We start from the raw sequence: 68,473 nt of genomic DNA on the forward strand, positions 1-68,473 counted from the left end.
AAATCCATTTCAGGTGTGTGTGTTTTTGTGTTTGTATGTGTGTGTGTGTGTGTGTGGGGGGGGGGGTATGGATTTGTTCAGTTCAGTTCTGTTGTCTTTGTCATATATAGGTTAACAGCGGGTCAACGGTACAATGAAATGAGTTGGACGAGAGAAACGGGTCAACTCAGCGATAAGAGCACTAGTCGTAGAAATCTAGGAAGTAAGATAAAAGATTTAAATAAAAATGGTATGAGCTATAATAAAATATAACACTATGAACATATATGAAAGAGGCTTAATATGTAAAAATAAAGTGATGAGTGTATACAACAATATTGCACATGGGGTATGTAGCAGTCCTGGGGGGGCACTCCAGAAAGCGGGTTTGGTGAAAACTCTGAGTTAATTAACTTCAAGTAAGCAGTAAACCTCCCAATAGAAGAGCCCTATGGCTTTCTTTTGCTGGGAGAATGAAGCCGTAGGGCTATTCTATTAGGAGGTTTACTAAACCCGCTTACTGGAATACCCCCCCCGTTTCGATAGAAGCAGTCATGGTTGATTTTTTTTATGTAAACAGTATGTAAAAAGTGTAGTAAACAGTAAGAAGTACAGTAAACAGTGAACAGTGCGACAAGCAGGTAAGCAAATATGCGATGTAGAATATTTACATATGTGAGTTGAGAAGCCTGATGGCCTGGTGGTAAAAACTGTCCTTAACTCTGGTGGTACATGCAGCCATGCTCCTGTATCATCTGCCGGACGGTAACAAGGAGAACAGTCTGCGTGCTGGGTGGCTGTGGTGCTTGATGATGCTGTGAGCCTTCTCCAGTTATGGCTGCTGAAAGATATACTGAGTGGCAGGAAGTCTGTTGCCAGTGATGTGCTGTGCCGCCTCCACCACTCTCTGTGGTGATTTGCGGCTGTGGGCAGAGCAGTTCCCGTATCAGACCATGATGCAGCCCGTCGCCAAGCTCTCGACGGTGCACCCACAGAAGTTTGTGAGGATGCTGGCATCGTGCCAAACTTCCTGTCTGATCAGGAAATAGAGCCGGTGGTGAGCTCTCCTGACCACGGTGTCAGTATGTAGTGTCCAGGAAGGGTCCTCGGTGATGTGCACACCGAGAAACTTGAAGCTGCTGACCCTTTCCACCTCAGCATCACCAGTGTGGACGGGGAGGTGTCCACCCCCCTGTTGTCTCCTGTAGTCCAGGATCATCTCTTTAGTTTTATTGATGTTGAGAGAGAGGTTGTTGTCCTGGCACCAGCTGGTTAGTGTCTTCAGCCTCCCCTCCGTGGGCCATCTCGACATTGTCCATGATGAGGCCCAGGATGGTAGTGTTGTCAGTAAACTTCGTGATGGCGTTGGAGCTGTGCTTTGCAGCACAGCCATAAGTGAACAGGGAGTACAGGAGGGGGCTGAGCACACAGCCCTGTGGTCCGCCCGTGTTGAGGATCAGCGAGGAAGAGGTGTGGCTGCTGATTCTCACCACCTGGGGGCCTGCCCGTGAGGAAGTCGAATATCCAGCTGCAGGTGGAGGTCTCCGGTCCGAGATTAACGAGTTTAGAGATGAGTTTTGAGGGAGTGATGGTGTTGAATGCCGAGCTGTATTCAACGAAGAGCGTTCTCACATCTGTGATGCCATCATCCGTGGCCCTGTTTGGTCCGTATGCAAACTGAGGAGGTCCAAGGTGTCAGGAGGGGAGGAGCAGATGAGGGTTTTGACTAGTCACTCGAAGTACTTCATGGTGGCTGATGTCAGTGCGACAGGGCGGTAGTCGTTTAAACAGGAAAAAAAAATTAATGCCAACAAGCCGTATATTTACATGCCTCAAGCTGTTTTCACATGTGTGTGTTTGTATGTCAGTGCTTTAATTCACTATGGTGATGTCGATGTTTTGTGTGTGTGTGTCTGTGCCAGTTTCATGCAGGAACAGTGATGAGATTAAGAGGGACATGTCCGTCACAGACGCCAGCACCCCTGCGTCAATCATCACTCTAGGCTCCTCCTCCCCACAGCTGTCCCTTCCCTCTAACTCCGCCTCCCCTACAGCCTCTGTCACGCCCACCAGTCGAGGACGCCTTAGGTAGGCAGACTGTCTGTCTGTAACCCCTTGTCTGGGTTTGTGTGTGTGTGTGTGTGTGTGTGTGTGTGTGCCTTTATGTTTATGCTTGTGTTATTTGTCTATTTGCTCTCCTTTTATGTTTTCTTTTTCACTGGTTGCTGTTTATCTATTTGTTCATCTTAGTTTTTTGGTTTTGGTTGGAAACTTCTGTGCGTTTCAGCCTTGATCGGATGAGCTGATTGTGACCTAAAGGTAAACTGATAATGTATGCCACTCTGACCATGGCACCATACTGGGCTGTGAATGGCCAGAGGCAGAGAAAGGGGTTCTTTCAGCCATACGCTTCTGTGGCTCTCCCCTCACAAAGCTACTGCTCTCCCTCTTAATTATTCAAGCGGCTCCGTTTTCTCCATAAGTGAAGGGAAATATTTCTATGAAGGAGTGAAAAGATCACATTAAATATTGAGTGACTCATATAACATATGGGACCTTCCCTTTTGCAGGTAAATGCAAAATTTATATAGATGACACAAGGATCCCAGTTAAAGTTGCACAGAAATATCCACAAAGCTGAATTTATATTTGAATTATGAAATTAAATTAAACTCTTCAGTTATATTAACTGTTTTGTAGTACCATCTGTTACTATATATACTGTTCCCCTTAGCTGCTGAACTATAAGAGGAGCGTGTATTGTGATGTACTGAATTGTGTTTTTGTTTCCTTTTTTTTTTGTTGCTAAGGGAAGAGAGGAAAGATCCTTTGTCTGCACTATCGAGAGAGTATGGAGGATCTAAGAGGAACGCTCTGCTGAAGTGGTGCCAGAAGAAGACGGAGGGATATCAGGTAAAAGTCTGCGACGTGCCACTCGCATGCACTTCTTTGTTTGCACACGTAGATTAATCTTTTGATTTCCTCTGACGATCCATCACCAAAGGTCTTGTGGTTGATTTGGCAGCCTCTAACCATAGGCGCTACCTCTAATCTGAAGCACTGCTTTTTTTTTCCTTTTTCCTTTCCAAGAGAAACATGATTAGAGTCTGTGTTTTTGTCAGACCGCTGGCCGAGAGAGCTCGATCCGAGCGTGATTTTTCTGCAGAATGCGCTGCGCTGACTGATGTTATCTTCCTCGTAAACTACGTGGCTTCACAAGATTTTTATTTTTTTTTTCTTCTTGTTCTTTTCTTGATGCAGGCTCTGGCGTTGAAAATGAGTAAGTCGTCGCGACTCCCGAGAATGCGGCAGGATGCGTGCTTTATTCAAAGAAATTGCAAAATGCCCACTGTTCATTCGGGCTGAAATTCCCCGCGCTCGTTTCGTGGAAGTGTTTGCCCGTTTCTTTGGAAATCGCGTCAGATAACGCTACCTTTGACCACACATGCTTGTTTGCTCCCTTTCTGATTCCTCCTATTGTCAGCTTCTGAGATGTTTACATTTTCGGCCAATGTTTTTTGACAGCCCGTGCCATTGCCGTGGTTACTCAGGAGGCTGGCATTCTCCAGGAAGTGTGGTAGATTTCACCTAAAGCGTAGCTCATGCCATGTACACAAGACCTGGGTTGCTATTGGCTACTGGCCGAGGCTATTTCACCACAACCAGTTAGAGGACAGAGAGAGGGCACGGACAGATATGTGGTGCAGCTGTCAAAAATGAAAAGGTTTTTTGTGTATTAGGTCATCTCGACAGGACATTGAAAGATTCACAGTGACTTTGCTATTCTGTAATCTTTGTAGAAGTAAAGCATTGAGTGTTCCATCCTGTCCTTTGGTGATGTAAAGGACATTGCTTTTTTTTGTTTGTTTGTTTTTTTCTCTCTTTTTTTTTTTTTTGCTTTTGACTTCTTTTGTTTATGATATAACTCTGGTTGGATTGAGCAATGCTGAAGATTCTTTCTCTCTTATGCACAATCCCTCAATCATTCAAAGTCTCTTTTTCTGTCTTTTTTCTCTCCTTCTCTCTCTTCCCCCTTGCCCCGTGTCTCTGTCTCAGTCTGTGATGGATGGTAATGTGTAGGAGGGGACATGGCTCGTTTTTCACTGAAACTCTAATCTGTTCATTATGAGTGCTCTGGTCCTGTGTGGAGGGTTCATGGCAGTCTGACTCACTGTGGTGGCTCACTGACACCAGGCCCTTTTCCAGACCGCTCTTTCCCACAGAGATTGTGCAGATGCCCTCCTGCAGGGCTGTTCCTGTTCTTTACCCTCGCTAGGCCCCGTCTCGTACTCAGCCGCCTTTTAGTGCTTGGCATACCTTAAACTTACTCTGTCGAGTGTCAAAGGCTCGTCGGGGAAGAGGGAAGTTATTCATTCATTTATTTGTCTTTGGAAAAGGCTGTGATTGACAGCATTAGCGCTGTTCTGTTCGTATCAGTAGCTTTTGGTGTCCCATTGCTGTTGGGGTAAAACATTTGAAAAAGAGCACATGCGAGCTCGCTCAGATGCGTATCTGCTAAACCAGATCTGAAAGATTCCACCGATATCGGTGTTAGCGGAACATTCTGCTGACTCCCAATACCGGTTGCCATCGCACCCGTCCCCTTTAATTTCAGCATCCTCCTCCTTTTGTTTTATTTTCTCTGTCACAGCTCTGTGCTGTCTGCTTCTTCTGTTTAATAGCCCTGTGTCTTCAGTCCATCTTGCTCACTATGGGCTCCACACTCTTGCCTCCAGACAATTTACACCACACTCTTCCACATAGATTTGTTCTGTTGGCACCTTTGATGAGTGCTGCTTCTCTTGGTTAGATAAGGCTGTGACTCAGGCTCCTTAATGTCAGCCTTGGGTTTGAGAGGATGGCCCCCGTGGTAAAAACAGAATAAATGTTTTAGAAAATTTCCTGTTGAAGCAATGTCTTGCCTTTTAAATTTAATACATCCCTTTGGGTTTTGGATTAAAACAGCGAGGAAATGTCCACAGCTTTATTTTCTAGGTTGTAGATTTTTGTTTTCGTAGAGAAATGGTACAAAAATAGTTTGAAGTTCAAGTATAAATTGTGTGCTAAAGCACGAGTAATCAAGCCACCGTACAATGTCTATAATGGCTACACTTTATATGACAGCATTACCTGTAAATCAGTGGCGTTTGATATTTAAACTGTTGGAATAGGGCGTATGGCTTAGAGACATTTTCTTCACCTGACCTACACCCATATCTAAGAATGTCATGAGACCTATAGACATAAAGGTCATTCAGTAAACACTGAGACAGAAACACATCAGTTACATAGCATTACTGTAAGTGGCCTGGGCTGTTCTAATGGCTTACTTTATATGAAGGATGCAAAACAGAGGAGACAAATGTTCTTAGGAGCAGTTTGATGATGATGATGATGATGATGATGATGATGCAGGGGGTCAGCAGAACTTTAGCATTTTAGAGGATGCTGTGAGAGAACGTTTCATATAGTTTACCCACAGGAGGTGTGTTTAAAACCCAATGGGAGTGCCTCCCCAGTTCTGCTCATGGAGGCCGAAAGCTACATACATTTTATGCTCTAACATACCTGCTTCAGCCAATCACAAGAAATTCGGTGAGAAGCTGGATCAGGTACGTTAGAGTTGGACAAGAGGTGAGACGTGCAAAGCTTGTCAGTCGGAGACATTTGGGAAACATTGAAGGAATTGAAATACAGAGCTGGATAACGAATCTACAACCTCTCTTTGCTGTGTGTATACCACTCAATCACCCTGAAAAGTTTTATTGCAGTCTCGGCAAAAGTAGTTCTAGCCCTGTTAAATCTTTTGCAAGTGAATTTCTGCCCTCAACTTTTATTCATCCCAACGTATTTCTTCCCCAAGGTGAACCTTTGTTAAAATAAAGTGTTTCTCGAGGGTCAGCCATATGTTTGAGCGCTGTCAACTAATCAGTAATCGGTATTGTATCAGGAACAGTAATGGGACAAAAGGAAACTGTGAGTCAATAAAAAAAGTTTATAGTTTAGCAAGAGACCGGAGTGCCTTGCCAAAAATGATCTTATTTTCTCTCACATTATTTTTCTGTTGATTATTAAATTGTGCAGATACGTGAATAAATGTTTTCAATTGTTGATTTTGTCTTAGAATATAGACATAACCAACTTCAGCAGCAGCTGGAATGACGGCTTGGCTTTCTGTGCTGTTCTCCACACCTATCTGCCTGCCCACATCCCCTACCAGGAGCTCAACAGCCAGGACAAGGTCTAATCACTTTCTGTCTCTCACACACACACACACACACACACACATAGAAAGAGAGAGAGAGACACAGACAGAGAGATACATACATACACAGAGAGAAAGAGAGACAGACAGACACACATGCGCGCGCACACACGCACACGCACACACACACACACACACACACACACACACACACACACAGAGTTCTGCAGTTCTAACAGCTGTACAGGCTGTACATCTGCTTATTTGTGCGTGCACACATGTGCTCATTTCTCAGTTTCATTTTTCATTTTGTTTTGATTTTATTCTTTATTCACGCCTAATGCATATCTCTGCCTAATGTTTTTACATTTCTTTTATTCGCTTGTTTTGATTTCATAATAATAATAATAATAATAATAATAATAATAATAATAATCACCTTGATTTACATCTCATTTGTAAAGCACATGTTGCTTTCTCAAGATGCATCACAGATATATGGGTTACATTTGGGGTTTTTTTGCATTTCCCAGAGTTCTTCTGAAATAGGTAATATTTTTTTTTTTCCCCCCCAGAGGCGGAACTTCACATTAGCCTTCCAGGCAGCAGAGAGTGTGGGAATTAAGTCTACACTGGTAAGTGGAACTGGAGACACCTCAGCGGAATTTTAATACATCAGTCTCATCTTACAGCAAGATTGCTAACTTAATCTTAGCAAAACTGATAATGGGCTGAAATTAGATATATGGCTTAATTTAGACACAGATCTAACCTCTTTAGACACCATCCCCTTCCCGCTCTTAGAGGAAAGGCAACCACACCTCGTATTCTGGCCCGTCTCCTCCAGTTTACTTGTCATAGGTGTCAAGTCGTAGTGATATGGTTCTTGCTCAGTATGTATTCATATTCATAGAATCAGATACAGCTTAGATACATCTTGTGATGCATTTGAAATCTCTCTGTGTGTCTCGTTTTGATTTATTTTTCTGCAAACTTCTCTTATAGGACATTGGTGAGATGGTGCGCACAGAGCGACCTGATTGGCAGAGTGTGATGACTTATGTAACAGCTATCTATAAGTACTTTGAGACCTGACTCCTCCGCCCAGGGGGGCATTATGGTGCTGCTCGAAAGCTAGGACACTCATCTATAAGGGCTCCCTCTTGTGATTTGAAGAAAGTATCAGACACTCAATGCAAACTCCTTGACACTACGTTTCCCAGATGCCTCAGCCATGTGAAAGGACCATTTGCCTTTTTTTTTTTTTTTACTTCCCTTTTACAGCAACACATCGCTGGCAAAAGTTGAATACAGTCTTGCTGGCTACAGTAGATAAATTCATTTAATCAGAATTGATGTAAAAGCTATGTAAACCAGCTGCCTTGTTCATCACTGTTTGAATGGTCACTGAAACAGGTGTGTGCCTGTGGGACATTTTCGGCAGCGGTTTATTTTGTGTGTGTGTGTGTGTGTGTGAGTGTTATTGCTGTGGGGCAGTGAATGAGATGGCAGGCTCCTTTATCTAATCTTTATTCGCACAAAGGGCTTTTGAGATCTCACAATACCACGCCTCATAGCCAGGCTTAACAATATCATGGTCCACACCCAGAGCTGAGTATTTTTAGTGATGTACCTAATGTGTTACAGCCTCAGTAGTTCCTACAGATTATACTTCATGATTAATGTAATATGCCGACCTCTCCTATCGTGCCAACTGAGTCAGCTGTAGTTGATTAAGGAAATGAGAACACCACCTTTTGGTTATTGAATTGCCTTTTGAAAACTCCTTTATCTGTGTGGTACCCATGCTCTGTGGCTTTATATGATGCACAAATGAGTCTGTGGTTGCATAGCACCATTATATCTAATCAAGAATCCTAAGCATCAATTTAATCTGAAATGAAAATTCACAAAGCTTTTTGATGACATTTCACATGGAAAAAAAAAAAAATCATGTCTGGAAAAAAAAAAAAAAAACCCTGACGGGAGCGTTTGAATCATCTGTACTTTTCTGCTCTCCGTCCTCTCATGTATTTCCCATCGTAATTTCTAATGTCAAGCACATGCCAACATTATTGTCCAAAAAAATCCCTTTCCCTAGAGAAATCTCTCTGAAATAATCTAATCCTTTTACGCCCCTTGTTGCCTGTACATGCTGCTCTGTCACTCAGTTTAATAAAGATTTAGAGTAGCCATACATCTGAGTGAGTCCCATCGGTGGGACAGACACACTCCAGCTCAGTTACTTATAGAAATCTCATTCACTTCTTCTTCCTTCACTCTTATTCTTTATCAAAATTGCATTGCTTCACTAGATGCTCTCCAGCCTACAGGAATGCTGTACAAAAAAAAGAAAAAGTTGGCCAGTATGTTGGTTTTGAAGACTGTGATTGCTACACACAGGGTTTTACACTAAGCTAGTTCTAACACTGTATGGCACAGTTGATTCTGCGTGTCCTTAATGGTTTCAAAGCACATAATGGAACAAAAAGCCTCTTTTTGAAAACCAATAAGGAATGCTTATAGAACAGGATCGAAACTTTCCCTGTCTTTCATTTCCTATGATATAAAGTTTACGTTCAGTTGCAGAAAATATAGGATTAATTAATTCCTCTACAAAAAGAGAAGACAACCTCTGAATACTAAATAACAAAGGCTTATTGATAGTGGAAAATGTAAGGAACACAAGTGTGAAATGGATGATTTGTAAAAGAGTACACTGCTTGACCTCCAAAGTGCCACTTGCTTTGATATGTGTAATGCACTACATGTAACATGGTGTGATATAGAAATGTTTTGCTGGAGCATACCAATCAATGTCCTCTTTTCTTAGTCACAGAGCTCTTCTAGGGCCTTCTCACAGGCCAGTTTTAGTACTTAATGCTTTAAAAAATTGAAATCTATAACAGGCAAATAATATGTGTGTGCCAAACAGTTGACTGTTTCCTTTCAACAACTACTCCTAATTTATTATATGAAAACCATCACTCTGCTTATTCAGTACCACATAGTTTATATGCTCTAAGATTATGGAGTTATGTAAATGTGACCATTTTTATTTGTGAATTCTGTATCTCTAGAGGATTATATGAAATAGTTGTATTCTTCGAATATAAACCGATCAGCTGGAGCTGGCAAATGCACTGTTTTTTGACTGTTCTGGACCAGTTTGAAAAGGTGGTTGAAGTAATAAAATCGGTTTTGTTCACATGTTACTTCATTAGCTGGTTAGGAAACTGATCATGTTTAGGCAGATTGTTCCCACGTGGATACTAGATTCATATTTAGGATTAACACAACTTTAAGGCAGTCAAACCTGCTCTCAGGTCCACAGGGGAAATAAGATGAGCTAAACTAACTTACCTCACATTTATCGAAAAGTAAAACCAGAATGCCAAGTTGTATAAAATTCCATTTTGTGTTTGTGTGTGTGTGTGCGCGCGTGTGTGTGCATGCGCGTATGTGTATGTGTGTTTGTGTGTGTGTTAATCTTCAATAGAAATTGGGAAATACACTCCATGTATTTTATATTATGGTTATTACAAAGGTGTGTTAAATGTCTATCAGCCTGTTGTGAAAATCAGATTTTATTGGCATGTTTGTGAGTGTGACTGTTCCATTACTGTTCCATTATGATATTATTTAATGCCCTGTGTTCATTTACATTTGTATTTTTTACATTGATATACTTCCAGTTGCAAAAATTCTCACTTAGTAATTTTTTTTTCATCATATACAGTTAAAAGAATGAACCTGAAATGATGTAATGGGCATTTATTGAGACCATGTTTTGAGCTGTACATTCAACAACTACAAGGAAATAAAGAGCTGACTCTTTCTGTAGAAACCATTGAAATATTCAGATGTGGAGCTCCATGAAACTGAGTGAAAGTAACAAGTTGTGTTCCACTGTTACAGGAAATCCATCTTATTTAACATGAGACATGCTGCTCCTTCCACTTATGGAATTTCTCTACCCCATTATGCCTGAGTATAGTTTAGGCTCTTGCTAATCATGTAAAAGAGTGAAGAAATTCTTTGTTAAGAGCCCGCTGTATACATATACACCATGTTGCCTCTGGATTTTTTTTTTTTCCAGAATTTTCCAAACACCTAACCTTCTTAAGACTGTTTTAAAACTTCTCCTTGCATAGTAGTATAATAATGGTGCATCAGACATAATCATTATGGTTTTAAAACTGTTGATAAGAGAAATCTGTGGGACGGAACTTTACAGAGAGTCCAACGTTGAGTGCTTTTTCAAACTGGGTCCCTGTTCATCTTTATGTTTCTCTTCGGTTCAGCGGATGTTACCCGCAGCTATACCACGTTACCAAGGCAACATTAATAGAGTGCAGTCACAGAAACACTTTCAGTTTTGGTATTCTTTTATTAGACTTCAGCAGACAACTGCATGCATACTCAGATATGGAGCACGTAACTCTCTCGGGTTAACCAATTACTTTGTAGATTAAACCACAGAAAGAGATACATAGCAGCCTTATTGGTGTTCATGCATTTGATCATGGGGTTTTAATCCCCTGCGATCAGAAACTCTGAAGTATTTCAAAGGAAATAAAGAAAAAACTCAGAGTTTATTTAAAACTGAACAAAGGTCGATGAATGAAACAAGTGTCTGCTTTTTTAGATTCCTTCAGTCCATTCAAAGCAGTTTGGCGATTAGAGGGGCTGTGGGGCTAATTTGACTCCCTGGTTTCCTGAATTTCCTGGATTCATCTCGGCGTGAAACAATGAAGTTCATCTGGAAAACTGCGCTGTTTAGCAGTGTTGCGTATGCAAAAGTGATACAAAAAAACCCTTTGGGAGTGCATACTTCAGTATGATATTTGTTTCCTATTTAAACTCCTACCTGTAACGTGTCCCCTACAGCTCAAATGTATGCTACGGAAATTTAAAACACAGGTGTCCGTGATGCCGGGCGCCTGTTTGTGCGGATATCAGGTTTGGAAACTACTTATTTGCTCTATCTCGTAATTCTGTTGCAAGACTGCTCTGAATGCCATACACGTGTGTATAACATTGTCCAAGGATTGAACGATTATTCTAAAAGAACTGGTGAGCAGTTGGTCTTAGATACTGTAGATTTGTTTGATAGATTGAATCCCCCTCAGTGAAAGGAAAATTACATTAAAACTGTCATAAAGTCGCATAAAATAAGTATTTATCGGTCTTATACAAAACAATGTTAAATGAACATGACAGGAGAAATGATTCATAATCGTCGAACTATTTGTCCTACATTTGTTTGGTGTAGCAGCACAGGTCAACACTGCACTGAGTGCTCCCTCATATCAACAATCGGAAACTGTTCAGAAAGCGCTTCTCTCTGGCGGTAAACACACAGTCGGGAGCAGTAGCTAGTCTGTAACCACGCGATCAACTGCACAGCGTTACACACCGTACAATGACATGTCGTGAACATCGCAACAGAGAACAACGGAAGTTTTGGGTTTCTATTTGTTTTCTTCGTTATTGTTCCTCTACAGCTCATTGGTTTATACATGCATTATCGTTTGTCATTTCTTTTTCTTTACTTAATTTACTGAAATTGGTGATAGGGACTCCAAAGTGGCGTATTTCTGGAGCCTGTGAAGAAATATTGTAAAGTGAACGCACACGTCACTGAGGCAAGTATTACAAGAACTTTTTCTTTTTGTTCTCGGTGCGTTTGTCACCCAGCTCTTGTAATTTCGTTAGTTTGAGACATTTTTGTATGATAAACATGAAATCAGAAGTTAAACAAAATAAGATTTTTTTCTGTACTATATTTGTGAAGCAGTTTGGTATGGGTTCTTAACCGTCTAATCTTGAGTTTGTTAATCTGAATCTTAATCTGAATCAGCGGTCATCGTGCCGAGACGCATCACTCAATTTGTGTTTTCGGCATTGTGTCACACTGGCCCACTGAGATGAGTGCTCAAATGGAGTGCCATTTGACGCTTTCTCGGCAGTTTACTGTTTTAATAGGTCGGTTACAGTCCCCCAAATACAGTTTTTTTAACTGATTGTCTTATTCTATCAAATGGGTAATGGACTACATCTCTGAATACTGTTTATGTTCTGTTTATTAATCAGTCACAAATCGCACCCTTAAAAAATATCTAAAATAATATATGACAGGCAACTACGTATTGGTTGATGATAGTGGTGTAAATAACAAACGCCTTAGTGAATGTTCGTTTCAGTTTAGTGTACTGTAACCTGTCCTTGCTTGTTTGTTGCTTGTGCTTTTCAACTTTTAACCTAGAAAGACACATGTATGCACGAGAGCTAGATGCTTATCTGAAGTTTTGGATGCTCATCATCTCAGGCCATGCAATAATAGCCAACATCAGCAAGCCTATCGCACAGCTCTTTTGTCTGACAGAACTTGCTTACCGGATCTTACAGTATATTTTCTTACCACACTCTGTCGTAGCAGCCTGCATTTGCTTCTTTTATTAGTAATGCGTTTTCATGATGTAATAAATAAACCAGACATAACCAACAAATAAGATTACTGCAAAGTTGAAAAAACAAAACAAAGTCTTTGGGACTTTTGGCATTATGATGTAGATTTTCTGATTCTACACACAGAATACTTGCAGGTCATATATAACGCTGATATATAAAAAAAATGATTTCAGTGTTTGAATATTGGTAAGCTGAAGGGGGTACGTTTCATTTGTCTGGATGCTTGGTGAGAAAGTCCCTGAGCTTTTTCAATGCACAAGGAAGAACACAGCCATAGAAATCTAATTAGAGCATTTATGTGACAGAAATAAGATGAGTGAGGGCAGGCAGAGAGGGTCTGAATGAGAGCGACTTAAAGACTGATCTGCAAGCTAGAGTTTCCTTATCATCTTTTATAGTCTCTGTTCTGTCCGTCAGAGAATCAGGTGGAGTAGAACCACAATAGCGGTGGTAGTCAGTTGCTTTGAATCCATTAGTTGACAAGGAGATGAGACAAATAAACTAATCTTTAACAAGGTAATGATAATATGATTTGCTCTTTACGAGATGAAAACTGTCCTCTCTGGGAAAATGTAGCCTCAGGGCTGATGGATTTTTAGGGAAACGTAAGGTCAGGGATTAGGAGAGGAAGTTAAGATCAGTTCAAGCTAATCTGTCACTTTTAACCTGAAGAGCCATTGACAAACTCAGCTTTTTCATCAGTCTCTCGTCATTGCCAAAGCTCTCAATGGAAGAGGTCCAGTTATGAGGAGATCCAAGACAGCTACATCTGACTCTCTGAGCCTGGACTCAAGTAAAAAGTGGCACCATCTTTTGGACTGACAGCTAATTTCTGTGAGATATGTATTTAGAGACATAGCTGCCAAACTAGAATTGTGTTGACTACGCAGATACAAGCTTTCCACAATTTCCAATTTGTCATTTAGCAGATGCTTTTAACCAAAGCGACTTACAATAAATTTCTGTTGTTTTCACACTGGTACTACTTGATGTTTCACACAAGAGGGCTAATAACCAACTAACTGACAAATGATTGATAATTAAATTTGTTTTCTTTTGGTTCATACTTTCATCAGTCCACAGTCTTTCTCTGAAAGTGTTATATGTGTCATTCTTTTGTGTCATGCAGTATGTTAGCCCTGTCGTTAATATACTGTTCCTTACACTTCAAATCATGAGGAGTTTCAGAGAGAAAGATTTATGAATCAGTGGAAAGGCAATAGTGTCAAACTAAAATAAAAAGCAGAACTGGAAGAAAAACTCTTTTAGTAAATATTTCGTCATGCTACTGCAAGGGAACAAACACTTGACATCAGTTATTTTAGTGGTTATTTGTTTATCTTTAATAGTATCTGACTCTGGTGAGGGTTAAAGGAGAAGTAACAGAAGTTGAAGAATTGTAGGCTGAGTCATGTGAATATCAGAATAAAGGAATACTTGTTCAAAATTTCAAAGCCGGTAATAATAAATTCCTTTCAGCTGCGTATTTCCTTCAAAACTGGTAGAGGAAGTACAACATAACCTCATGATGGATCACAGATAGCAAAAAAAAATGTATTTCAGCGTATGCTAAGCTTTTCTTAAAATAAATTCTGCATTGTCGGTCAGTCTTTTTTAGTTCTCTTAGGATGTTGACCTCTAGTCCTGAAGATGGATTGCTTATTTGACCCAGGTTGCCATAGTGGACTTCCAGCCTCCTTTTTTTTTTTTTTTTTTTAAATATAATATGATTGTTCTCCCACTGCAGGGTCAGGAGTCTGCAGTCACCACTCCAACGGTCTTCACAGTCTGCAGGCAGAACACCAACCTCCCCAACATCCATTTCCCAAAAACTCTCTACAGTTGACTGAAGAAAGTGGGAGGATAGAAACAGACCAGGTGACGAGGCTCATGTGTGAAAGCAGCTCAGCTTACACTTAAGGCTGGATATCTACATCTCTGCTCACAACTTTTAAGTTCACTGCTCGCCACCACCGTGGACCACAGAACACTCTCCTGTGAGTTGAAACCACTTCCTGCCTACCTGCGACGTAAACAGGAAGTTGGCAGCACGCAAAGTGCAGTTTGTCATCACGTCTTCTGATTCAACGTGTTTTTATGGGGAGTAAGTCAAGTGTAGCTTCTGGTAGGTGGGACCCAGTTTATTTAAGTCCTGCAGCATAGCAATGTGTGCTATCCAGAGCATCAGTCCATGTTGGTTGAAGACTGCGACTTGTTACCCAGTATGCTGACTAGGGCCTCCCACGTCTACATTGCCGTGGAACTGCTGATCGCCTTGATGGCAGTGGCTGGTAATGTACTAGTGTGTTGGGCGGTATCCATCAACAGCAACCTGCAGAACATCACCAACTTTTTTGTGGTCTCGCTGGCAGTGGCGGACATCGCTGTTGGTTTGTTGGCGATTCCCTTTGCTGTGACCATCAGCACAGGGTTCTGCAGCCAATTCCATGGCTGCCTCTTCATCGCCTGTTTTGTGTTGGTCCTCACTCAGAGCTCCATATTCAGCTTGCTGGCCATTGCTATTGACCGTTACATTGCAATCAAGATTCCTCTCAGGTCAGTATACTGTGACACTGTACCTTTCAGGGCCCTGTCTAGACTGACATACTTCACATTTTCTAATATTACATGTCTTATTTTCATAAGTTGTTTAAACCAATAGCTAGTGTGCCAAAAACTAGATTTAAACATTTGAACTTCCTTCTATACTCAAATGTGACTTTATCCACTTGTAGCCTCATAGATGTATATCACGTGCTGTTCATGGCTCAGATACCAGGATTAAATTTAGTATTAGCATATACTGCAGGATTCAAATATTGACAGTGCAGTCTGATGTCTTTACACAATGAGGTGTTGGTCATTCTTTAAACATCACTGGCCTTCTAAATTAACATCAGTAAATTCCTGCCAATATCTCTCCAAGAGAGAAGCCTGTGGTTGAAGATTAACTTTTTGTGAGATTGACAAGCGGACATTGCTTGATGAGAGGAAATGGCTATAATTTGTGTTGCTTTAAGAATTGCTTGATGAAATTAAATGATGGATGGAGAAAGGTATAGCTCTCTCCTTTGACTGAATTTCATTAATGGTTAAGTGTTTAAAACGCCCAAAGGGTTGATTGATCATTACCATTTCCATTCAATATATGTCTGTGTTTTTGTGTGTGTGTGTGTGTATATGGGGTCGGGTGGGGGTAGAGTCACTCTCTCTCATGTGTGTGTGTGTGTGTGTGTGTGTGTTAGTGTTTGCGAGAGAGGGAGAATCACAGGCAGACTGACTCACTACATAGTACACCCTATATGAAAGAGCCCAGATAACAAACTAAGAGAGCACCATAATTCACTTCCCCATTATCAGACTCATTTCATTAACCATCTCATATGCATACCTAACATACCTAATATGCATAGCTAACAATGCATGGATTGAAATAGTGGTCATTCAGATACTGAGTACAGTAACTAACAGATAACTGGTAGTACAATTATGGCCCCCTGAGAATAAAATAGTAAAATTCCTACGATTGGTTATATAAAGCTTGCTTCCACTGGCTGAAGCCCATTACTCAAATATGGATTATTTTTGGTTTATATACATGTCATATACTTTAAAGAACAGCAGTTCTGATAAGCAGCCAAATTAAAATTTATATTGCTCTTTCAGTTGTCCTTGGAGAGTTTGGTTACACCCTTACATAATGTTTGGCTCCTGGCTGCCAAACTGTTACTCATTTTCTACTATTAGTTGCCATACAACCAAAAGATAAAATATGGGTGTCAACATAGGCAAGCCTAACAATAGCTCAGCTTTTGAAATGGGTAGTGCCCTTCCTCTGCAGCCTTCCTCTGCAGCCTAAGCAGCACCCTAATGAGATTAATTTTAGCGCAGCCGAAGTAAAATATGCACTGCTTCACTGAAAATGTAGGGGCCTTTAACAGTTCGGATTTTTTTTCTCAGCGATACATTCATAGTTGCACTCTGGATGCTTTACAACGATGTTGTGACTTCTGGAAAAGCCTGAACAGGTGTTGATTGCACAAGTGCTCAGGCGCCATCGGCGTGTGGATCGGGCGCCGGAGCCCCTTTAAGTCCTCAGAGCTTTAGGAACCCCACATAGACCCATTGTACTGCATAGAAGATCTGAGCTCATGGTTTCTCTGAACAGTTGAAATATAGTCCATGATTCTGTGAACAATGGCCACCCATCCCCCCCCCCCCCCATCCTCCCTTACCAGGCAGGGGAGATATACAGCACACCCGCTGACTTGAGTCTGAGCATGCAAGCAATCATACAGAGAATTACTGATAAATACTGATAAATATTAACATACAATAGAGCGTGTAGCAGAACGCAAGATACTATTTGACAGCATGGCTATTCACAGACAGGACATTTAACCAGATGTTTTATTGAAGGTCTATAATGACGACGTTGAATCTCTTTCATGTTTCAAGTGCTCAAAAATGAGTCTAAATTCCTATTCCAGTGTAACATCCTGCATTACCAATCCTGTATTTCATTCTATTTTCCATCTATAACACACAAAGAGTTTAGTATTAGAGTCTCTGTTGAGGCTACGTGCAATGTTTTAGGAGCACAGTACTGTCAATAAAAAAAAACAAGGACCTATAGGACACCAAATACAATTGAGGTAGGAAATGCCTCCTTTGCATGGGCGTATGTCCCAGTATTTTTTCTTTATCTGCTAATTTGTGTGGGAAGATCTTAAAAACAATAGCCCAGTATCTACAAAAGGGTATCTTTGCACTGTATTTATTTGCTCCCGGATGCTTTTTTTTTTTTTACATGCTTCAGTAACATTTGCACATTCTGCATGTCTCATACAAACTGTCAACCCTCAGGAAGTCAATTTGACATCAGGAAATGTGACCGCTGTGATAGGTTATGAAGAATATGACCAAATTTGGAATGTTCTAAATTGGAATGTTCTCATCATGTGTGTGTGTGTGTGTGTGTGTTTGTGCGTGCGCGTGTGTGTTTGCATGTCTCTTACCCATCCAGGTACAACAGTCTGGTGACCAGTGCAAGAGCCAAAGGGATTATTGCACTGTGCTGGATCCTTTCAGTGGTCATTGGATTGACGCCCATGATGGGCTGGAACAGGCGCGACACTGATTACACCAATAGCTCTTGTCCTGCTGCTATGACCAAGTGCCTGTTTGAGGAAGTAGTCACCATGGGATACATGGTTTACTTCAATTTCTTCGGCTGCGTGCTCACCCCCCTGCTTGCCATGCTGGCCATCTATGCGCGCATCTTTATGGCCGCCAGACGGCAGCTTATTCAGATGGAGCTGAAACTAATGCACGTGCATGGGGAGGGATCTTCCTCCTCCCGCTCCACTCTGCAGAGGGAGGTCCATGCTGCTAAGTCCCTGGCTATCATCGTGGGGCTCTTCGCCGTCTGCTGGCTGCCTGTGCACATCATTAACTGTTTCACACTTTTCTGCCCCACATGTGCCCGAGCCCCCGGCTGGGTCATGTACACGGCCATTGTCCTGTCCCACGCCAATTCGGTGGTTAACCCTTTCATCTACGCCTACCGCATCCGCGAGTTCAGACACACGTTCCGCAGGATCCTACGTAAGCAGCTCCTTGGACGCAAACAGGACCTAGGGGTCAGTAGCAACAGCAGCGCGAGCCACCCTTGCAATTCCACTGGGATCAGCGTGGTGGACACTTTGCATGGCACCGCGGTCAATGGTTACATGCTGGACTCCAGCCCCAACCATAGCATCATCTCATGTGAGGGAAACAGAAGCTTACAGGGCTCCCTTTGCCCATGGGCATCAACATCAGACCTCTGTGCCATTGGATACGTCACCAATGGGCATCATCCGGCTGATAGCGCTATGAGCGTCCAATCAAAACAACAATGCCCCAGGAGTAGTCCTGTTCAGAACAGGGATGAACTTTTCTCTTCCAAGCAAGCAGCTGAAGTCATGGAGATGAAGCACTGTAGCACTGTTAGCACTCAGAGTGTTAGGTCTCTTATTCACACAAGGACAAATCATCCCTTTGAACTCACTGACTTTTCATGACACAGTCACGAGTCAGGACTAGCTCATAGCGGTTGTAGTGGTGGCGACTTTACCTCAAGTTAAAAAGAAAGAGTCAGTGAATGATGATCTTTCCAATGATATTAGGTAAATATGTGGACAACATATAACCCACTGAAGGGACATCTTTGAGGTAGTATACCATCTTAGGCTGAAGTAGACTACTAAACACGGATTACAAAGATGTGGCTAAGATGTGAGATTTGTTTTTCTTTATTTTGTGTCACAGAACACTTTATAAGACCCACCATCAAGATTTAGATTTTTTTTTGTCACTCAGAAGGGATGTAGGTTTGACTGACTTTAAGCAAAGCTGATTAATTCCTTTGGGTCTCTTACAGCCTTAAAACTACTTATTGGTCATACTTTGACACATCGTTACTTTCATGAATTCATTAGCTATAGAAGAAATTGTCGGGTAAATAAGCAGTTGTTGAGTTTTCGGTCGGCGTATTGTGAAGCAGCATTATATTATCGCATTTTCAGTCTGTAAATAATTACCCTGTTTCGCATGAATGTTTATCTGGAATTTTCATTGTCTGTCATTTTGATTGTCTTTTCAGACTGGTGACATCAATCAAAAATGACACCAGTCAAAATGTGAACTTGCTGCTCATCTTTCTCAGAATGATCACAGGCATTTTAATAACTTGTTTCCTAACCAAAAACAACCGAAAACACACCAAAAAATGCTACACCAGGAAGTGTGGTGCTTCTGAGAATTTTGTGGTCACAGAGGATGATAATCATGTAATTAGTGTAATAATTGAGTTTACACTTCTAGGAGAGTGTCATATCAGAGAACTTGTGACCTGTTTGAACAGTGGTCTTCTGTCTTAGCATGTGACTAAACACAATGTTTTGCACTGTTTTGTATAACGGTTTCTCACTGAATCAAGTCATTATGGAAGGTCTTTAGTCTTTACCCCAAAGCAATGGGCTGTCTTATCTAAAGTAAACTGTCAGTAACATCCGTAGTGATACTGGGATAGTGCTTGCACTGGCAGAGAAACATGTGATGTGTATCTTCAGATACAAAGCTACTGTCACATTGGATGAGCCCAAGTGTTACATTTCAAGAGCTGTTACTCTGCTGAAAGAAACCGGGTCAAGATGATTCAGTGTAAGTCTGGAATTAAAGCAAGTTCATAGATTAGTGCACTACCTATTAAGCTATACCGAAAATGCCATCTTCTTCTTGCATGATATATGTGGGTATCACATGAATCAATGTAAAATGTGTAAAACCACCATGAGACCAATTTCAGTGGAATTACATCTTGCATACATTCAAGTCCAAACATGTGCCCATGAGACCAAACACATGATTTATGAATACAGTATTGATTTATTGATTACAAAGCATGTTGGCTGTGTTTTTTTTAACTTGAGAGCAATAAAAAAGTCTCAGGGAAGAGTTTAGAATAAAAAAAAAAAATTTTTTGGTGCATCCTCTTAAGCGTTAACCAGATTTGGCTTCCAGATACATTCAGTGAATTATGTCAATTTAGGTGAAAGCAATGCGAAAATTGCTATATCAGCTCTTGAATTTTACATGTTGACCAAAATCTATAAGAGATTTACTTGTGAAAACACTCATAAGTCAGTTGTTGTCAAGCTAAACACAGACCGATGAGTGTGTTTGTTTAATCAGTACACTTGTAGATTGATTTGTCAATGTCGCAGGCATTCAAGCTCCATTGATTACTGACTTGATGGAGTGGAGCTGGCGGATACACTTCATGTACTTCCAGTAAGAGCCTCTAGTTCCTGTGTTTGACCAAGTAAGCATCCCTTCACGGAAGAAAGAAAAGTTGTTTGAGTGCAAACTACTCACAAAAGTTGACTTTGGTCACCAATGCATTAAGTGAACATAGAATAAATGCCAGTATTATCTACCATCAAATGTATACAGTATATAAAGCCATTAATAAGTGGCGATAGATATGTTTACTTTAGGACAAGGAATACAATATCATCCCATATCATGAAAGGATATAAAACATGGTGCATTGTAGAATTGCTTTGAGTGGTGCACTACCTTTACACCACCTTGTGGAACATTTACTAATTTTCTCTCTCTCTTTTACATATACACAAGTACACATACACACTCCAACTGTCATCATCATGTTTACTGAGTAGTTGCTGACGCCAGTCACCGTTCCTAATGCAATGGAAATCAAATGAAGAAGGATTTGATGACAGCTTTTATTGGGCCATTATGTTTCCTTTCACCTCATTTAAAAACCCCAGAGTGGGAAAGACCTGCATTAAACAGCTCTTCTCAGCATAATGTTATGCAGGGCAAAAGTGAACAGAACGCTCTCCTTTTGGTTACGGAAAGCTTCTGTGTGAAGTAGCTTTCTTAAGAGTGGTTGCAGCATGCATCACACACCATGAATTTTCATTCATAAAAATGGCACATGTGAATAATGCAGCCAGTGGAAAGTTAATGATATGCTTTTCTGGCCAAACCGTGCTTAATTTAATGGCTATACATGAGCTGTGTACTTTATATACTTAATCTTGTGAAACATGGTAAGATAATATGGTAAGATGTTTGGACAAGAGTTATCAGTGTAATAAGATTACTTTAAGATTAGCAAAGAGCTTTAAGATTAGCTAAGAGTTACGATTTGCTAAGATTAGTTAATCTAATAACTATATAATATTATCTTACATTGTATTTGAGTTACGTTACATATATTACATTAGGTTACTACATTAGAGAGAGAGAGAGAGAGAGAGAGAGAGAGAGAGAGAGAGAGAGAGAGACAAAGAAACAGAGAAAGAAAGAGAGCGAATCGAATGAGGACCTCATCATTATCCTAAGTCTTTGAACTCCCAGAATGTGTTAATTAATTGGCGCACAAAGGTTAATTTATTCTAAGCACAGGAACAGTCACGGCATAGCTTAAGCGGCCCTCTCAGGTCAAGATTTTTTTAATATTATTATTTTAAGCGGTACATTGCAAAAGCACCTCTCTTTATTATGTTACCATACCAAAATGTACAATGTAACTTGTTCAGTAATCCAGTGACCAAAGAAAGCAGCATAAATATTTATAGATGTGTGTGCCACTACAGAGGGAATTTACATGTATACATGAGAGTCACTGGGTTCTTAAGGTCTTAAAAGATAATGTGTGAGTCACTTTTACCAAATAGGCTTTATAAAGCATTAGTAAACATGGTGCTTCTGTTTTGATGAGGCATACTTTAACCATTTGTAAAGTACACAATCTATTCACCAGACCACTTGGTCTTTTCATTTGTCCTTACTCAACACCAGCTGCAATGTTTATTATAAAAGAGCCATGGCATTACATCCTACAACGGAGGTCATTCTTATTGCATTGTCCCCTGGACAGCTCCATTTTTTTTTTAAGAGAAACAAATTTTGCTAGTAAAGGGAGAACGGGGAGCTTCACTGTGATGCATGCCTTCCCGTCATACATGTGCCTCTTGTGTAAATCAGGGGAGAATAATGCTAACCCATCTTCACTGTGTCACATAGATCAGGAGCTTCAGACAGGTTCATTTTGCCTGTAAAATTAGGTTTGGGCACAGTGTTGAGAGTTAGTATGTAATCAAACTGAGAAAACTCGAGTACTATTGCCTGTGGTTAGACAATCGTAGTTTATCTAGGGAGCTGATGGTCCCTCACATAGAGAGAGAGAGAGAGAGAGAGAGTGCAGGTTAAATTTGTCTGATGTGCAAATCCTCGCCTGTCCAATAAGTTTCAGGCTAAATGATGTGACATTTATTGACTTTTCTCAAGGAACAATCTTGTCTTCCTCTTTTCCTTTCTTACTCCCTGTCAAACATCATGAACTCATGCGTGAAACTGGTGTCATGAAATAGGCTCCACACCCTGCATATCTGCCACCCTTTAGTATCAAACTCCTATGGCAAAAATCGGACCGACATGAGATCGAAAGATGTCAGAGAGAGAGAGACAGATAAACAGGGAGACCAGAGTGAACAGTTTCTTACGCCCCCGCTCTGCTACAACAGTCCACAAACAACATCAACAACACTTAAATAGTTTCACTTAAATCGTTTCAACACACAGCAAAAAATCCTCCACATACATCTAGCACCAGTGCAGATTAATGGTACAAAGTATAGTATACCTTGCTTTTTTTTCGCATGCATGTTGTAGACTCAAGAGGATCTGTCTCTCTCTGCACTGCAGTCAAATATGGATATTACCAATTATGCTGCTGGGCCCTGTTTCAGAAAGTGGGTTTAGTGAAGACTCAGAGTTTGTTAATTCAGATTAAGTAGTAAACCTCCTAATAGAAGAGACCTATAGCTTTGTTTTACTAGGGGAATGAAGCCACAGAGCTCTTCTGTTAGGACGTTTCCTACTTACTCTGAGTTAACTAACTCTGAGTTTTCACTAAACCCGCTTTCTGAAACAAGGCCCTGGAGAGTAACCAAAAGCAGTAAACTTGTCTGACAAGGACATCTACAATTATTGTAAAATGTTAAATAAGTAGAATCTGAAGTTCATGAGTCATATTACCCTTAAGCTTTACGATCTCTAAGACTGTCCAGTGGCATCAGAGTTTGGTATAAGTGAAGACAGAGATCAAAAGAGATAAAAAGTTCATCATAGTATACATTGTACTCACAAAGGACCTTGTGTGAAACAAACTGACTCAACACTGCCCCCTGCTGTAAAGTAAACCTGGGAAAGATTTTTTCTATTACATTTTAGCATCTTAATACGGTAGCTTACTTGCATAATTCATTTCTATGAACGAAGACTCACAAAGCATCAATGTACAACAAAAGAAATTCAGTATTTTATGCCAATATTCGTGTTCATGTTTAAATCTCCCACAGTAAAATGTCTGATTTTGAATATTTAATGAGTGTTTTAGAAAGCTAGCCTGTCCTTTCAATGTACCGTAAATAGTTTCTGGGAAAGACATATGCTAACCTACAGTCCTGAGGCGGACTCTGTTTGTTGCTGACCTTGATTGCTGTGTCGAAGGGACTTCGAAGCGTTAAAAACTACAATTTCCAACGGTCCCCGAAAAGTAATCTCCGGAAGGACATTCTCAGCTTCCCGTTTTGCTACTGCATTGTGGGAGCGGGAAAACGTCTTAAAAACTCACGTTGTCCTAGCATCTAGAATCGAACACAAATCATTTTTTTTCATCAGAAGTGAACAAAGGTACGGTAAGGTAAACGATGTAAAGCAAACTGTAGTTGACCTACATATTGTCTAAGTATCCATGTAAAATTATACCTAACATGAAGCGTGCTTGTTTTAAATGATGAAATGCCGAGTGGCTAACTTTAGCATTTCTAGCGATCTAACTTAACGTTTATTTATTGGTTTATATGTCTCTGCTTGTCATAAATGTGTGTATCATGTTTTTTTTGTTTGTGTGTGTAGTTTTTGTGTATTTGCTGCATATCGTTTAGGAATATTGCACGCGATAGAATATATCAGCTAAGGGGCATATACGTGATTTTTATACTCGTGAGTTTGTGCATCTGTAGTATTTGTTTGGATCAACCAGGATCCGACTCATTCTAATTAGTTATAAGATAGTCACAGAGCAGTGAAGTAATGTCTTAATTTCTAGGTATAAAAGGAGTAAGGATTCACGGTTGAACCGGCACTATTGTCTGACCACAGCAGACCTTTTCTTTCTTCACCCTCACAGATATTCATTCAAAATGTCCATTGGCGTTCCCATCAAAGTCCTGCACGAGGCTGAGGGCCACATAGTGACGTGTGAGACTAACACTGGTGAGGTGTACCGAGGGAAGCTCATTGAAGCTGAGGATAACATGAACTGTCAGGTAAACATATATTGACCTAAAAATGTTTCCAGATTTTTATACTGGTGTATAAAGGGGTGGTAAAAGTATTCAAATATACTTTAGTTAAGGATACAACCATAAAAGGATGACTAGTGAAAATGCAAGTCACCCATTTAAAAAATACCTGGAGTGAAAGTCTTAAAGTATCAGGCTCTTAGTGTTTCCAAGTTTTAAACAGTAAAGGTAGGGAAAATGTACTGCAACTAATAAGAGGGCATTTCTTTCCTTTACTGCACTAAACAAAGGCAGCGCTACATTTTGTATGAATTGTTTTGTGAACCAACAAAGGCAAACCTTTCTTTTAAATAAGGCCATGGGTGGTAATCTGTGCTGGTGCTATTGGTGGATATGTACTCTCTGTTGCCGTCTCATGTGGCATTTCAAAGTTTCTGGCTCCGCTTTGACATTTGTCGGCTGGTGTACTGACATTGGCGATGATGAGTACATGCCAGGGCAAGACCTGTAGCGAGGCCTATGAGCTTTTACCACAATAAAGCACATCTGTTTAGGTCCTACTGCAGTGGTGCTTAAAGTAGTCCACAGAGGTGGCATTCCCCCACCCATTAAATCAGTTTCCACATAAAATACATTTAAAAAAAAACAAAACATGGTTTGTGACTGACCTTTCAAAATGAAGCAAGTAATGCCAGTTGTCAATGGAGATGTGTTGGAGTAAAAAGTATATAATATGTCTATAGATGTGGTCAGGTAGAAAGTGCAAGTTTCACCAGCTGTTCTCCTACCCATATTTATGAACTGCTTTCTTGTTACATTCTTGATTGCAGTGATTTAATTTCTTTCTCTGTTTTTAACTGTAACTTTGTCATTTGTAATTTCCATGTAATTTTGTCCGTTGTTAAAACGGTCAACAGTAACACACAGGGTACTATGTTTCCCATTTTTTTCCCCCCCAGATGTCAAATATTACCGTCACTTATCGAGATGGCAGAGTGGCCCAGCTGGAACAAGTCTACATCCGAGGGAGCAAAATCCGTTTTCTCATACTGCCAGATATGCTTAAGAATGCACCCATGTTAAAGAGCATGAAAAACAAGAATCAGGGGGCAGGAGCTGGAAGAGGAAAGGCAGCGATTCTCAAAGCTCAAGGTTAGTCCTCATTTTTCAATTAGTCCTCTCTCTCTAATTAAAACTCGCTCGTGACTTGTTTAGTGCTAGTTGATGTTTTAGCTACAGCTGTTTGAAGGGCTTGCTGAAATTTGGAAGAATCAGCTTCCTGCTGCTGGTGCATTAGAGACCTTACCATAAGGACCATTCAGTTTGTTATATAGTCTTTGATGAATGCTCATCTTATTGCAGGAAGTAAGAAAAAACACACTAGTTTCTTAACTGCATGGGTGTTGCACAAAGGTTTTCATTCTGCTATACAGTGCAACGTAGAAAGCATCATATCATATATTGTTGCTACGTAGTGGAACACTGGTACAATAAATATTGTATTTGCAGTATTTTTACTTGCATTAAAGATGTTTTTAAACTGTGGTCCTGTCTTTGCAGTAGCAGCAAGAGGACGTGGCCGTGGAGGTCCTGGAAGAGGAAACATTTTCCAGAAGCGACGATAGTTTGTCTTTTTCTCAATGTATTATGGAATATTTCGCTCTGTACAGTTTGTTTGAATAATCGCATTCAGGTTTTTTTTTTTCCCCCCATTCTAGTCACCTTCCTGGATTTGATGGTTTATGTGACTTTTTGTTTTGTTTTTATAACTTTTGATCTTTTAATAAATGGAATTGTTTCACAACTCACATGTGAGCATATTCATGTCTTGTTGCATCCAACATGAACCGGTTTTACTCTGCAGCGTGACGGTGACATTAAACCTCCCATGTTTCTCAGCTTTATATAGTAAAGTGCTGGCACTGTGAAACACGATTAGGGGTCATATTTTAATGATGACTTAAGATAACCTTTTATCATTTTCAAATTGCGCTAGATTTGCAAACACAATTCTGTTTAAGTATGGATCCCTAAATCAACTTTACTATTTTCATTGCATCAAAGAGCTCTACGCTTAGACTAATCCGTTTCTTGCCGTTCAGATCCGTTAAGTTCGAGGTTTTCTCTTAAACGTCTCACTTTGATGTATTTAAATACATTTCTTCATATTTACTCTGGAAATTAAGACAGAAAATGCCATTGTGATAAAGCTTCCTGTCTATGGGGATTGCCGGAGGCTGGTCCGTGTAAACTCTGATTGGTTTACCGAAGATGCCGTCCACCAATCGCAGCAAAGCTGTCTCCGTTCTCTTTGCATGTACATCAGACCCAAATTATAAGCTAGCAAGCCATACTGTAAGGAAGCGAAAAAGAATCCCAAACAGCAGACATTTTGATACGAGAAGGTAAGATTTTTGTTTCCATAAAACAATGCAGCTGTATCCGATTAACATTTACCGTTATACGGGCATTCCGCTTTAATGATGTCGTGAATCGTTGGTAGGATTTCCCCAACATCTGTTTCGTAAGGAACACGTTAGCACTAGCAAAACAACGATATACATTCACAAATATGTTGTCAGTGACGTTTTGTCTTGACTCAGATGTCTCGTAGTGTTTTTGTTGATTATTTGTTAATTACTTTAAATCCTCTCCATCTCTCATTACTGATGGAAGTTAATGAGCGACAACAAATATGACCAAGTTAGCTAATTATCATCTTGACAGTGTAGGGTGCAGAATTGATACAAAATCAATCATAACTCGAATGCAGTAGCACAGTTATTATTTCAGAAATTCAGTTATCTTCGCGGTTTTTGTAGCTAAGTTGTGTGTGGCTTTTGGAGACGTTAGCAAAGATATCAGGTAATCTATTCATGATATGACTTTAGGGTGCATGTCTTTGTAGATAATATAATATTCAGTGTTCTCTGAAATGCCACTTAAATCACAGCCTTGGTCGAGCCTGGTCGCATTAATTATTGGCATATATTTGTTTATTTAAATAATTATTCATTATGAAATTATTTGCATGTTACATGGTGCGAAAATGAGTTCCATTATTTCAGAGGTGTCATCAGATCCATAATATTGTTCCCCGAAACTGAGGGTAATAGAAACGGGACATGTGAGAGGGATTTCTCTCTGGGGCGAGCCGACTAAGAATCACTGCTAGTGGTGCTTTAAGCGTGATATAGAGCATAACTTACATGAAGCCCAGATTTTTCTTTCAAATAGATTTAGTGAGAATGAATGCAACCTATCCAAACCCGTAGTATATTTTTACCCTCTTTTTTTTTACTGCATTGGTGAGATCTTAAGCACTCCTCTCTGCTGTACAGTTCTAACGTAATGCAAAGGAAAGCATGACACAGAAGGGTACTGGCCCGTTAAATAACTCAAAACTCCCCAGTCTGCCTTCTGACACATTTACTCTTTAAAAAGTCAGCTAAGAGAGATTTATTGCTGTAGTGCTGTGCACTCTACATATCACCGCCAATAAAATGATTGTGTAATGTGATCTGTCCCACAGAATATGGAATCAGTTATCATTTTTCTTCCTGTTATGGTTTCTGATGAGTTGTTTGGCATTAAACTGGTGATTATGGTATAGATTCAGGCCCCTGTTGTCATCTGTTCTCTAAGTGCAGATTAGTAATGGTTTATTTGTCTCAGTTAATGCTGGTGTGCAAAGGGCTCTTTTGCTCCAGATGGTCCAAAACCCTTTCTCTCTATATGTGTGCACATTATTGCTCTTGGACCCCTACACCCATAACCCAGATAACACTTCCCCCACCCTCTTTCTCATTTCAATAACACGGGGAAGTCTAGATCACGTGACCACTCCATGTGTGATAGAAAGCAGAAGCATCGGGAATAAGACAACATCTGTTTGTTTCTAGGGCAAGATGAGTTTCCTCAGTGGACCACAGACACTCTAATGAAAGATCACTGAGGTTCATGGCTTTACAAGATCAAACACAATGATTTTTTTTTTATCTTTGCTTTTACATATTATATAAAGAATTTGGTAAAGCCTTTGGACAACTCTTTTTGGTTTTTTTTGTGACAGTTCTGACACTGAGATTTTTAAAACGTTAAACATAGATCATGCCCTTATGTATTTGCGCGTGCAAGTTAGAAAGAAAAGTGTTCATCAATGCCTCACCACCCATCAAAGATCAAAGTGGGTCACCCAGGGAAGAGGCTGCACTCAGATTAAAATAGCTTGACAGGCTCCGGTGCCTGGTTACTTCTTGGCGACATCTTTTTTGTTGTGTTCTCTCCTCCAGCCATATCTCATTTGTGTGTGTGTGTGTGTGTGTGTGTGTGTGTGTGTGGGGGGGGGGGGGGGGGGGGGGGGGGGGGGGGCAGCAGCAGGGAATGTGGGCTGCTCTGTGCTGTGAGATTTATGTTGTATTTACATCACAAATAATGTTCAATGAGTACTTATCCTTTTAGAGGAACCACGAAGAGCATTAGTGCTTAATGCATCAGTACTGCACCAGGAAAATGTCCTGTTGTCCTTCAGTAGACGAATCGCTTAAACTGTCTTGGGATCAGTTTAGCAACACCTGGTCAAACAAATGGCTTGGACATGGCTGAGTGGGCACTGGGTTCCTTCTGGCAGCACTCACAGCTCACTGAAACAAGAGAACGTGGATATAGGTAGCCAAAGAAAAGAAAGCCAAAATTCATTTTGACACTAAAAAGCATCTCGCTCAGTGATCCTTTCAGATTTTAGCCCCTTGAGTTATTCTTCTATCCAAATATCCACTCTAAAAGAACATCACAACCAAGCGTGTTCTCACTGTATTAAATAGTTTTGGAGAAAAGTTAGTGTAAACAGCAGAAGTAAGTTCAAAATGAGTGTCTGTATCTGTTTTTAATACTTGTTTGAATTTCCATTGCACAAGTTCTAGTAATGAATGAACGAAGTATCTCTATCATCATTAATCAAAGTCCAGTCAGTTTGCTGTCAGTTGCTGTCATTTTGTATTCATCATTCTGTTCCCTTCTGGCTGAATGCTTTGATGTGTGTGTGTGTGTGTGTGTTAATATGGAGATTTAAACTCAGACTTGGTGAGCATAGCACAGACAGACATAGTCTATAAACGCACCACATTCTCCTTCTACAGATAAGGTGTTTCACAATAGTATTGCAATGCAAAGGCCTGTTTTACGTCAGAAAAGATTCAGTCTGGAGAGGACAGCTCCTACTGCTCGAATAGATGGCCTGTTTGAAAAAGTTACCCTGTCTCCTCAAATATCACAACCGTCCCCTGCCCCAACACCTTCCCAATCAAGGCTATTGCTGGTTAAAGGGTGAATGGAGGTTGTGTCAGGAATGTGTCTGCAGAGCGTGGCTCTACAGGTCAACAACACTAACCAGGAGAAACTGAGTCTTATCTTAATATAGGACCTGGAGAATTCATAACACGAGAAAATGAGTCTTATCTTGATCTAAGACCTGCAGAATTCATAACATGAGAAAAAAAAAAAACAACTGTCGACTGTGTGGGAGTTTAGATGAGAAAGAAGAGAAGGAGAGAGACGAAGGAAAGAGGAGAGTTGAGATAATATTGGAGGAGAGGTATGGACAGAGATTTAGAGAGAGAAAGAGAGAGAGAGAGAAGGAGGCGGAGGAGGAGGAACCAGGGAAAAAGCAGGATTGACTTTGTGGAGGCGAGAGAAAGAAATGAGGACACATGGAGGAGGTGGCTCTGCCCACACATGATCTCCTTCATGAACCCTCCAGAGCTGTACATCTATTTTACTACACCTTCCTTTCTTTGTTTCAAACCCACATCGCCTCTACATATTCAGTATCATCTTCAGTTTGCACACTACCACAACAATGATGAAATCCTTGCCTTGTCTTCAAATGCAAACAAATAAAGACGCCTGAAAAAGTCCAGAGTTTTGTACATCCAGACTACCTTTGAAAGCAGTTAGTCTGCAGGCTGTCAAGGTCTAACCAAATTGAGGTGATTTTTTTTTTTTTCTGAGGAAAACTGAATTGAATGAGTCAGATCTGAAGGACAATTTTAAACTGCCACGTACTGTCCTGCAGTTTTATAAAGTTGAAATTTAACGGACAAATTTAACCTTACATTAAGCCGGTGACACAGCGAGAGTTTCTGGTATTGTTTTGCAGCAGTGTCCACAAGCACCAGGTCATGTCTGATATTAGAATGGAACACAGCTCCACTTACCTCAAAGGGAAATGCTTATCTAGAGCATGGGCTTTGGAACCAGTCATGTGCTTGCTCTTATTGAGTTCATGTCCTTCACAAGCAATGCCACTGTGTTTTCGCTGTTGAGGTTTCTGTACAAAGCCATACTACGTAGAAATGTGGTCCTTTTTCTCTTGGCTTACAGTGTGGCCCTCTGAGGTCCTAATGGAGGGAAGCTGGGGAGGACTGTGGACAGGACGTGATGTATCCCTGTGTTTCTCCGTGGGCCGGTGCTGATGGGCGGGCTCCACGTGGTTATGCCCAGCCTGTTCCCAGTATCCGTCCTCCCTCACAGCCCCTTCCTGACCTGCTGTGTAGCTGCACTGTCACCTCAGCGACCGCTCCGGACCTGAGCCAAACAGACGTCGCGGACATGGAGTCCGTCATCGTCGTAACCGAGTACGAGCCCAGCGGCCCGTCGCCGCAAGACGGCGAGGACGAGGAGGTGGAGGACATGGACAGCTCCGAGACTCCCGAACCCGCCTCCACGCCCTTACGCATGCCTTCCTGCGACCTCCTGTCTCACACGGCGGGTCGCCCGGAGGCCCTGTTCCCCGAGCCTCAGGAACATCGCGGCAGGCTCAACCTCTCGGACAGGAAGCTGTCGCTGCAGGAACGCTCCCAGACGCTCTCGTCCCCCTGTGGCTCTCCGGGCCTCAACGGGCGTTACATCTATCCCTCTCTCCCGTACTCGCCCATCACCTCCCCTCACTCCTCTCCGCGCCTGCCCCGCAGGCCCACCGTGGAGTCCCACCGAGTTTCCATCACTGACCTGCAGGTAAGAGTGCCTGTCACTACCACAGACTTCTCTGCATAGTTTTGTAAGGGAATGTAAAGGAATGATGAAAATGCAGTCTTGGGATTGCTGGCAAGGGATACCCAGGCTCAGTGTTCAGACTTGTCACGCTGTCTGAATTGTCTGTAATTTTACTTTAATGTTTTCTGTGGGAAAAGCAGTTTGGAGCAGTGCTGTGTAAAATTGGATAACAAAGATTATGTAATTGTTACAGCATTGCCCTGAATACAACTCGTGAGAATCAGGATGACTCAAGCATTTGAAACATTGCAGGTATTTTTGACTAGAGCATAAAATTGTTTTAGGAAAAATGTTTGTCATTTTTCCCTGTCTCTGATAAGGCTGCACTGATTCAGGTTGAGCGAATGAGTCAAAGGTGGGTGAAAATTAGTAATTAACAGATATCCTTTCCTTGGTAGATAGTTTTCTAACATATTACATTCCTTTAGGATGCGAGTAGTGTTTAGCTAGTGCTCTTTTTAGTTCAATTCAGTTGTAGCCCCCATTACAAATTTGTGTTTGCTGTTGTATTTAAACATCTAATAAAATGTATTCCCAATCCCTAATGAGATTTGTTCTGTGGATAACATTCATAGAAATTTAGTAGGGTTTCTGATAATCCACGAAGATTTAGCTGAGCTAGTTTAAGGTGTTAAAGAATTATGAAAATGAGTAATGGCTTAAGCGGTTCTTCATTTCAAATAATGTCTATCCTTAAAGCAAACTGATGCACTTAGCTGTTCATTTCACAGCGTTGAATAGCTGTCATCAGAATGTAATTTCAGTCGTTTCATGGACGTTCTCGTAAGATTCCTCATTTGCTCCCAAAACGTAAATAATAGCGCAGTCTAATGGGCCTTAGACACATGTGCACATCAAGGTTTCAAGATAAGATTTTCATAAATATAACTGAAATATATCGTTGAGAAGATTTTTCTTTTAGGTACAGTGGATTTACAGAAAGTGATCTCCAGTGCTAGATGAGCTGGCTCGGATTTTTTAGCACCGTAGAGTGATCGTAACCAGAACAATGTGACATTTGTCAGTTCAGTCGAGTTCAGTGCCCCCCTGACTTGCACAAACATCGTCCATGGAGTGCGCATATTTTAATAAGCAAACAACTGCGACTGATTACAGCAATTATTGACCAATGAACTGAGAATTTCACAGAATACTCTTTTGGCTGTTAGATCCATCAACGTTACATGTACGATATTTGCTGGTTTTCCTGAATTAGCATTTCATTTTAGTAGACGTTTAAACAGACTGTCAGGGTAGACACGTATTTCACATCAGGCACCCAGTACGCTATTATGGAGAATCAGAAATTAGATATCCAAGATAGGCTGACAAGTGTGTTTCTCATCGTAGCTTCCTATTACATTTTGATTTTTAATTAAAACAACATTGTTTCAGTACAGAAACTCCATGGTTTGGCATTGTAATAAATGAGCGATAAAGGTCATTTGCACAGCGATAAATTTGAGACGCTAGCGGTTAAAAGGCGATAACATCGTCCGGACAGGATCAACACCTAACAGAAGTAGCCTATCGCATCTCCTTGTCGTCCGTTGTTCCATTAAGCATTGTGTGTTGCTGAGAGCACGAACCTTTTCTTACGTAGACTATAATCATGTATTTTACTAAAAGTTTGTCTGAGTGAATAACCCTTAAGTAAGCTCCTTTGTAAAGAATTTTATAGCGTCATTTAGTTAGGATTTACTATAGCGACATTGTTACGATCCATACCTGAAGATCCTAAAGAACACGTCCTATTTTTCTGAAAACATCCCTTAATTTTCTTAATTCTTAAAAATTCTAACAATAATTTGCTGTGTTTTGCTGATTTATTCAGAGATCCAAATGGAGTAAACTGAAGTGTTTTTCTTTCCCAAAGGATTGCGTGCAGCTCAACCAGTACAAGCTGAAGGACGAGATTGGAAAGGTATTTGTGACCCCCCCCCCCCCCCCCCCCCCTTTTTTTTTGCCATGTTCTGCCACTGGCATAAAATGATTGAAACATCCAGCACACCAGTCATTGTTAAGTGTGCCCCCCCTCAGATTCCCTGAATCACAGCGTGGAGTGTTTTTAGGAAGATGGGAAATATAAAAGAGCCGATTTGGGCAGGCTCAGTGGTATTGTTAGGCAGAAAGAAACAGCAGAGCAGACAATGGGGGCCTGTCAGGAATGAAAGGGAGATTCCTGCAATCAGTTCATCTCTGTGTCTGTGGAGTGGAGTCCCTGCTGCATCTCCAATCTGTTCTCCCAGCTGGGACCTGTGTGTGTGTGTGTGTCGGAGTGTGTGCATGTGTCAGTGTGTGACTGAATGAGAGAGTTTGCAAGCACAGGGTGAGGTATGCCTGTGCAATTACTTAGTCAACTACAGCATGTGCTATTTTATTTAGATTATTAAATCCTCTGCTAGATAGTTGGTATAACTGAATATCATTGTTTGCATTTTAGTCAGGTCAGTGGAATTGCTCCTTTTTTGCATTGCCTGTGTCTGTGATGTCATTCTGTGAATGGTACAGCTACGGTATGGCTGTAAATTCTGACTTGTGGCCTAATTCACTCTCCTGTACAAGGGCTCCTATGGAGTTGTCAAGCTGGCATATAATGAAGATGACAACACATACTATGTGAGTGCTTCATATTCCACTCCTAACACATATTTGTTTTCACTCTTCTTAAGGAACTACAGATACTCTATTAACACACAGGAAAAAAAAACAGCTGCAAGAATTGAATATGAAGTGTAACGTCAGCAGAGTAAAAATCAGTAAAAAATCATGATGAAATTAATTTGATTTTTCAGTCATGTTCACTGATTCACTAATAACAGTAAAAAGTTTAATGTAAGAAAGTAGTCATATTTACCATGATTGCACACGTTGCTGAGTTTTACATATGTCAGTCACTGTTCTCTGTGACACTGGAAGGCTGCTTCCACTCTAGTTTTCTGCTTCTCCTGCAGGCGATGAAAGTCTTGTCCAAGAAGCGTCTGATGAGACAGGCTGGCTTTCCACGTAAGTGCCTGCTTCAAAGCAGATGGACTCGTCAGTGGGGGAAGAGGGATGCCTGGCTCGGTTTTTCATAGCCCTCTCAGCCTTTGACACACATCTATTCTCCTCTTCTTCTAGGACGGCCTCCGCCTCGCGGTGCCAAAGTGGCCCCTGAGGGCCTCTCGCAGCCTAAGGGGCCCCTGGAGCGGGTGTATCAGGAGATCGCCATCCTGAAAAAATTGGACCATCCCAACGTGGTGAAACTTGTGGAAGTGAGTGTGTCTGTTTTTTCCCCTCTCTCTTCATTTCGTTGGCCAATATGCTTTTCTTCTCCAACCTTCTCTCATTTGTGTCTGTAGGTGCTGGACGACCCCAGCGAGGACCATCTGTACATGGGTAAGAGCGGCCAGATCTCCAGCTTATCGGCTATTGTCTTACTTCCAGCATACCTGTCATTTAAAATAAAACTGTAGTGGTTATCACTGGGCTATGGCTTAGTAATTTTATTCTGTTTTGTTTACAGTATTTGAGCTGGTTAAACAAGGGTGAGTAGAGCCACTGTTTTTTTTTGTTTTTTTTTACAGCATTCCTTATAGATGTAAATTGTATCTCATTGATCAAAACACTTACTCATGCTCTTTTATGTGATTGGATATGCAGTGCAGTGATGGAGATCCCCACTGATAAACCACTCAATGAGGACCAGGCTCGCTTTTACTTTCAAGATTTGCTCAGAGGAATTGAGTACTGTGAGTAGACAACTCATTTAAATGACACTGGCTACACTGGCCCAGCTAGTTATTAAGAAAATGAAATGAAACCATCTGACAGCTTTAAAAGTGTGTCAATCCATCCCTGTTGTCCTAGTTTGAACCTCACTGTTGTCACTGAACTGCTCTTCTCTGTTTTCATTAGTGCATTATCAGAAGATAATTCATCGGGACATTAAGCCCTCCAATCTGCTTGTCGGGGATGATGGTCACATCAAAATAGCTGACTTTGGTGTCAGTAACCAGTTTGAGGGTGCAGATGCACTGTTGACCAGCACTGTGGGCACTCCGGCATTCCTTGCCCCAGAGACACTCTCTGAAACCAGGAAGAACTTCTCTGGCAAGGTGGGCAAGTTTGTTTACTGCTCAGGACAGGTTAAGCAGGAGAAATGTCCAATGGGAATATGGTCTCATAGATGCTGCAATGTACATGGGAGGAAAACAATGTGTCATATAAAATGTCTGCTATCATTAAATTCTTCTTCTTTCTTCTTCAGGCTTTGGATGTGTGGGCCATGGGAGTCACTCTGTATTGTTTCGTCTTTGGAGTGGTAAGTCTTTCCATTTCATCTCTACTATCTTAGCTTTACAGACTGACTGCATATTTAGTCCTTTTCCTGCTAAGACACCTCACATTCACCAATGCAGTTATATGGATATGTGAGTTCATGTTAGATATAACGTATATTTAATCCAAAAGAATGAGTCATCTGTGGTGACCGCATTAATTCACATAATGTCACCCACAGTGTCCCTTCATGGATGAACGCATTTTGAGTCTCCATCAGAAGATCAAGACTCAGCCTGTGGAGCTACCAGAGCAGTGCGTCTCTCTTTCTTTCTCTCTTTCTCCTTCTCTCTTTCTCTCTCTCTCTCTCTCTCTCTCTCTCTCTCTCCCTCTCTGTCCCTCAGTGTCCTTCTAGAACACCTTCAGAGAATGTTGCAGTATCATTATGTGCTTGACAGTGTGTCTCTTGTGGTTACAGTGCAGACATTTCAGATGATTTGAAGGACCTCCTCTTTAAGATGCTGGATAAAAATCCTGAAACTAGGATAACAGTGCCACAGATTAAGGTATGACTGTAAAATGGTTGCTCTTGAGGCACCTCTTTCATTGAAATTCATTGTAGAAATCAACTGAATTTTCATCAAAATAGAATAGCAAACAGTTTAAAGGCATCGAAGTATACATTATGAAATGTCAGTTCTCAGGTTGTATGAGGTGCACTGTATGTTTGTAATTTTCTTGGTAAGCGATTTTATTTTGTAACCACAGGTGCACCCCTGGGTGACCCGTCATGGTGCAGAGCCCCTTCCTCCTGAGGATGACAACTGCTGCAGCCTGATTGAAGTGACAGAAGAGGAGGTAGAGAACTCAGTGAAGCACATCCCCAGTCTAGCTACAGTGGTGAGTATGGACAGTGAGACAATATCGATACAAAAATTATAAAAAAATAATTTGGTAATAAAGTTTGTACAAACCACTTAGATGTATGAGATTGAAAATCTGAGTATTTTAACGTAAATGTTATAAAAATAATTATCATTACAATGATAAACATAATTCATAGTTCATTTCATTCGTGGCTAGCGACTCAGCATGCTTTACATGATAGAAATGTGAGTACTGTTATCTGTGCAGTTATTTTGCACGTGTGTCTGATTTTACAGTGATTTTTGTCTGATTAACACAAGCCATCTTTCACTCTTCTGTAGATCCTAGTTCGAACCATGTTGCGGAAACGTTCGTTTGGGAATCCATTTGACTGGGCCCGAAGGGAAGATAGGAGTTTGTCCACTTCGGGACAGCTGACGTAAGTGTTTCTCAAACATGTCATGCTCAAAATCACACAAAATTCATCTGGCTTTGACTGGACTGCATGATTTTAAAGAGCATTCAGTGTCCTAACAACTTGTCAGACACTGAGACAAAACCACATTTAGTTATTTTATGATGAACTACTTGGTAAGACAGTGTTTACCAATAATCAGTGGAGACAGATTTCATTTTCTCCAACAATTATGTTTCATTATTATCTTTTTTTTTTTTTTTTTATTATATGTTTATTGTGTTTTTTTTTGAAGGGGGTGCTTATTGTTATTGGTAACTTTATTGTTGTTTTGAAGACTTTGTTCATTCCCAGTGAATATTCCAGAAGAACATATTTTTATTGCACCCGCATAAACAGGAATAAAAATTCTCACTGTGTCTCCCTCCCTCTCTCCTGGCTATAGAAGAGGGGGAGCAGGGAGTTTGAAATACTGCTACATTCATGGTAACCAAAGGTACAACTCTGCTAGTCTGCCGTCCTCTGCTTGCCTCTCTCGTGTCATTCTGAAGTCCCAAATTCTGTTTGTTTTTATTTCCCTTGGAATGATCTAACACACCCTCAGGCGTTAGACGAGGTGATTAGGTTGAAGATAGAAGAGGAGTTGCATCGAGCGTTACGATCATATCTAAGTCAGGGCGACCTACGTAGCGATGCCATGCTAGACATCTTGTCATCTAATAGATGAGGTGATAACTTTAGTGCTAAAGGGCATTCAGGGAGCTTGGTTTTTGCATATTAATGTTGCTGGGATTAGTAACTGATGATCAGAGGTATACTGGCATGTCACGGTAGCGTGTGCAATTCAGGGTACCCTGGGCTGAGATCTCTCTGTATTATGAGTAAAGTAGAACCTGCAAATGCTCTTTAAAAAGAAGTGTTTGCCTTTGAGCATTTGAATCCAGTTTCCTCACAGATTTTTCTCCCCTAGGATTCTGATTCAAGACTGATTTCTGCAGGTGTATACATTGCTTCAGGCAACTGTACATCTAGTGATGCACAGAAGAAAAAAAAAAATCATCAGTACTTGTATGTTTGAGGGCTTCAGTTTAATTTCCCTCATTTAAGCTGTCTTAGATGCTGAAAAATACCACCATTGCATCTGCAGCATTCTTTAGCGGATGGCCCGGGGGAAGCGCATCCTGAATTGCAGCCCGACTATTTGTCTCTGCTTGTCGCTGGGAGAAAAATAGCTTAATCTCTCTGTCTTTTTTTTTCCAGCACTCTGATATCCTTGCATGCAGCACGACAATGTCAACCATACTCCCTCCTCTAAGGACATGCCAGTGACCCACTTTCATTGTGTTTGCCTCTGATCTCAATGTTTGGCTAATGCTGTACTCACTTCTTTCCTCACATTGTTTCAGTCTACACTTACCCTGTCGCTACTGTTTGTCAGCTAAACAAAACTAATGGTCTGTGGGTATGTGTAGTCTAAGACAGATACAGATGGCTTAGGACAGTGTTTCTAAACTCTATTCCTGGTGACACACCAGACACATTTGAAATCTAGCTCTGCACAAACACACTCAGTTAGTCCGAGTGTCCTGAAACTGTCAGATCAGTTTGTATGTGTGCATAGCTAAAAACAAATGTGAAGTTCTGTGGGTCCCATGGACCAGAGCAGAGAAACACCCACCTGTAATGTGCAGTTATTTAAAATACTTCTTTGCCTGTTTCCTAGGAAACAAGAAAGCGGGGAAGGCATGAGGAGTATGGACTTGCCCTTCGTGGGTGAAGATGAAGTGCTTTCCTGATGTGTGGGGTCCACAGAGTGTTTCTGCGATGGCCTGGTGGCAAAGGACTGTGACTGCTCGATCATTCGAGAGGCTGGATCGCTTCAGGGCTCCAGGGCATGGACCTGTTGCTGGGACATATACCCAGAAAAGGACCTTGTCCCTCAGCCCGGGCTGGGACTCCCACATCATGCATGCGTTTGTACAGTCCTACGGTAGCATGCGCTGTGTCGGGCCTCTGTTTTAGGGCCTTTTGCCCCTTTTTAGTGTGTTTCTTCCCCTCTCTCCATCTCGGAGACTGTGCTTGCACTTTCATTGTAGCTGGGGGCAGAGGACACACTTGAGAGTTCCCCCAACATTCTAGAATGTGATTGATCCCCAACATTCTAGAATGCCCCCTACCTCTAATGTTTTAGAAGGACAGTTTGTTTGACCATGATTGTTCAGAGCTTCATCAGGTCTCATTATTTAAGAAGAGAAAAAGACAAATTGCTTCCCATTCGTAGAAACATCAACCAGGTACCAGGATTAGTGGTTATTTTGTTCACTCTAAATATTTTATTTTCACCACAATCTCACGATTATTTTAATGGCTTTATATTTAAAGTCCTCCCTTTTATCTGAGCAATAGAGCACTCAGTTGAGCAAGATAAGGGACAAGGAACCTAACTGAAATATTGACTGAAGATTGACACGTTTGTTTTTCTTTTATGGTCCCCCAAATGATTGATAGAAAGAGATTTTTCTCAAGTCCAAATGATCTTTACGGGAACATACAAGTCTCTCTGTGTGGGTATTTGTGTCTGTTTTAAAGTTACTTAGTTTCATAATGGATCGATCACAAATGGTTCATGGTGGATTGTTCACTAATGTTTACTCCATAGATAAAAGAAGGGACAGTGGGGTCTTTTTTTTTTTTTTAAATCTGTCTTGTATTCATCAAAGCAAAGAAACTACAATCCAAATGGACAGGGAGAATCTAATGAATGGCTTATTGTGTTCTCTCCTCAAAATGTGGGTTATTGTTGTTAGTTAATGGTCTACATTTAAAATACCAAAATAACAGACATTGTGTCCATATGATAAGTTTGTGTTTCATTTCACCATGAAAATAAGGGTTATTTCTTTAGTTCAGGTTTAATATTTCAGATAGTGTAGTGCAGATGTGTTGAACTTCAGAAGTCTGTGTTTTCATCTCTAGCTGTCATTGTCAAAGTCTATTTAGTTCTTGACATTTCAGTACCATCAAGCTGCAGGATTTTAGGGAAATATTATAACTTATGCAATCTATGCATGACGTCACTTAATGAATTGACATTTTGTATGCCTTATGTGTTATACCCACAAAGAAGGTAGATTATAAACAGACAAATAGAGTTTTAGTAGTAGAGGTTAAGTTGGATATGATTAGAAATGAATATAGAGATGTAAGGACATAGTGGTTGTGTGCTCTAGTTCCACGTTACAGTGGGAAGTTAGCCCAGTTTCATTAAGATATACCACATCACCTCTGCCATTTATCTCCTGTGTTTCTTCCCTTTTTGTCCTATTTAGATGTAGTTGGATTGTGTCAGTATAAAGATGGCTTCCATCACAGGTCATTTTTTGTGATACATACGATTAATTACACAGTTCATGCTTCCACTTTAGGAATATTTCAGCACAAGCGTGTTGAATGTACTATAAAAAAACTGAGGTTTACAGGCACATTAAGCCAGTAGAGTAATTTAGGCATTCTCAGTTTGATTCTTGCATGTCACTCTGCTGTATTTTAAGATATTTCTCAGAAATCGTATGTTTTGTGTTTTTTAATCTATTACTATGCATAAGAAATTTCACTCTGTGGTGCAAATCTGGACTTTATCGGTCAGTCTGTAAATCGTGTGTGTTGTGTTGGATGTTGATGTGGGGAAATGTAGTCAGTTTCCTTAGAAACTGCCTGTTTTGGAATTAATATGTGCATGAGGACTAGTGTACATAAACACAATCTTATGGAAAATTTGTCACATGATAACATAGGAGGAGTAATGTTATGAATACCAAACAAAAACATGTAGCCAGTTTAGCAGAACATAATATGAAAAAACATTGTACATTTGCACATGAAGATGAATGTGACCTAATTTGGAAAAAAAGAAGAAGTTTGATCTAAATTAATGAAAGTCCCCCTGGGAGCATTTTTATGTTTGACTTGAAGCAGATCATTGAAATTGTTAGGCACCTACTTCCAAAGACTATGAAAGCTTTTGCCCCCTCTGGAGTAAGTAGATTCACAGTCTGCAAGGACTGCTATCTGACAACAGAAAACTAAGATGGGTAAAGATTGACTGCAGAGTTGGAACGTTTTTGAAATGGAACTGAATGCTTGTATGATATCTGTAGTTATATATGTATTTAACCTTTTTCCTACATGGTATCTGCCCAGTTGTACCTTAAGGGCTAGGATTGAAGTTTGCGTCCATATCAGATAAGCTAGTAAAATTTTGTCACCGTAGTGAGATCTGTTTACAATGACACAACCTAATTGCATGCCACCATTACCATAGCATTGAATTTTCAAGCATGATGAAGTTCTTTGAACGATCCTCAGTGATCATACACATATTGTATCTTGTTAATTATTTGAATAAATTAAAGTTGCCTTTCGTCTGCTGCGTTCTTCAATGACTGTGAGTATTAAAGTTGTGCGACACCTAGGACTGCTAACCGAGAGGCAACAGGAGCATAATTATCGAGTTTCCACATGAGATTCTCAAGTCCTTCTCCCTCAGTCAGTTCCCATTGACGGACAGTCGCCTCTGTAGTTTCGGGTTACAATGAAGAGCATAACGGAGTCTTCCAACGACGTTGCAACACATGGCGATGCTACGTAACTTTTAGTGAGGAAAATAACTGTTACATAATATGTATCTGGGCCACGCATGATACATGCGTATTTTCAAATATTGAGCTCATTTATGACATGTAAGAGCTGGTATCAGAGAAACAAACAAACAAAAACAACTTCTTCAGCGTAGAGATGTAAATATATGTACCAGTATACTTATGTGTGATGTGTGTGTGTACCAGTAAGTCACGTAAAATGCCTAAAAGACATGCTCTGTGATGTAGAATGTCAATATTAAACTAAATGACACCTCCACACTTGAAATAAATCGGCATTTCTGTTATTTATTCATTAAGGCGTTTCGAGGAGGGACCAAATGATGAAAATATTTAAACCGCAAACTTGTATTTTACGGATGAAGAACACATATTTGTCCTACACTCTTACGTAGGCTACAATGTCATCAAGTTAAAATATGTTCAGGACGAAAAGTTAAAAAAAGAAAAAAAAAAAGATTGATGAAAGCATTGACAGATGTGTCAGGAAACATGCCTGCAGAGTTTGCATAAAAATGTAGCGAATTGCTTTTAGTGGTGAATTTTTTCATCATACGCTGTGTTTTGAAGTGAAGTGAATATCTACGACTGCGAATGTCTGAGATTATGAATTTTTAAATCCTAAAACTTAATCCGATGATGTAACAGAATTCCTCGTCCTTCTGCAGTGTCTAAATCGACCACTAGAGTGTGTCAGGAACCGCATACATGTCCTAGTTTGACATCCACCTGTTTCCTGTGTGCTTTGTTAAACTGCTGCTTAATTTCAGGGTGTCTGATCATCAAAGAACCATTTGCTTGGTTTGAGGCATTTGGGCTACTATATTATACTAGTATAATATAATATAATAGTGTTCATGGCTTGATTAGTTTTTCTCGGTCTTATCTACTTGAATATTTTCCTTAAATTAGGCTACGCTCCCCCTGTTTGCTCATGAGGCTATCTCTACACAATTTTGAAATTCAACGTTTTGTACAGTCTAACTCTATAACACTGAAATAGCCTATACATAAACTATACGACTTCATGAATATTCGCTAATACTCATTCGCTTTGTACCATTCTTTGAATTTGTCATTTTAGTTTAGAATTACTTTCCCCTTTTGCAGTAATATTCCCTCCACTGAACGTTCGCTTGGACGGCATTTCTTCACACCTTTTCCCCATCTGTGAAAGGCTTTACGAGAACAATTTTGCCAATCTCATGAAAACCATTTCATCTGAGCTGTAATTATTCAGGCTGCTGCCTGGCAACCCGTGGTCTCTAGCAAGAAACATATCAGCTCAGCGGTACAACCAGCCAACTGCAAGCATTCTAATACAATAACAGTGGATTTATGACTAGACTAGTCCTCTGAGCAAGTGGTCGAACACGTCAGACCTACCACTTGTTGGTTATTGTGTGGATGCGTCAAGTTCCGAATCGGGGTGTGTAAATTTATTGATTACTGGGAGCAGAAACGTAAGGAGGCTCAAACGGTTCGCTACTACCGATGGCTCGACCAGTTGTGATAGTCGGCATACAGCGGCGTTGTTACAACTTTGATCTTATTGTTTAAGAAACAACTCGGTCTGTGGTGGCTTCTTCAAGTGAGCTTGTCTCGAGAGTTGACGAGAACCAGGCTTGCTGTGGTAAGTTTCTATTCCGTCAATAATGGTACACTGAACAACATTGCTTTCCTTTTATGCGCAATGTTGTGTTTCGGATAACTAGTAGGTACTAGGTAGTTTTTCACCATTTTTTATTTTCAGCGTTTTACTTCACAGATTTTACTTTAGTTAATGTCATTTGGCGTATAGCTAGGATTATGTGTTCATTCATATAATGACGAAGATTCTCCGTTAGGTCATTTGCGATGTAATATTACTTCGTGAAATGTTACTTGTTGAATACCCCTGAATGTTCGAGAGAGACAAGAGAGAGAGAGAGAGAGAGAGAGAGAGAGAGAGAGAGAGAGAAAAGACCTATTCTAGTTTTGGTTTAAAGTGTGCGTGGATTTGTTGACATACTTTATGTTATCCGAGAGTGAGTGTGTGTTTTGTTGTAGACAGAAGTTCAGCGTCTATTGGCCTGGCTTGGGTTTACGAGTACAGGACAGCTGTGCTCTCCGGTTCATCTCCACAAGATGCACATGAATAGCTTGCTGAATCGTTGGAGTAAGTTCATACTCTTCTTATAACATCGTATTACCTTGTGTATTTTTAATTGTTCTGATGTTTTTAAACGTCTAAGAAAACTTGTTTTAAGTCTTTATACATTCTGGTGTGCTTTTAACATTTTTGGCTTACTTTCAACAACTGCTAGATGTTTTTAAACGTCTAAGAAAACTTGCTGAAAGACTTTATACATTTTGGGTTGCTTTTAACACATTTGGGTTGCTTTCAACAACTGCTGGATGATTATGTTCCATAAGTGTAACACAAACAAATGATACCGTACCTGTATATCAGATGCTTATGGCGTCACTAAATTACGAGCAGCTTGCAATGGTAAGAAATGCAGTTAAATTGAATTCTTTTCTTGAAGTGGAGACGAGAGTTTAGATAAAGTGTTAAAGGTTGGCCTTTGCTTTTTTTGGAACTGTACTTTACAGTACATGAATTAGGAGGAATAATACATCAGTCTGCACAAAGACCGATTTCTCCATTCTCCCAATAATAATGCTAGTCCTTTTCCAAGTGAATGTCTGCTCACTTTGAGATTCTGGCTCCACAGCCATTTTGGAATGGTACATATTTGCTCTGCCCTGGGACACAGTGCTCGCAGAGAAGGCCAGAGGGGTGTGAATGGAAAAGCTAACCATAAATCAGATATTTATACCAGGCAAGGAAACTCAACCAGCTCTGTCTTTTAAATAGAGCTACGCACCGACAGCTTAGAATGAAGTCACAACAGTTCTAAAACATACCAAAAGCCTTTGCACCATTTTCTTATGACGGTATTTATTTATTTATTTTTTTAAATCAGTTATTCAGATTTGACTGTGTGAAAAATGCAGTTTTTCCAATGCAGTGTTGGCATAATTGCATTGCTGTTTGTTACGAATTTTACATTTGACTTTAAAGTTTGAAATCAGACTGAGTTCATCTCAGAATATGTGGTGCAAATATATGACATTTCCCCCATATTGACACTTTTTGTGCCTGTTTAAAAGACACTGACAATGATGCTAATTTCAGATTGATTTAATTTGGGATGTCTGATCATTAAGTAGTTTCTGTGCATAGACTAATTAATTAAATCTGACCAGTCACTTGGATGTAGAGTAATAATGCTGCATTGATTAGTTCGGTGATGGTGAAGAAAACCTTTTGTCCATTCTCAGACAGTCTCTATCAAATCAAGCCCAGCACCTGTTCAAAGGGTAGAAGATACTTATTACTTTGGTGGAGAGTTTTATATATCACCCCAAAACTCTTACTGATTACCTGTCATTTTAAACCCTGTTGTAAAACTTGGCAATACTAACACTTGTTTTGATGTTGGTATTTGGCACCATAGTTTTGATTGATCTCTTACAGGCGTAATTATTATTTTTTTTGTAGCATTTGTTGACAGTCCATTTATAGTGAGGTAGCTCAATGAAAGTGCATAGGTCATCTTTGTGTACTGTAGTCGCGGGAGAAAACAAAAGGGAACAAGGGATGTGATTCATTAGGGCTTAGGCGTCAGAGTTAGCTCTCCCTGCAGCATGGCACAACAGTGTCACGCAAGCCAGTAATGAGTCCACAACATGGGTTTGATCTGTTTTCATGATGTCATCTATAGAGAAACCCCCACTGCAGTTTGTGTTTTATATTGTTAAATTATATAATGAAGGATGAGTTGTATTACTGCTATGATAAAGTGATACTAATGATGCAGCTTTATATATATAGATCTATAGTATATTGTACAGTGAAGTTATATTGTACAGTGAATGCTGACTAGATTAGACCAAATATACACATGCATGCAGAGCTCTCACGTGGGCTTTAGAAAGAAAAGGAGCTTTAAGTTATGCAGAAAGAAAAAGCCCACATAATGGTTCCTTAGATTTTCCACATTAATAGCTGACACTGATTTAACGGTCAAACTAACATTTCACTAACAATTTGACCGATTTGAAGGGCGAAAATACTTGCTCTGTATTATCTGCTGTTTTCTTTTTCTCAAATCTTCCCCACTATCTTTGAGCTTATTAATTATATGTTTTAGTCCATTTCTCTCGTACACTTCAGAGAGAGGCATTTTGCATCCGTTTTCAAGTTTTAAGTGTGATTAGGAACATGCGTTAGTGAAACAACTTTTCTCTTATCCTGCGGTCGTTGACGTCAAATGTCTCACCACTCCGAAGTATGTTGAATTTCACAGAGTGGTGTGAATTTGGCTTGAAAGTATCTATCTACTCTGCAAGTACATACCTGTGCTAATGTGTGTTTGTTTTTCACTTGTGTTTGTATCACAGCATGGCACCTTGCCTCTGAGCTTACAGACTGACCTTTATGACATCACTGTGTCGTGTTTTTCCATTTTTCCAAGAGCGCTTTATTATCTGTCTGCCCCTATGGTGACTGTCCTGTTTGTACCTGTAACCTTAAACCTCCTAATTACTGGCTTGTAACGCTTAGCTTAGCTTAGTACATTTTCTAAGCGTCTAAACAATATTGTCTGAATTAATGATCATGACTGATACCTTAGCAGTGCCAGGCAAAAGGTGTGGAGTCTAATAGAAAGAGCCATCAGGGCTGGGCAGCAAAGTATTTTTTGAGTCATTCAGCAACACAAATCTGTTCTCAGAGCTTGTTGACAATGAGTTTTCATTTGGAGTTTATCAGAACTCCACAGGAAGAGTCCCATCTCTTAGAAACAGACACAGGATAATTACTTTTGATTAGTTCCTGCATTCAGATGAAAATGGATACAGTGGAAATTGGATATTATCCTTTGATGTTGTTTGTCCACCCTGATTGGTGGAGAGAGCTTTGGGGACTGTGTAAAAAGGCTCATAATCAAACTTTCATTTTTCCTTTTTTTTTAATGTAAGAGAGCCCAAATTCTGTATTTTATATATTTTATAAATATTGTATATTAACATATGCACTATTATATCTGTTATCGGTGTTACATCGCAGCTGATCTTTCTGCAGCTGTGGTACATCAAAGTTTGAACGTAGCTTTTTTGGCCTGTTTTGCTTAGTCAGTTCCCCAGACTGTTTTAGAGAGAAAGTTGAGGTCTCAAGAGAGCAATACAGACTTGGGCTAAATGTCTGCATTATTAACCACTCTGTTCAGTGGTCGGAACTACTTCTGTCCTGTGATGACTGTGTACTGGATGATCTATGTAAGGTTTTAGGTTTCATTGAGGACAGAATTAGAAGAGCGTAATGGACTCTTAGATAGGGAGAGGGCTTTGGTGACATCAGACGTAACTGCATGTGCTTTCAGGAACATCTTACACGTACAAAAGGATATCTAAAACTTACATTATCTGGATTATGTGATAAAAATGGGCATCATTACTAGATAATGGGGTGTCACCCAAGTTTTCCCTTAAACCCCTAAACCATATATCTGCCAGTAAGAGGAGAACAGATAGTCTGAGTTAAAGGAGTGTGTAGCCACCCGAGGAAGCCATTTAATTTGCACGTGTCTCTTTCTAATTCCTTCTGATGTCTCTTATTCAAATGCAGACACCATCCCCATACACAGGTCTAGACTTACACTATAAATAATTCACTAGATGCAGAATAGAGATATGATGTTTGATCCACCATTGTGAAAAAGAAGCACTCAGTATTTGTTCTCATTCATGTGCATAGATCACTGAGAAATCGTTGAAGGTATAATCCCTACAGAGTAGCCTACCTGGATACATGCCTCACAAAGCTTTAGTTTTGCTCTAGATTATTTCCACATTTGTAGGACCCTTGCAGACCCACACAAAGCATGCTTTGTTTAAAAACCACCTCCCCTCTCTCCCTAAGAGGATGAACAACTGTTATGAAAGTGAGTGCTGGCCTTTTTCAGTGGGAGGAATATGATTGTCTGGGGGTGGACAGCCCCAAAAATGACCCCGCAAAGCTTAACACAGACTAAAGCAAGGTAGAGTGCTCTCTCCCGTCCACTCTCCGGTTCTCTCTGTCTCTCTGGCTCTCTCTCTCTCTCTCTCTTTCAGTGTTTGTAATTCAGCATCTAAGAGCATCTCCAGCATCCTACCTCACACACGCACACACACACACACACACAAAGAGATACACACAGACACGCACACATATTAATGCCAGTTTTGGCAGAGAGCTTTGCAACCTGTGCTGCTGCTGCCTTTCTGTCTCTCAGTTGCCGTGGTGAGGAGGAAATAGGCAGGCTTCATAAAGCTGTCGCTGTTGCGTTCACTGCACTGAAAAACCAGTGTACACTGATAACCTGAGCATGGAGAAAGAGAGAGAGAGAGAGAGAGAGAGAGAGAAAGAGAGAGAGAGAGAAATAGGTGAGCTGGTTTCAGGTGTCTGTACTTAGAAAAATGCAATGGCAGTGACTTCACCTGTACAGAAGGTGTGACATACAAGTACTGTGCGTGTGTGTCTGTATGTGTTGTGTGTTTGCATAGGACTTCCATGTAACTTTATCCATCATTAGAGAGGTATTTTACTTCACATTACATAGGCCTATCTGATTTTCAGTATCTGTGTTTTACATGTGAAGTCATGGCTGGATGAAACTTTTATCAGATTTCAGTATGCATAGTTTACTCTGTGAAAGTGATGTCACCTCAAAGTTAGAATAATTGAATAGTCTGTGTAATCTGTATGTAGGTTAGTTGAACAGGCATGTGAGACTGTAACTGAATTCTCCCTTACTGATAAACTACTAGCCTTAGTAAGAGATTTGTGCCACTGTAAGACCAAGGCCAGAGATTAAGCCATGAAAGCGTTGGAAATGTCCTTCTGGCCCACACTGAGAATTAATCACCCTCCAGCGGTTCTTTAATAATGCGGCATTTATCCCCGTTTATGTATGCATTAAGTAAGTTATCTAAGCTATCACTTGTAATCTGTCCGTTTTGGGCATGGGATGTTCTGGAACTGTGTGTGTGTCAGTCACTGCTAGCATCACTACCTCATTGTGTTATACAAGGGGTAGAAACAGAAATTAGGCTTGTTTGTTTGTTTTCTTTTGTTTTGACTGTGGTCAGTGAACGTGTATCATTGGTTTGTAATACTGTGATGCGGTGGTGTTGCCACAGAAGGGGAAGCTGTGATGTGATTGTGTGACAACAGTGCAGGGTTCAGCCTAAGGGAGGGAGTATGTGAGATGACGTGAATGAGTGAACGGACAGTCAAAGCGATGGGGTCTGAATGCGTCAACCACACACGTACTGTACACACACGCACACACACACACTCACACACACACACACACACACACACACACACATACGCACACACACACACACACACAGACAGACTCAATGCAGAGGGAATGAAAGTTCAGCATTGACATACCATTAATGATGGTGTGTGATGTAACACCCATCTGACACAATAATCTTCAATTCAGTGAAATGTCTTGAATGCACTCACTGCTTCTCTTTTTCTCTTTCTCTCTCTGTTTCTGTCTTTATCTCAGTCATTTGCTCCTTACAGATGATCCGTAGATTTAAGATCATTCTATAATCTCCTTTTTTCGGTGTCCTCAGCAGTTCGTGCTTCAAGTTACAAAACACTGGTATCACTTTATCAGTTTTGCCTGCCAGTGATTTCATATGTTCATTTCACTTTTTATTTATTTATTTTTTCTGAATAAAATCACATCGTGATCCAACGCGTGTGAAAGAGCAGTGTGTGAAAGGCTATTAAAATTTATGGGGTTTAATCCCAGTACAGACATGGGGTGACGGGGTCAGTCCGTCAGTTTTTTTAGTATGTGGAACAGAGTCAAAATTATGAGCTAAGCCCCTCTCATGAGCTCATCTCATGAGACCATTATGAGCCTGGAGGACAAATGTCATGTGTCGCAGCAGAGAAAAGCTGACCCAAATGGAAGCCAGATTCTTATGTTCAAGTCTGTACGTCACGTCTGTCATATTTCACTTGTTGTGCCCTTCAGGTTAGATAGGAAGAAAGGCAGCCGAAAAATCCTTTCATTTTTGAAAGTGTATCGTTTCGCCCTAGTGCAAGGCAGGTATCGTGTAGACGTCTTTTACAAATTTGTACTTGTTGTCAGAAGGATTTAACACAACAAAATGACATTCGGGGTATCAGTTACTGTTGTGACGACACGTGTTTTGTATGAGCATTTCTTATGAAGAAGGCAGTACAGTATATTTTTCTTTTCCTTGTATGGAATAAAAGGATACGCGGTTGTGCATTGACTCGCGCGCAAATTCCGCGCGCAGGTGCGCGGCGCTCAGTCGGAGTGTGTGCCACGCGATTGTTGCAGGATCTACTGTTCCCATGTCATCGAGGTCCATAGATTTATGAGCCCATGTTAAACTGCATGAACGTTGAGTTTAATATGATTGGCCTGTGCGGCCGCAATAATTTAACCATTATACGGTAGTCGGAAAGGTCACGCAACATAGAAAGAAAGGCAACGTTTAGGCCTGTTCTTCAAAATTATTGGCTTTGTTCTACTTTTTTTTTTTTTTTTTTTAACTCTCGCAGCATTCTACACATATTTTTTATTGGCTTGACTGAGCTGTCAGTGTTTAGGGTGACTGAAGAATGGGAGGTGTTTTTTTTCATGGAGCACAAATGTGAGAACACATAGTCCTGTCTTATACATTTTCTCACTGGAGCTGAAAGTCAACAGAACTGGTATGATGAGTTTGAGAGAATGGTAAGGAAGACCCAGTGAAAGGAGCAAAAGATAAAAAAAAAAAAGAGAGAGAGAGAGAGACATGGGCCCACTGGGCCAGCAAGCAGGGAAGGACTTTTTTTTTTTTAGGTATGCACAATTTAAAGTTTGGTTTAATGTGGCTGCAATTTTCACTTTTGGGAGCATTTTACTGGACATATTTCATTGTCCTCCTGGGTGCCGCACGTATTTGCTTTCACATTGACATAGTTTCCGTACTCTCAGACCTACGCTGCTGTTTTGGAGCTATCTGCACAACATTATCAATACTTTGGTCAATGAAAGAGTTTTGAGATGCACAGATGTAATCCATTCACCTTGACATTGAGTTTCCTTTGAATTTGTCAGACATTAGATGATAGATAATTAGGGAAAATTAGTAATTCTCTTACTGGTTCTCAGTCTGTGGAAATGCCAATATGCAACGAATATCATGCTTCCTTTTGCGAAGTAACAAAGTGAAACAACCTCAAAGTATTTTAGACTCAAAACACTTGAGTTGTGTTTTTAGATATAATATGGCAGCGAACTGTTCCAATTTTTATTCTATAACAGGGTAATAAATATGGTTAGATTGTAATACAGAAATGACATAGGAACTAAAGTGAGTTGATGGTAGTAGTTCTCATGTTTACATGAATGTGTTTGTTGGTGTATAGTTACACTGTGCAGAAAGCATACTTGGATCTTCCAAAAACTTTTACATTTTAATTTTTACGTGAAACATTTCTTTTTTTTTAACCAGCGAAATCTCATCAGTATTGTAGCTCGTTTTTCGCTGATGTTGGAACTGTTGAGTAATTTTGAAAGTCATTCTTTTTCTCAGATGAGATATCCAGAATGTGTGAGGTGGATGTGACCCCAGAACCAAGCAGTCCCACGCTGCTCAGCGAATCTACGGACACTTACTGTCAGACCGACCGATGGCACAGGCTCCGCACCAGCGTTCGCAAACTTGACTTCTGGGAAGATTTCAGCGCTGAGCTTATAGGCAGCGGTTTCTTCTCCAAAGTCTACAAGGTACAGAGTTTTTCAGAACTCTGCAATTAAGTGATTAAGTGGTTGTAAAAATGAAAAATGATATGTATTATTGTATGTGAGTCTTAATGCTGGGTAAACATGAGAAATTGTAATTGTACGTGTCAGAGGAAAAGGTAGAAACTTGTTTTATAATGACATAACAAAACAACTGGCAGAGCTCCATTGACGTAATCAACATTTTCAATGTACCATGTAAAAGTATTGATGGCCTAAACGCTTCATTTGAATTATATTCATTCCACAAGCTCTGGTTCACTTGAATAAAGTTCAGTGTTGTAGTGGAGCTGTTTTATTTAAATGTAGTGGAAATCTTTTTTTCATGTTGCCAATGAACAAAGAATTTACAAAGTCACGCCTTTGTTAATCCTTTAAAAAGTACTTTTATGAAGTTGACAGTAATGCACTAAACATGCTGTTTTACACTTAAAGCACAGTGGAAACCACCCGCCGTCATGGTCAAATTCTGGTGAAAGAATCAAGTTAAAGGACTCTAAGAGATCATAGTAAGATATAATTAGGTTTGTTTTGTCTGAACGTCTTATTGTGTCCATCTTTGAATAGACAGTCTTGAATATGGAGCCACGAATGAACCTGGGAAATAGTTGTTTTCGTACCAAACCTGGTTTATCAGTGCCACCATCTCTTTCCAGTTGATTCCTAACCGTCATGCTTTTCTTCGTCAGGTGGTATGATGATTTTGGAAATATGAGAACAGCTATGGTAATAGCCCAACCAATCAGGCCATAGTGTTACACTGGCCCTGATACATTTCCTTCTATTGTTAACAATGCTAGCAAAGAGATGGAATGCAGATAAGGAAGGAAAACAGTTATCAGTCAAACATAAAAATACTTGGAGAGTGTAATTGTTCTGACAGAACAGGCCTGAGAGTGACAGTAAAAAAAAAGCCAAAACTTTTTCACTTTTGTCCTCATGAAATCTTGTCTTTCAAGGAAACAAAAAAAAAAAACCCACAGAGTGAATTCTTGCTTCACTGAGATGAGATGAGATGAGTGTGCTGGTTTTTACAGTTTTGTTGTATTGTATTCACCATGGCAGTTGGGAGAAAACTCAAAGAAAACTAAACGTTGCAGGGATTTTAATCAATTGCCATGTACCTCACCCTTACGGTGAAGATTCATCAATTTGGCTTATGCTAATGGCGTGTCGTATACACTGCACTGTTTGCCTAGGTGATGCACAACACCACTAAGAAAGTAATGGTGGTGAAGATCTACAAGAATGATGTGGACCAGGACAGCATTGTAAAAGAGATCAGCCTACTGCAGAAACTCTCCCACCCAAACATAGTGAGGTGAGCCGCCTTCAGATATGATTCATAACCACCAGAATGCTCACAGCACCTCCAGAACAGTGCCAGATCTCAGCGCTAACACTCAGCCCTCATCTCACTCACAATACTTCCTGAGCCTCCGCTAACACAACACAGATCCTGTCATTCTCTGACAAACCAATTAGGACTTAACTATGGTTCTGCAAATCAAAATGAGCGAAAGAGGCCACCGTTCAAGCCATAGATATCAACTGTCATAAAAAAAACAACAAAAACATTTGGATTGGTCAGCTAGTAATGGTTAGCCTTATGATTCCAGACTGACTTGAAATAACTTTTTTTTTTTTTTTTGTAAACTGCACTGTTTGTTTATATATGAATAGCCGCTGGAAATGAGCTGAAAAACCCAGCGTAATATGGTTAGCGTCCCTGAGCAGAGTGAGTCATGTCTGAGTCCTTTTTGAAGGTGAAAAAACACTCATTATATCACAATGTGCTGCAGGTATCTTGGGATCTGCGTCAAAGACGAAAAGCTGTATCCAATACTTGAGGTGAGTTTGATTCATTTAAAACTTTCAGTTTAGCTCATGTTCTTTGTGACTGTTCTCATGCTGAAGGCCTGTAGGGCCGCCCAGTCTGTTTTTGTTACCGGTGCGGTCAGTCACAGCACTGTGTCTGTTCCCATCTGGCAGTATGTGAGCGGAGGTTGTCTGGAGGAGTTGCTGGCGCGTGATGATGTCACACTGTGTTGGAGGGAGAAGGTGGAATTAGCCTGTGACATCAGCAGAGGCATGGCCTACCTTCACTACAAAAACATCTACCACAGAGACCTCAACTCCAAGGTCAGTTAGCATGTCCAGGGTCAACTCTGCCTCAGTCTTGAGTGAAAATCTCTAACAGCACTTCTTTTTTCATGCGCCTGATATTTTTACTGCACGTGTAGCACTGCCGTGACAGAGTCACTTTTTTGTAATGTATGCCCATCCGATGAGGTTCATTTACAGCAAAAACATTCATTTCCAAACCGTGTAATTTTCATATCATGGTACTTGAAAAAGATTAAGTGAAAACTGGCATTAAAATGATACGCTCGTGCAGTTTGTATTCAGAATCAATTTGCCATAGTTGACATAAGTAGAAGGCCAAAAACATTTTCTATCTTGTTTGAATAGACAATAGAAGACTGACAGCTTGGTGCAACACTTGTGCAATAGCTCTATAATGATCTGCAGTCTCTCTGGGCTACATTAGCAGCTATTCACACACTTGGGCCTAAACCTCATCTCCGCCGCCTCTTTATTTATACTCATCTGGTTCCCATTTGAATATCTCCCCTTTCTCCCAGTGAATGTGAGGCTAGAGGGAAGGACTTGTACCTTACAGATACTACTTGTTTTGAAAGAAGTGAAAAACTCGTTTTTTTTTTTTTCCTGTAAGATTAACTAAATCTTGTTTATGCCTGGGAATGTAAAAAAACATTCCATCTAACGTGCCACAGATTCCAGTGATTGACAAGCTGGTATTTCTGAGCCTGAGAGCGGCAAATAAACGTTTTGTTTGAGTCAAGTTTACTTTGCCTTACGACTTAATCTGCAATCGGCCATTCCGTGTCAGCAGTTTCCAAAAAATATTTTTGTTTTGAATGTTGATAAACATTCACGTGTTTTTGTATTCATGGCCAGAAGTTAACTAAACCTTTAGGTTGTTTATAAGGTTTAGTAAGATTGGAAAGATATTTGGTGATTGGACATATTATACATTTCCTGTATGGTACATATTGTTTCCAGCAAAAATAGGAGATACTGTTTTTCATCCCGAAGAGGTGTTTATACTCAAAGTCATACAATAAAGAATGCTCCATTTCTGAAAGAGTGGAAAAATGGTTAAAATGCTTAACACTGGACAGTGTGTCTAGACCGTTGGACTGTCTGAGCTGCTGTGAGGCAGTAAACTGCAGGCAATGGCAGTAAAGAGGAGAGGATGGGCAGTGCTTTATCATGTTAACACTTCTGTGCAACGAGCAGCTTTTGCCCTTGCTCATAAACCCATTCTCCTTCTGTCTGTCTCTCTCTCTCTCTCTCTCTCTCTCACTCTCTCTTTCTCTCTCTCTCTCTCTCTCTCTCTCTCCCCCACAGACACACACACAAGCATGTGCACATTCTAACCTGCCTTCCCACAACTGCTCTTAATCACTTATCCCCTTTACCAGTTATTTTCACTCACCTCTCTCTCTCTCTCTCTCTCTCTCTCTCTCCCTCTCTCTCTCTCTCTCTCTCTCTCACTTTCTCTGTTCACACACAAATGCGGACACACATACACACACACACACACACACACACACACACACACAATCTGCCACAAACAGACCTAATGTCCCTGACTTCTGAACTAATGGCCCTATGTCTCCATGGCAAACTTTTTTTTTTTTTTTCATTTATACCGCCTTACGGCAGGCAAAAACTAGCCTCTGCACAGGTTGAGGATTACGGTGTACAATGCAAGGATCACACCATAGTTTGTCACAAGGTTGAATTTCTCCGTCGTAATGACTGACAAGCTTTTTTCAGCCCTTTTAAAAAGAACACATTCAAAATGTATGCGATAGATTTAGTTTCAACCCTGATGACAAACATATGTCTCTAACACTGTATACGTACACATATACACACAACCACAGGAGAGGCATCTCCAACCCGACACAATCCCGCTTCAGAACTCATCTCTGTGATCATAAACATCACTTCAGTTGCTGCTGGGCCTAAATATTATGGTTTGTGGGCTGTGGTGGGAGACTGAATCTCCCTTTACTTTAATCACAGAGTATGAGACAGGGGTGGAGAGAGACAGCAGAAGGCCATGCAAGTGCGATGAAAGACTTTCTCAGGCGTCTTCTAAAATGTTCTCGTTTCCCATGACTCACAAAGACAAAGAGCCCCAAAGCGTGGAACTTCTTCATTTCTCAGCACGTTCCATAATAATCTGATACGCTCTCACAGAGACAGAACCACTAACCATCCTCATTGTCACACTCTGTGAGCACATCAGGTTTAGTTTAGCATTCACTTCAGATAAAGTTTTCCCATGATGAGTTCACATATGATCTTGTGTAACAGTATGTATCTAAAGAAAAATAAATAAATAAGTAGATAGATAGATAGATAGATACATTTACTTGCAATAGCGTAATGTAATGTAATAGCGTGAACTCTGCCTAACTGGAATGAGTTTAAACCAGTCGGTATGACTAGTCATTGTGATGGTTTTACTGTGCGGAGTCTTTGTGAGGCTTGGGCTAAGTTACTGCGCAGTGACAGATTGCTGACAGAGTAGTCAGTGCTGTCCCAGGTCAGAGCTGAAATATTGATGTGTCTGAGTGAGTGGGTAGAGAGGGGAGAGGTTTTCAGACAGATTGGGAAAGAGTAATGAGAAAGAGGCTTTACGAAAGACTGAATGCACATCATGACAGACAAGAATTTAATCATTTTACCCACAGTTTTGTCAGTGGTCCATAGACATATATTCTTTAATCATTTCTTTATGTATTATTTCTTTGTCCATTGCTGTAATTCCATTGTCTAGACATATGATTTTGTTGATAACATCCATATGACATGAGTACTGTCTTATGGTATATAACGAATGCCTGCTGTAATTCACAGTAAATGCATTTGGTTGTTTTTGTAACACATGTGCCACTGCAGTAACTCTTGTTTCTTGGTAGTGTCATACTGCCCTCTTGTGGTTATTTAAGTATAGTGCAGAACTACAGATTTAGCCAAATACTGTCAGAGACGTCTGTGCTTGAAATGAGTTCTAATAAAAATATTCATTCACTATGACTGGTACAATTATACGTTAGTTGGGTATCCTCAATAATATACACAATTTGAAAATGTTTGCAAAAGTTGTATAAAGTGTTATTCTGCTCAGAACAGTTTTACTTGTATTGTAATTCTCACCACTGAAATGATTACATTTACACATTTATAAATTTATCAGATGCTTTTATCCAAAGTGACTTCCAAGACAGGAAGATTGCTCAAGTCTTTATATCAATCCATATTCATCTTTACATGATCTTTTCAGAACTGTCTGATCCGTGTGACTGGGCGTGGCAGGGAGGCAGTGGTGACGGACTTTGGCCTGGCCAGAGAGGTGGGGGAGCTCCCTGCTAACGATCCCGAGAGGAAGATGTCGCTGGTGGGGTCTGCCTTCTGGATGGCCCCAGAGATGCTGAGAGGAGAACCATACAACCGGAAGGTACAACGAGAACAAACCAGTAAAAGAGCAGCAATGGAAACAGGCTGCAAGCTCAGGAAGAATTAAACTTCAAAACAATTGTTCATGTTTTGAGTTGTTTACCAGCGGTTACCACTGTGTGCTTTAGTACGCCATCAGACAGATTTAGACGGGTTTTTTGCCAGAACGCCAAAAACGTGCAGCGTCTCTTCATAGGTTTGGGTCTCTGTGTCGGTCAGTTGACAGCAGTGTTTACCCTCATGTTTTTTAATGCTTTTGAGCTGAACGTAAACGCATGACCCTGTTGTCAGTGTTGGAATGATTGCCTGCCCCTTGGGGGAAGTCGATGTGAAGGACTCTCTGAAGAATCTGCGTGTTAGTGTTTGATATCGGTCAATACACCCCAAAGCCTTCACGACTGACCTCTCACTGCCTTGCTTTGATTGGCTGTTTTGCTCCAGGTGGATGTGTTCTCTTTTGGAATTATGCTGTGTGAGATTCTGGCCCGGATCCCAGCCGACCCAGAGGTTCTGCCCAGAACCCAAGTAAGAAAATCATGCACATGCATACATGCACATGCACAGAGTCATAGATACATAGCCTTCCATCAAAAAAGATCATAATTATTTCATCAATCATTGTTTTAGAAATTCGGAGGGAATATTCAGCTCACATTTCACTGATGCAGCAGGGGTTCAGTTTTGCTGCAGATGAAGGGAGAGGGGTCTGGTTGCTTTGCTGTTGAAGATGAAAGGAAGGTCAAACAGAAAGATTGGACCGTGGTGTATTGTAATGCAGTCATTTACACGTCTTTATGAATGATGGACAGCTGGTGCTGAGCGCCAGAGGAGAAAATACAGATTTGATCAAGATTAAGGGATTTACACCAGGTTTTTTTTAACCATAAAGACACATTTGTTCTCAGATTTCATTTAACGCTTCAGTAAGCTGTGTTCTTTTATGGATTTATCATCAGAAATTGTTTCCATAATCACTTGGGGGCATTTGTGATAAACTGTTTTGTAGCGAGAGGTTGGATACAGTGCAGTCTTACTTCTTTTGATGTGGTTAAGCTCAGTTTTCTATATTAAGGCTTTGTCTTTGACTATATTATATGATTGTTGTTATGTGACAAGGTATGACTAGGAGTTCATATAGACATTGACCCTTATTTTCTGGTCAGGATTTCGGACTGGACGCGGAGGCTTTTGCGGAGCTGGTCCAGGGCTGTCCCCAGCGTGTGCTGGAACTGTCAGCCAGCTGCTGCCTGGTGAGTCTGAAAGAGAGCTGGTCTTTAGAATCAAATGACTGAAAATCTACATTCATTCCTGGAGGACTTCTGTAGACTTGAGGAAGTATTTCATTGATTCGTTAGAGGAATTGATTGACATGAACATATTCTCACCTGGTTTGTTGGGCCCTAATGAAAAACTGATGAAAAGGTTAACCCAGATAATCTAATACACAGACGACTTTGCATAGCCCTATTTTAGATCTTCTAAAATGAGAATGTTTGATGCACATACGGTTTGTGAACAAATTTAGTCTGCACTGAGTGCATGTTAGTGTGGGAGTGAGCAGAGATATCTGTGCATTCTTTACAAACACTACAGACAAACAGAAGAGAAAAATTAAAGTCAGTATAAAGGAGCTTAGTCCTCAATCTAACATATGTCAGCTCACTTTGGTCATATACAATCCAATAGTATTTAAATCTCATTCAATTCCACGTCCCTTATTGAATGTTCCACCGTCCTTTTAGATGGATGCATTTCGGCGACCCTCTTTCTCTGAGCTGGTGGATGAGCTAGAGGACATTGCTGAGTCCCTGGAGCCACCAGACCCTCTACTGTCCACAGGGTGAACGAGGACCGATCCCTCAGCCCAAACCCCAATCCCCCTCGACAGCCGACTGCCAGTCCCTCAGAGACAACAACAGGCTTTCAGACACTTCCGACAGGATGGAGAGATGCCTCGTTTATTTTCCCGAATGTAGAAATCAGTGTCCATTTAAAGTCCAGCTCTGGATGTCTACGCTGCTGTCTTATGAGTGCCTCTGAGTGTATCAGAGATATACTGACTGTGACTTCTCCTTTTTTGGCAAACTTGGAAATCTGAGTGCTTTGATGTTTGGGACCAATCTAGTTGGATGAAGAGTTGACTTACTTTAAAGACCAAATTTAGCCAGGACCAATTTCTGATTCCAATTATGTGGAACCGAGGGTAATATAAGATTGCTTTAAATAAAGCATAAAACTGAGTTACCAGGCACAGAAACCTTGGTTCCAGTGAAACTTGAATGTGTGGCAGTGATATGCTGTGGGTCAACAAGAAAAAAAAGAAGTGTCCATGCTATTCATGTTACATCTGAACCTGTCCTGCTATGTCTTACTATAATCCAACAGAATCTGTTGATTCTGTTTACCTTTTCTAACTCAGACGGCATATCTTTGATATGTACAACTGATAAGTATTTTAACAGACTCGTTGGATTTTTCAATAAACTTTATCTCAGGATAAACAGAATGAAATACTTAACCGCAGACTGTAAATATTGTCTGGCTTTTTTTTTTTAAACCATGTATATTATGTACTTGTATATAGGTTTGTATATGACTCAACTCTAATTGTACTTGTTATTGTTTTCCCTACTGTGTCTGAATTAGAATATATTTTGCATACGGTATCACATTCATCTGTTTATCCTTCTTTACTGAATTATTCTATTTGTGTATATTTACTAGACAAATAGAAACTACTGATATAGTTAGTCAATAAAATCAAATAATTTCAAAACAGTTTGTGGATTCATAATTTGAGCTGGTAATTAATTATATTTGTGATTAAGACTAACCAATATCAGTCTTTTATGATGATATTTTGTGGACGCTGGTGTAGGGAAAATGTACCTGACAGGTAGACTGCAAACCTGGACGTTGACATAAAATGCAGACCCTAACTGGAAATCCTGAGAGGTTCACCGGTTAGTCAAATTAGTTTTCCATGCGTCTAACGCTGACATATACTGTGTGTAGGTGAATGTTGGTGCATGCTTGTTTGTGTGTGTCCCGTTTTCTCCTCTTTTCTCTTCATATATCCAACATACCTCAACATCTTCCTTCCAATCTCTCTTTATTAAATCTCACCCCATGCCTTCTGGCACTCAGTAGTCATTACTACGGGCGCTTATTGCGTTGAAAAGTTGTTTACTATGTTGGTGACGTTGTTGTTTTTCTACTCAATTTGAATGCACTTCTTGTAAGTCGTTCTGGCTAACAGCCTGTAGCAGATGAAGAAAACCGCGGGTGTAAAACGCTCTGACTTTGACTGCTTGCCTCTGTAATATTGCCTCACGCGTTAAACAATCGAGGCAGCGATAAATAAGACGCAAATACATCACTATTAGTTCAGTAATAAATTGTTTTTCGATTTCGAATTAAAGGAATCATATTTCTCACAAATGACCGAAGCTCTCAACCCGAGGGCAAGCGGCGAATGAAGTCGATGGGTTTTAGGCCCGAGGGAAATGGATTTGTAGTTCACAAGTTCGTGAGGACATGATTGGGTGATAATGGGAGGAGGGGCTCACTGCGCTGGTTCATTAGTATTCTGGTCCGGTTCGGTTCTCCTGCTTCACTGCTCTGATATGGGCATCTGCATTACTGGCCTTTCTTCCTCAGTAATTGAGGTGACATGAAGGCCATGGATTTACTGTTGTGTCAATGGCGCCCATCTGAAGATGGATGGCTGTCGAAGAATGCTGTAAGATGGGTGTCACGGTCTGGTTGACAAGGCAGTCATTTAATGAGTGAACAGGGATCAAAAAAAGCCCGTCCACGGCTCACCACCTAACTCAACCACAGACTGAGAACATGACCGTATACAACTGGGAGCATTTGTGTTGTGTGGAGGATGTGTGAAAACAGATGAAGTGGAAGGTGGAAAACTGGAAGCTCATACCTGGAAAAAGGCATCAGGGTTTAGCCAAGTGGAAGATATTGAAACCACGAGCTCTCTTTCTAATGTCATCTGGCTTAACTGAGCAAGGCAAAATATTTACTTGTAATTTGATAAGGTTAGTCATGATGAATGTTTCACAGCTTAATGTGCTCGTGAGCAAATTCATTTTAACCGCTCTCCTTAACTGACTTGATGTTTCAGCACATACAGAGCCACACTTAATACCAATCTAAAGAGGCACTGCTCACAATTCAACTGGGCTGAACCCTGACCCAGAGAATTACTCCTCAGGAGTAGTGAGGAGAGACACTGGCCTGCAGGTTTGAATGTAATTGCTGTGTTATTATTTCTCATAATGGTTTGAAGATGACATTAAGTGGTTTTCTGGGACAAATGATTTATGGAATTGTTAAAAGATGTGGTGGAGATTTCGAAGAGAAACTTAGAAGTGTATGTCTGACAATGATTTAATGTGTAGGCTAATCTAATCAGCAAGGGCTTTCTCATACAGAAACATTTATCTTCAGCTCTGAAGATCTAGTTGTGCATGAATCTCTCTCTCTCTCTCTCTCTTTCTCTCTCTCTCTCTCTCTGTGTCTGTGTGGTGCATGTGAGCGCTTGACTCCTTTACTCCTGCCACTTGAGCTGTAAGAACTGTGCTCTACTTAAACTGTAAGTGCGTGAAGACTGAACAACACCTGCTGGAATGCCTGATGAAAGAGAGAGATGGAGAAATGACATGATGGTAAGGAGGAATGATGAAAGATAAACCATTCTCACACAGGGGGACCATGTGAAGTGCAAATGAGACAAAGTGAGAGGCAGGACTTGGTTTCTTGGTTTTCCCACAAAGGAACTTTTAATGCACAGTGTTTTTTGAGAACTTGAGTTCAGGAACCGTGTTCCCTTTGCCTATCAGACGCAGACATATCATATGGTTAGTGACTTAGCTGAATGTTTTGATCAAATTCGAAAATGCTAAACATGCTTTTTTGTAAGTCATTCCAGAAAACACTAATAAACGCTTGTGTTGATTTACATGACACTAGTAAGCGACATAAACATCTAACTTCTGTATCAAAACCACTAAAAGCAGGATTACATAGATAATCTCCATGAGAGCAGCCATCTATACAACATACCTATACCTTAAAGTGCAATCAGTAATGCTTGCTGATGATACAAAACACAACAGCAATGTGACGCTTCAATCTGCTACCCTCTGTGAGAGTTCTGGAAATTAAGAAAACCACTTAACCTTCTAAAGTGGTACTGAATAAAAAGACCTTGACACATCTGAAAGACTGAAACTGGGAATTACCAGGAATGTTAACACAGGGTGCACATAAGTGCGTTTGAGAAGAAGAGCCTTGAGATAGTTTGACTGTAACTGAGAAGGACATTCATATAGTATGTCCAAACGGAGCCTGCTTGTACTTTGCAAGTCTTGCTGAGGTTGAAAGTTTGGACGGGTATAGCTGGGGACTGTGAGATTTTTTGGATGATATCAGCAAGAAAAAGATTTTTTTTTTTAACCAGTCAGCACGTTTCTTGTCCCAAGAATATCTTTACCCAATTTTAGATTATCTATAGCTAGAACATGCAGGTGCTGACTATTAGAGCAATACAGATGTAACGTGTGCCTGTCTCTGTGGATTAATATCAGTACGTTTTAGCTCAGCTAGGCTTTATTGTTTTTCACCAGGTTACTGATTTTGCAGCAGTATAAAAGCGTCTTTAATCATTTTACAAACCCATTTATCAGACACCAAAGAAAAGAACAAGGCAGTTTCTTAAAACGTTTCACATACCTTCATACACAGACGTTAGTAGACTACAAGGCAAAACGTTTAACCTTGGCAGAAGCACAGCAGGGCAAACAACAGTGACTTAAAATCATATTTAAATGGACTGTATGCAGTCCCACCTTCTTCAGTTATTCCCGTAGCACATACATATGAGTCTAATGCATAACATTGTCTCTGAAAAAAAGCAAGACAGTTGCAGTGTATGCAGTGTGGTATTTCACTGCAGTATTGCTTGTACTCTGTAGTGCAATGCTGACCTTGCTCTAACTCTCTCACTACTTACCAGTGATTCATTGATACAATACGATTTGCACTGGTATTTGTATTCTATTCACATGCTTATTTTAGCCTTTGACCATGGTTCTGTGGAATCTTCACTTACTGTTGAAGATTTGAGTTGACCTGTATTCAAATTCATTTATCATCCAAGTCATTCTTACAGGGAGAATCTACTAAATATAATCAACATCAGACATACATACAAAACAATAAAATCTCAAAACTGTTCTCTTCCTGCTAATACAAATTACTATCAAATCCACTCACACAGTAATTCCATCGTTAAAGGCCTCTACCCATGTGCAGACAGTACAGTAGTTGACTTATGTTGTACCGGGGCCTGGCTGACAGACTGAATCTAATGATAAAATAATTCAGAGTACTGAGGCCATTCAACTCTGAGCACAGACTTGTCAGCCAGGGTGTATGTAGTAGAATAACATCGGAAGCCATCATTTCAGAGGTCCACCGTGGAGATTTTAGCCCGGTGGCACACTGAGGTACGGATTCCTATGTCAGCACGTCGGAAGTGCTGATCACACAAGGTATGTGAGCTCAGGCCACTCCTTAATTGTTTACTGGAGAAATAAGGGCAGGAAAAAGGCAAACAAGCTCAATGAAAAAAAAAAAAAAAGATTCTACTCAGCACTCTGAAAACTGCACACTTCTGCACAGGTGTGAGTCCTTTTTCCTCTCTCTCTCTCGCTCTCTCTCTCTCTCTCTCTCACAGAACCCATCCATTTTTCCCCCTTGCCCCTACCTGCTCTGCTTATTTGGAGAGAGAGCAGTTTTGACCTCAAAAAAGATCAAGGGAGCTGAGAAGGCAGAAAGAAAGAAAATGAGGAATGTGGGAATATTGCAAAATTCAGAGAGCAGTTACATTCAGACGACTCGCTCCCTCTTTCTCCCTCTCTCTCTCTCTCTCTCTCTCTCTCTGTCTCTCTCTCTCTCTCTCTCCCCTTTGTTGGTGTTGAACATGAACTTCAATGTTTGTGAATCTACATGTCTGTTAATCCTTAGTGTTGCATACAAAAAAGTATTAATAGCATATGTTGATGTTTAAATATCACACCATGAAGAACATTTCTCGTAGAACCTTGGATATTATAGTACAGGCATTCATATTTGAATATTTGGACCTTGAATAATAGGAATACTCTGGTGACATGGCCAAAGGTAAATGGAGGACATCCATCAAATAAATTATTGATTGCAATCGTCCTAAGTGCTTTGGCTTAAAGGTAACTTTGTTAAACTTTTTTTTTGGGAGAGAACAAACAGTCTTGTCAAGTTCCGTACTTGCTATTCATCAACTGGACCCAGCCTCACTTGACTGCAAGTTCAATGCATAAAATGTAGAAAATGCAAATGAATATGAAAGGCTTGGATTGTAACACTGACAGCCACGTGACATATGTGGAACAAACGACGCAAAGCTGTTTTGTAGTAAGACATTCACACACACGCACACACACACACACACACACACACACACACTCAAAACCTTTTAGAGCACTGAGACAGAGAGTGTAAGTTGTGCTGTGACTGAGAACAGACTTCTCTTACTATTTACATGTTACATCTGACTGAGGGCCTTTGAAGGTGCTGACATATGTCACTAGAGTTACAGAAGCCATCATTCACCCAGACATGAGCAGACAATATACCTCCTCAACACCATGAACAAAACAGAATTGCTGTGACTTCAGTAAAACTTGAAATTAAAATGTTTAATACTTGTTTAAAACAAAACACTAAAAGACTTTATACTTGAGTAAAAGATGCCTCCCTCAATCTGTAACCCAGTATAATGGGACAGTGTAATGGACCATTTATGTGAATTCTGTTGATCATTCTCCTTAAAGGAGAATTCTCAAGATTCCCAGCATAATTGCAAGCGTTAAGACAGGTAATTGTGTATTACATGACATGATCATCAGGCCAATCAAATAACACAGTTTTGCTCAGCAGTGGTTTGACACAGGGAAGCTGAAATTCTTCCTATGGAATGTGACAGTAACATCAAAAATCTTACCATGGCAAACAAGGCATCAACATTAGACTATTCAGAACTCAAGTATTCATCACATTATTTGTGATGAATAACATTTGTAATGTCTATTTTATGTATAGCAAGTACTGTATAGTCAAGCATTGTACATGTCATAAAAACAAAAAGGACAATGTCAATGATCCAAGTTATAGGGTTATAAAATTTACTTTCACTTTCAGTACTGTGTTTGAAACCTCTAAAAATCTACAAAATATGTATATAGAACACATTCTTTCACAGATGTGGTGTTTTTCACAAAGACTACCATTCACATCCAAGGACTAGTATTAAGAGAAAGTGTGGAACATATTTGCAAATATTAATGAGAAGTAGAAAATATTAGAATTTCCCATCATTATTTGCAGCTGATGAGTTAAGAAAAAATATCCCTCAAAGAAAAGCTTCCAAATATACAAATACTGTGGATAGGGTGGAATTCTAACCAATCAGAGTCAAGTAAGCACCCGGGAACCTTTTGGGTGACTGGATCTTGTCCCAACACTCTTGCTTGGCTCCTTTACAGTGTCATTTTCAATTAAAGATACTAAAATTCTAACAGGACTCAGTGCATTGAAGATGTTCCAAGCAAACATCCCATGAATGCTTTATAGTGTCTTCAGCCAAAAAAAAAAAGAAAAAGAAGAAAAAGGAAAGGAAGCAGGGAAGAGACTGGGAAAGGTGCTGTTCACTCAAATATCTCAAATACTAAATTGACTCGGGTCTGGATTTCAGCCAGTTGGCCAAACTCTTTCCTTCACACTAGCCTTATAAGAGTCACAAAGTGCCATAGACTCTCAGTCCTTCAGTCTGCAAAGTATTTACCCAACTAGTCCTCTAGGTGGCAGCAAAGCCAGGAACTCTCTAAACAAACAGTCTTAACATTTCATCTGTGCATGCAGAGAGAGATGGAGTCAGCCAGGCCTCTGCCTGTGTGACTGAGGTCCTGTGTACACTGGTGTGAGGGGAAACATGGATTACTGTCTGTGAAGTTGCCAGTAAGACAAACAGATTGCCTCTGCACCTCATGTTGGCAAGGCCAAACCTCCCAGTTTTCTTACTGGCTCATTGGCTTCGGTCATTATCAAAATTTGTGAGCATGTCATGCATGCACAAACACACGCACACACGCACGCACACACGCACACACACACACACACACACACACACACACACACACACACACGCGCGCGCGAACAAGCACACACACACACACACACACACTCATGCACACATGCACACACACACACCACACACACACACGAACATGCACGTACATGTGCAAACATGCACACGCACACACACACACACAGAGTAATTCTCAGTAAATTTTGAATAATGATTGGTGATTATTGTCAAAGGTTTGAGAGTTCATTCCAGTGGGATTTAAAAGTGATGGATGGACAGAATGAAAGGTTTTGTTATATTCCTCTTTTGTCACAGTGTAAGCAGGCGGTGATGCTGGGAGATCACGGCTAGAGGTCGGTGGTTTTCAGTGGCTTAAACCTGACATTTATTTCTGGTTTCATATCCAACAGTTACTCATCCTCAAGGCCACCAGCATGGTAAAAATCTGGTCCTGATCAGAATTCAGAGGGGTTTCTCAAGTCCTTTATATGCATACCACATTTACAACATACCAGAGAAGCTCAGCGAATTCAATTTCTATAATTAAAGGCGACTATACGAGCATAACAGTTAATGCTGGAAAACTTTGAAACGAGAGATCGTTTTAAGATCTGTAAGGACAAGACAGAGGTAAATCGTTCGTGTCAGTAAAAATAATCCCGATTGGTTGATATCTCTCCGCGGTACATTCTGAGTTATGTTCGAGTGTGGCATGATTGGAGGGAGGAAAGGACGGGGCGTTTGCGAGAGAGAAGGTCACAGCAGCAGCAGTGCAGTGATGTGGGCGCTGACCTTGATGAGCTGGGGGCTGTGGTGAGGATGATGACAGTTTGTCAGGGTGCACCGTCTGTCTTCCCCTGGCTCTCACACCGTTCGTGGCCGTCAAGCCGGTGAGAGATTTATCACCTTGACGCTCTGCTCACTTTCACTGTGCGACTGATTCAGACCACAGCAAGAGGGTACACAGCCTAGAACTCTCTCTCTCTCTCTCTCTCTCTCTCTCTGTCTGTAAGTCCATTGCTATCTATTTTTACATGTATCAGAAAAGCTGATTTTCTGTTGGTGTGGTGTTTTATTATGTAATAGCCCTGGTACATAATGTGAATGCAAATGAAGTTCTCAAACTCATTATTTTTAATGAGGATTGGCTCTGAGGGTTTTTAATTGAGTCTCAAAAAAAAGGCTGCGATATCAATTAGGCACGCAAATCTAGTGAATATGCCTCTGTGGCAATGTTTTACGGTGCCATGAACAGCCTGCAAGTGAAAAAATAAAAGCTTTCATTTCTTACTCTCCTTCACCCCAATTCCACTCTCGTCAATGCTCTGAAGAACTGGCCATGCCCATTTGAGAGGGACCCTTGCGGTTTGTTGTTTGTGGTTTCTTAACTGGACTGCCTTGCTCTGCGTGATCATCCACGGAGGTTTGTTTACAAAAACATGCATGTCATGGGGAATTGGTTACACTACAGAGCGGCTGACATCCAAATTCATATCGCCCTATTGTTATTCCCTCAGTACCTCCTGAGGAGTCTGACAGGATAGGTGTGTATGTTTGTGCACGTGTGTGTTTGTTTTTAAGAGCAGTTGTGGGAGGGCAGGTTAGAATGTGTAGTGCTTGTGTGTGTGTGTGTGAGTGTGTTTGAGAGAGAGAGAGAGAGAGAGAGAGAGAGGTGGAGAAATAGGTCCTAAAAGGTAAAAGTACACTGTACACCGTCAAGATGTTCAGTAAAACAGGCATGAATCCACACATTCAAATGCACCTGAACTAGGTCCCCAGTGGTTAGACCAAATCATAATATTTTTTCTGTATACATCAGATTTTTTTAAGCTGTTTATGAACAAACAAGAAGATGACATTTAGCATTGAACTGCTTCAGTCAATTTGTCATAATAACATGCCAGATTTAGTACTGGGCCACAGTCACACTAGTGCACTGACCACATTCAAACCAATGTATTGAACCGCAGAGTAGACAAATCAATAGCTCATTTTGTAAGATAACAACATAAAAACAAATAGTAAACACAATTTT

At 40.4% G+C, this 68,473-nt stretch overlaps 5 protein-coding genes across 7 annotated transcripts in view; all 5 read left to right on the forward strand.

The window, feature by feature from the left end:
* Positions 1-7,279, forward strand: part of specc1lb (sperm antigen with calponin homology and coiled-coil domains 1-like b) — a 14,780-nt gene extending 7,501 nt beyond the window's left edge. For both annotated transcript variants that reach the window (XM_030768886.1, XM_030768888.1), the window contains exons 11-16: positions 1-13; positions 1,902-2,067; positions 2,790-2,892; positions 6,104-6,220; positions 6,760-6,819; positions 7,190-7,279. The exon at positions 1-13 is cut by the window's left edge and continues 77 nt beyond it. In XM_030768886.1, coding sequence (XP_030624746.1) covers positions 1-13; positions 1,902-2,067; positions 2,790-2,892; positions 6,104-6,220; positions 6,760-6,819; positions 7,190-7,279 — 549 coding nt within the window. The remainder of the gene's footprint in view (positions 14-1,901; positions 2,068-2,789; positions 2,893-6,103; positions 6,221-6,759; positions 6,820-7,189) is intronic.
* A 7,600-nt stretch (positions 7,280-14,879) lies between these two features.
* On the forward strand, positions 14,880-18,982 carry adora2ab (adenosine A2a receptor b). Its single transcript, XM_030767958.1, has 3 exons — positions 14,880-15,214; positions 17,685-18,648; positions 18,971-18,982. The coding sequence occupies exons 1-3, from the start codon at positions 14,883-14,885 to the stop codon at positions 18,980-18,982; spliced, it is 1,308 nt and encodes a 435-aa protein (XP_030623818.1). The 5' UTR covers positions 14,880-14,882.
* A 4,869-nt stretch (positions 18,983-23,851) lies between these two features.
* snrpd3l (small nuclear ribonucleoprotein D3 polypeptide, like) lies at positions 23,852-26,331 on the forward strand. Of its 2 annotated transcripts, none has more exons than XM_030769347.1 (4): positions 23,852-23,932; positions 24,432-24,570; positions 25,506-25,698; positions 26,107-26,331. In XM_030769347.1, the coding sequence occupies exons 2-4, from the start codon at positions 24,445-24,447 to the stop codon at positions 26,169-26,171; spliced, it is 384 nt and encodes a 127-aa protein (XP_030625207.1). In that variant the 5' UTR covers positions 23,852-23,932; positions 24,432-24,444; the 3' UTR covers positions 26,172-26,331. The 2 variants fall into 2 exon arrangements, with proteins under 2 accessions (XP_030625207.1, XP_030625208.1); XM_030769348.1 differs by having other exon boundaries at positions 23,853-23,942.
* Positions 26,332-26,889: 558 nt separating this feature from the next.
* Positions 26,890-38,937, forward strand: camkk2 (calcium/calmodulin-dependent protein kinase kinase 2). The gene is made up of 17 exons (XM_030768571.1): positions 26,890-26,951; positions 30,928-31,560; positions 33,476-33,523; positions 34,165-34,218; positions 34,554-34,605; positions 34,720-34,853; positions 34,941-34,977; positions 35,105-35,126; positions 35,242-35,330; positions 35,497-35,696; positions 35,849-35,902; positions 36,101-36,174; positions 36,338-36,425; positions 36,628-36,759; positions 37,068-37,165; positions 37,587-37,637; positions 38,865-38,937. Exons 2-17 carry the CDS (start codon positions 30,985-30,987, stop codon positions 38,935-38,937), a joined length of 1,782 nt encoding a protein of 593 aa, XP_030624431.1. The 5' UTR covers positions 26,890-26,951; positions 30,928-30,984.
* A 12,542-nt stretch (positions 38,938-51,479) lies between these two features.
* On the forward strand, positions 51,480-59,077 carry LOC115808744 (dual specificity testis-specific protein kinase 2). The gene is made up of 8 exons (XM_030770204.1): positions 51,480-51,659; positions 52,874-52,995; positions 53,477-53,525; positions 53,667-53,816; positions 57,061-57,234; positions 57,675-57,758; positions 58,397-58,483; positions 58,976-59,077. Exons 1-8 carry the CDS (start codon positions 51,480-51,482, stop codon positions 59,075-59,077), a joined length of 948 nt encoding a protein of 315 aa, XP_030626064.1.
* The last annotated feature ends 9,396 nt before the right edge of the window (positions 59,078-68,473 follow it).

This window comes from Chanos chanos, chromosome 3 (assembly GCF_902362185.1).
Source record: "Chanos chanos chromosome 3, fChaCha1.1, whole genome shotgun sequence".
Classification (NCBI taxonomy): Eukaryota; Metazoa; Chordata; class Actinopteri; order Gonorynchiformes; family Chanidae; genus Chanos; species Chanos chanos.

Bases quoted from the DNA above. Each gene is read 5' to 3' on its own strand.
- snrpd3l (XM_030769347.1), top strand. From the start codon at position 24,445: ATGTCCATTGGCGTTCCCATCAAAGTCCTGCACGAGGCTGAGGGCCAC. The intron at 24,571-25,505 runs GTAAACATATAT...TTTCCCCCCCAG, and splicing joins AGGATAACATGAACTGTCAG to ATGTCAAATATTACCGTCAC. The intron at 25,699-26,106 runs GTTAGTCCTCAT...CTGTCTTTGCAG, and splicing joins AGCGATTCTCAAAGCTCAAG to TAGCAGCAAGAGGACGTGGC.
- LOC115808744 (XM_030770204.1), top strand. From the start codon at position 51,480: ATGTGTGAGGTGGATGTGACCCCAGAACCAAGCAGTCCCACGCTGCTC. The intron at 51,660-52,873 runs GTACAGAGTTTT...CTGTTTGCCTAG, and splicing joins TCTTCTCCAAAGTCTACAAG to GTGATGCACAACACCACTAA. The intron at 52,996-53,476 runs GTGAGCCGCCTT...AATGTGCTGCAG, and splicing joins TCCCACCCAAACATAGTGAG to GTATCTTGGGATCTGCGTCA.
- adora2ab (XM_030767958.1), top strand. From the start codon at position 14,883: ATGCTGACTAGGGCCTCCCACGTCTACATTGCCGTGGAACTGCTGATC. The intron at 15,215-17,684 runs GTCAGTATACTG...TTACCCATCCAG, and splicing joins GCAATCAAGATTCCTCTCAG to GTACAACAGTCTGGTGACCA.
- camkk2 (XM_030768571.1), top strand. From the start codon at position 30,985: ATGTATCCCTGTGTTTCTCCGTGGGCCGGTGCTGATGGGCGGGCTCCA. The intron at 33,524-34,164 runs GTATTTGTGACC...CTCCTGTACAAG, and splicing joins TGAAGGACGAGATTGGAAAG to GGCTCCTATGGAGTTGTCAA. The intron at 34,219-34,553 runs GTGAGTGCTTCA...CTTCTCCTGCAG, and splicing joins AAGATGACAACACATACTAT to GCGATGAAAGTCTTGTCCAA.